At 39.4% G+C, this 72,089-nt stretch overlaps 4 protein-coding genes across 4 annotated transcripts; 3 read left to right on the top strand and 1 right to left on the bottom strand.

Annotated features, from left to right (window-relative positions):
• Window positions 1-16,054: 16,054 nt before the first annotated feature.
• Window positions 16,055-16,909, top strand: LOC122024022 (chaperone protein dnaJ 20, chloroplastic-like). Its single transcript, XM_042582873.1, has one exon. It carries the CDS (start codon window positions 16,114-16,116, stop codon window positions 16,663-16,665), a length of 552 nt encoding a protein of 183 aa, XP_042438807.1. The 5' UTR covers window positions 16,055-16,113; the 3' UTR covers window positions 16,666-16,909.
• Window positions 16,910-25,646: 8,737 nt separating this feature from the next.
• On the top strand, window positions 25,647-26,201 carry LOC122022239 (chaperone protein dnaJ 20, chloroplastic-like). The gene has a single exon (XM_042580233.1). The coding sequence runs from the start codon at window positions 25,647-25,649 to the stop codon at window positions 26,199-26,201; it is 555 nt and encodes a 184-aa protein (XP_042436167.1).
• A 6,361-nt stretch (window positions 26,202-32,562) lies between these two features.
• Window positions 32,563-32,988, top strand: LOC122022083 (chaperone protein DnaJ-like). The gene has a single exon (XM_042580194.1). The coding sequence runs from the start codon at window positions 32,563-32,565 to the stop codon at window positions 32,986-32,988; it is 426 nt and encodes a 141-aa protein (XP_042436128.1).
• Window positions 32,989-51,526: 18,538 nt separating this feature from the next.
• LOC122021956 (chaperone protein dnaJ 20, chloroplastic-like) lies at window positions 51,527-52,084 on the bottom strand. The gene has a single exon (XM_042580177.1). It carries the CDS (start codon window positions 52,082-52,084, stop codon window positions 51,527-51,529), a length of 558 nt encoding a protein of 185 aa, XP_042436111.1.
• Window positions 52,085-72,089: the final 20,005 nt, after the last annotated feature.

Raw genomic sequence — 72,089 nt, 5'->3', positions numbered from 1 at the left:
TGAGCAACTATATTTATCATAAATGTAGACTTTTGACCAATGTGATTCTTATTTCTAGATAAATATTTATACCAAAAGCTAGGCTTTTAGTATACACTCTAACAATCTCCCACTTATACTAAAAGACTAAGCTGCCATATCTGCTGCCATACATCTGATTCCTATGCCTTTCAAAAAAGCTCTTGCCTTAAGGACCTTAGGTTATCATCTGATGCAATCTAGGCGGCAACAACTTCTCCTCGTTTATACGATTTCTCGTATTGGGTGGTACTTGCGCTCTATTGTGTTTACTTGCCTCATAGACTTATGGTTTCTTCGAGTTTGTTACTGCACCAACATTATTACAACAAATTGTAATAATCTTTGGACAAACCAGAAATCATATCTAAATCTATCTTGAGGTTATTGAGTCATTCAGCTTTTATGGCTACCTTAGAAGCTTGCCATATACTAAGCTTCTATGGTGGAGTCCAGATAAACACCTATGCCTATCACTCTTCCATAGTTATGACTTTACCTCCTAAAGTAAACACAAAACCCCGAGGTTGACTTAATATTGTCCCTGTCCGATTGGAAGTCAAAATCCATGCAACCCATAGGGACCAAAATAACTGCCTTGTAAACTAGCATATAATCTCTAGTGCCTCTAAGGTACTTATATGCTTTATTGCAGTCCAATGTCCTTGTCTAGGGTTACTTTGATATCTACTAACTATGCCCTTGGCAAAATAGATTTCTGATCTCGTGCATAGCATACATTAGGTTGTCTAACTGCCGAAGCATAAAGAACTGCCTACATGTCCTCAATCTCCTTTGATGTCATCGAAGACATCCCTTTAGATAAAGACACTCCATGCTTAAAAGGTAAGAAACCTTTCTAGGAGTCTTGCATGCTAAAAACGAGCAAGGATTTTTTCGATGTATTAAACTTGGGATATATCTATATATATATTTTTCTTGCGATCCCTTATTACTTTGATCACAAAAATATATATATTCTCCCAAGTCCTTTATATTGAATTATTTGGACAACCATACCCTTACTTCTGACAACATTTTGATATTGTTTCCAACTACCAAAATTGTTATCTACGTATAGTACAAGAATCACCACCACGTTTCCATCACACCATTTGTATACACAAGACTTATCCGTTTACTCAATAAATCCAAAGGTCTGGATTACTTTGATAAACTGGATGTTCCAAGACCTTGAAGCTTTGCCTCAGTCCATAGACTGATTGAGCTTTCACACAAGATGCTCTTAGCCCTTTGTAATGAACCCTTCTGGTTTGCTTTATGTGGATGCTATCTTCAAGACTTCCATTAAGGAATGCTGTCTTGACATTCACTTGCCAAATAGATAAAAGAATCTGGATAGACTTAAACATGGCTACCAGTGAAAAGTTTCCTTTTTCATCAAGCCTTGCTTTTGAAAGTTTCTACCTTCCTGTCTATCCCTCTTTTCCTATTATAGACCTTTTTACACCCAAAGGCTTTTACACCATTTGGTGTTTCTACAAGCTTCCAGATTTTATTAGAATACATATATTCTAATTCTGTTATTCATTACTCTTTGCCAAGATATTGCATTTTTATCTTGGAGTGCTTCGTCATATGTCCGGAGATCAGGTTCATGTCCTCCAGGCATCAAGTCAAAAAAACTCTCCCAAAACATGAATCCTTTTAGGTTGCTTATCAACCCTCCCACTACGACAAGGCACTTTCTGCAATTGTGTATCATTTGTGATACGTGTTGCAGTTTCCTTGTGGTATCTCATCTTGTACAGTTGGTACTAGATTAGACATGTCTTCTATTATTTCCTTAAGAACAAATTTTCTTATGGGCACATAGTCATTTTCTAAAAATCGGTCATTGATAATGACCTTCTGATTTTTAAGACTATAAACCTACTTTTGTTTCTCTAGGATAACTCACAAACAAGTGAACTCCTGCCCAACTTATCAGTGTCTCTCATATGCTAGACCACCCAAATCCGAATATACTAGGCTTATGCCCATTCTGCAATTCTATGGGAGTAGAGAGTTCTGACTTTAGAAGGTATTATGTTCACTTCTGTTTCTAGTGTATATCCTTAAAACAAATTTGGTAATAACTCATCATCGATCTAATTATTCCATAAGAGCCTTATACCTTCCTTTTTCTACACCATTCTGTAGGGGTGTACCAGGTGTAGTTAGTTGGGATTGAATCCCTACTTTTGATAAGTGACTCCTAAATTCTCCCAAGTGGTACTTGCCACTACGATCTCACCGTAGTGTCTTAATACTTTTACTTTGACGTTTCTCCGCATCAGCCTTGTACACTTTGAACTAATCAAAGTACTTAGTCTTGCGGCACATTAAGTAAATGTATTTGTATCTTGAATAGTTATCTATAAAATAGATGAAATATTCGATACTACCTCTTGCCTGGATAGTCATAGGATCACATAAATCAGAATGAACCAATTCCAACATATCTTTGGCTCCATACCCCTTAGACTTAAAAGCTTCTTGGTTATTTTTCCTTCCAAGTAAGACTCGCAGGTTGGAAAGATTTCCACTACTAATGAACCCAAAAGTTCATCAGCTACCAATGAATCCTACTCAAGTATAACCTAGCTTTAGATGCCAAAGATATAATTGGTTCATTTCCGAAGGTTGCTTTCTCTTAAAATTAGAAGATGTGTTACTAATTTCCATTTGTTGCATTGTGGGAGTTTATTGGATTATAAATTGTCAACCATCATACCAGAATAGATAACTTTCCTATTTTTCTTGATAACAACTTTGTTATCAAAATAGACATAATATCTATAATAGTTTAGAAACTGAAATCAGGTTCTTTCTAAACTTGGTACGTAAAGATAATTACTTAAAATCCATATTTTATTCTTATCAAAGGATAAACATCTCCCACTGCAACAGTTACCACTATTACAGTAGTGCCCATGTGGACGGTGATTTACCTTTCATTTAGTTGTCGGGTTTCCTGGAACCCTGCAATGAATTGCAGACATGATTAATGGCATCTTGTATCTACACTCCAGGTTCTGGTAGATAACACCACTAGACATGTTTCAACTAATGAATTAAATACACCTAAATTGTTCTTAGTTCTAAGAAGACAGTCTACCTTAATGTCCAAGTCCTATTTCCAATCATTACAATTGGGACTACTAAGTCTCTTTCTATAGTATGACTACTAGGGATTGTCAAACATCCTAAGAATCACAAAAACATTTGGTCAAGATCAACTCCTTAAAATCTCCATGAATTTTGTGTATACAAAATCGAAGAGGAGATTTTATTCATTAATTTTATTATCTCGTCAACTTTACTTTATGACGTAATATAATTAATAGTTGCTCTATCTTTGATCAAATATTTGGTCAAAACTCTTTGAATTTAAAATAACATTGATTCCTCAAACAATATTATTTAAATTTACCAACACCTCAAACACCGTGAATTTTGCATGCCACGTTAGTGTGGACGTATACAAATTCAACATTTGTAAAAGGAGGGTTTTACCCATTAACTATCTTGTCAACGTATCTTTATGACAAATAAAATTATCTCAAACACCGTTAATTTTGTATGCCACGTTAGTGTGGACGTATACAAAATCAATCATTTGTAAGAGGGTTTTAACCCTTTAATTTTATTATCTTGTCAACCTAGTTTTATGACAAATTAATAGTTGGTTTCATTTGGTCACACAAATAATAGCAGTGACTTCGATGGGGAGGATACTATTAGATGTGTCTAAGTGTATACCATTACTTGACACTAAGTCCATTAATAAGATTATGCCCTTCCGCTGGGGAAGATCACACGCCTTAATTAACTTCCTATAGTCATCCAAAATGGAAGTCTGTCTAGTGATCCACAAACAAGCTCATCCGTTATGGAGGAAGGCACTCGAGCCAACGCAAGCTTGTTTGCATCACTTACAAACCAAGAATGGAGACCATGGGATTTACTTAAAATCCCTCTCCCACTTAGTTATTTATAAATGAGGAATTTTAACTATGCTAGTCTACAAAATATGTAAACCAACATGCACACACAGCACAATATAAAAGCAATAAATAGAAAATCTAATTTTCAACTATTATGGCTTTTATCTCTAGTTGTCCTCCGTGTGTTGCCATCCCAAGTTGCTGCCATATTTAGCCACCGCCACCGGGTCTAGCTGTCGCATCCATCTTGCTCCTAGTTCCGCTGCGCCTCTGGTCCTCAGAAGGTTCCACGCTTTGCAAGATTCGATCCGCGACATAAATAGAATTTTACATTTTGATCCTATATTCCATAAAAGGAATGTACATGTATCTAGATCAAAAATAGAATCCTAATAAAACTAAATACAGCTCCTGCTGTATTTTATAATACAATCATGCACACACAATAAAATGCCCTTGACATGTCCAAGGGTCCAATCACACACATAATAACTATAAGCCATAATAGTTGGATCCTGCATCCACAAAGTTAGCACATCCTACTATTATCCTGCCTAAATTATGTATGACATGTGCATAATTAAACTAATACCAAATACACAGAGGCAAAACCCTAGCTCTGATACCAATTGTTGGTTGCTACTCGGAAAACCTATAGGTTCCACTGTACAAAATTTTTGTACAAAGGTCTGAACCTTTCCCTAGCTACCATGTGTTCTTTTAAATTAAATTTGGATCGCCTGTGGAACTTTACACGTTTGATCCAAAACTTAATCTATTTGTTCTTTTAGGTTTTGACTTGGATCTCCTGCGGAACTTAACACGTTTGACCCAAGTCTCCTTAGGTTATTAATTCCATTAAATATTAATTTCCAAAATTGGCTTCCAGTACTGACGTGGCGAGGCACATGGCCTTCTTGGATATGGGAGCAACCACCACCGACTAGACAAAACCTTTAATAGAAAGCTAATATTTAATTTCCTAAAATAACTTTAGGTTAACCAAAGAGAACAATCAAATCACAAGGAAAAGAAAGAAACAAAAGAACACAACTTCGAAAAACCATATTCGAAACACTAGAACGTAAGCCTCTTGTATTTAGTATTATTTCCAAAAATAACTAGTATGATGCGGAAAGAAAAATTACTAGTTATACCTTTTAGAAAAACCTCTTGATCTTCTACCGTATTCCTCTTCTTATCCCGGACGTCGTGTGGGCGACGATCTTCCGAGACGAGAACCACCACGCACCTTCTTCTTCTCCAAGCAAGGTTCGGCCACAAGAAGAACCACCTCCAAGGAAGAAAAACTTGATCACCACCAATACTCCAAGGGATCTTCAAGATGAGGCTTCCTCCTCTTCTTCTTCTCCTTCCTAGGTCCGGCCACCAACAAGAGCTCCAAGAGATGTATGGTTCGGCCACCAAAAGAGAAGAAAGGAGAAAGGCTAGGGCCGGCCACAAGAAGAAGAAAAGAGGGAGAGAAAAATAGAATAGATTCGTTAGCAATGAAGCCTCCTCTACCCCCTCTTTTATAATCCTTGATCTTGGCAAATAAGGAAATTTTAATAAAAACTTCCTTAATTCTTTTGCCATTGAAAAGGAAAATTTATTTAATTAAAAATAATTTCCTTTCTCAATTTTATAATGGCCGGCCACAAGAAAAAAAACTCCAAGCAAATAAAATTTTAAACACCAATTAAAACTTCCTTATTTGCTTCCGAAATTTTATAAAAATTTCTCAATAATTTTTATCCCTTCATGATTGGTTTATAAAAAGGAAATTTAATAAATTAAAATCTTTCTTTTAAACATGTGAATAAAAGAAAGTTATCTCTAAAAATTAAAATCTCTTTTAATCTACAAATAAGGAAAGATATCAAATCTTTTCTTAATCTCTTGTAGAAACTTATAAAAGAGAATATTTAATTTTTAAACTTTCTTTTAAATCATGAATATGTTTAAAAAGGAAAGTTTTCTTAAAATTTAAAATCCTCCTTTAATCAACAAATAAGGAAAGATTTCAAATTTTAAACTCTCTTTAAACATATAGATGATTTATAAATAAGGAAAGTTTTACCAAAATTAAAACCATCCTTTTAAACTACAAATAAGGAAAGAGATTAATCTCTTCTCTTAATCTTTGTAGAAAGCTATAAAAGGAAATTTTAATTTTAAACTCTCTTTAAAAACATGATATCCACATGAGAAATAATTTTAATAAAATCCTTTTTAATATTCTAGTGGTGGCCACCTAAGCTTGGGACCCAAGCTTTGGCCACCAACTTAACTCATCCACTTGGTCTTGGGCCCTAGCTTGGGTTCCAAGCTAGCTTGGCCCCATTGGATGGGTAAGAAGGTGGTATCGGTGGGTATAAATCTCTATATACTAGAGGCTACGATAGGACCGAGAGGAGGAATTGGTTTTGGTCTCCCGATAAAATTAACCATGTTCATTTCAACACACAACTTAATTTTATCAATAATAATTCATTCCACTAGAGAACTATTATTGAACTATCGCACCAATCCCAAATTACATTTTGGGCTCCTTCTTATTATGAGTGTGTTAGTCTCCCTGTGTTTAAGATAACAATGTCCACTAATTAAGTAAGTTACTGACAACTCACTTAATTAATATCTAGCTCCAAGAGTAGTACCACTCAACTTCATCGTCATGTCGGACTAAGTCCACCTGCAGGGTTTAACATGACAATCCTTATGAGCTCCTCTTGGGGACATTCTCAACCTAGATTACTAGGACACAGTTTCCTTCTATAATCAACAACACACACTATAAGTGATATCATTTCCCAACTTATCGGGCTTATTGATTCATCGAACTAAATCTCACCCATTGATAAATTAAAGAAATAAATATCAAATATATGTGCTTGTTATTATATTAGGATTAAGAGCACACACTTCCATAATAACTGAGATCTTTGTTCCTTTATAAAGTCAGTATAAAAGGAACGACCTCAAATGGTCCTACTCAATACACTCTAAGTGTACTAGTGTAATTATATAGTTAAGATATACTAATACCTAATTACACTACGACCTTCCAATGGTTTGTTCCTTTCCATCTTGGTCGTGAGCTACTGTTTATAATTTATAAGGAACCAATAACATGATCTTCTGTGTGTGACACCACACACCATGTTATCTACAATATAAATTAATTGAGCAACTATATTTATCATAAATGTAGACTTTTGACCAATGTGATTCTTATTTCTAGATAAATATTTATACCAAAAGCTAGGCTTTTAGTATACACTCTAACAGTACTATGTGAAGTGCTTTGATTTTTAAATGGATTAAACCCATCAGCGGCGAGTCCCAAGCGTACGTTTCTAGGATCAGACGCAAATTCATAATGACGTTCATCAAATTCCTTCCATGCTCGAGAATCAGCTGGATGCCTTAGATTTCCATCTGAAACACGTTTTTTGAAATGCCATTGCATATTTTCAGACGTCTTAGATGACATGAATAACCATTGCAATCTTGGTTTCAATGGAAAATACCAAAAGACTTTGGCTGGAATTTTAACTTCAAGACGTTTTTTTCCACCTTTATACGATCTCCTTGATGATTTCTGCAAATTTTTCCATCTTGGAAGGTTACACACTTTGCAAGCCTGTTCATTCTCATTTTCCCCCCAATAAATCATGCAATCATTTGGACAAGCATGTATTTTTTCATAATGAAGTCCTAAACTAGAAATTAATTTCTTTGCTTCATAAAATGACTTAGGCACTTGAGCTTCAGATGGAAGTACTCGACGAAGGAAGTCCAACAATGCTGTAAATGACTTATCACTCCATTTTCCATTCACTTTCAGTTGAAATAACTCAACAAGGAACGACAGTTTAGAAAACTCTGTGCATCCGGTATGTAGCTGTTGTTTCCCTTCCTCAATTAGTCGATAGAAATCTTTAACATTAGACTCCATCGGTGTATGACTCGTTGATGCTCCAATGTAATTTTCATTACTTGTAGATCCTTCATGAATTCCAAATGCATCATGCAGCATTTCTTGTACCATCGGTTCATGGCTAGTTACTTCAGAAACTTGTTGCACTGAATAATGAAGTTCTTTGTTATCATGATCTTGTACAATTAGTTTTTCTCCATGAAAATTCCAGATGCGATAATCTTGTAAAATACCATTTATCATCAGATGTTCGTGTACTGTCTCACGATCATGACTCAATGAATTTATGCATTTGCAACAAGGACATGGTCTCGTGACATCTGGAGCCGCATCACCAAATGCATAACGCAAAAAATATAGGATTCCCACCCGATACTCAAGACTGCCATGTGGCGCAGCCATCCATTGCTTCTGCATAATTTGATGCTGTTCAATAATTTATAAAAGTTAAAACATTGAAGCAAGATTTATCAAAAATTAAAGAAACTTCGTAGATAAAATTTCCAAGAATTCAACAAACATATATATAAATACAATTACTAAATATAAAAATGAAGCTTAGCATCATAGACACGTTGTAAGCAAACTACAATAATAAACTTGAAAAATAATACGGATAACTCGTAGAAAAAAAAATCAAATTAAGGGATTCATTGGAAAAATTTACAAATCTACCGGGCAACACAAATTAAACCTTAATCGATTATAATTTTTATCACCATTAACATATAAAAACATTGTCACCATACGAAAACTAAACCAAGAAATTACCTCGAGAAACAAAATCAAAGGCGATTTATGATGTGGATGTCGAAGGATGATGCTAGGGTGCAATTAATATGATGTGTCGCTATAATAGAGAGGATCGCTGGAACATAGATGGTCGATAGAAAAGAGAAGGTCGCTGGAACAAAGAGGGTCGCCGAAATAGAAAGGTTTGCTGGAATTGTGAAAATAATATGAGATGCGAACATGGTTTTTTATTAATCTCGTATGTACCCTTTAGGAGCGGTCATAAGTTCCTTTTAGGAGCGGTTCTAAACCTCTTCTAAAAGGAACTTATAGAAGCGGTTCTAATAACCGGTTCTATATGTGTCCAATAGCAACGGTTTGACAACCGCATCAAAAAAATCTCAATTGAAGCGGTTTTAGGAGCGGTTACACTTGACCGATTCTATTGGATCTGCTGTTACAACCGCTTCACCAACCACTGCTATTATTGTGGTCCTAATGTCCAATTTTTTTGTAGTGACAATTGGCGGTTAGTCCTTCTAGTAGTCTGGGCTTTGATACCAATTGTTGGGACCAAAAAGAATTTAGATGTCTTTACAATAATATGATATTGTCCACTTTGGACCTAAGCTCTCATAGTTTTATTTTTGGACTTTACATAAAAGGCCTCATACCAACAAAGATATCTTTCCCTTATAAACTCATGATCTTACCCATGTGTTTTCAATATGAGACTTTGTTTTCCATCTTACAACCCAACAGAAATGTTCGGGGGGGGGGGGGGGTTGTGGGTATGCGTGTGTGTACACATACCTTTGCTCGTGAAAGTGAGCTCTTTTTTATATATGACCTCTACAGAAGGAATGGTTCCTCTCTCCTTATTGGAGTGTCATATCTCAGTAGGAAAAGTATCACATCGTCATATCTACGATCATGTTACCCACATTTTATATTATAAAGACTATGTTGCGTCATGTTATCACACACCATGTCTATCATACTATTCCACGTACTATATCCGCCCACGTGATGTCCCAAGTGTTATGCCAGCCTGTATAGTGTTCCACGTGTTATTTGAGTAGTTTAGGTTGGTTGGCTTGGAGGATTTGGCCTATTGAGTCAAGGGGCATCGAATCGTTGAGTAGGAGGTGTCAGATTGGTGGAGCTGAGACAGTTGAGCAGGAGGTGTCAAGTAACTGGGTGCACAGGAGGTGTTGGATCAGTCGACTGGGTTAGGTGATCTATGGGTGTCTAGTCAATGGGACCAAGTCGAGTGCACAGGAGATGTTGGATCCATAGGGCCAAGCCGGGTGACCAAGAGGTGTCGGATTGACAAGGTAGAGATAGTTGAGCTAATTAATGAGTTGAAGGAATCAACATTTGTCGGGAGGACTCCTTAGGGGAGTTGACCTTGTTGGAAATGTGAAAAGAAGATAGAGATTGAGAAGAAGAAGCTTCATTGTAAATGAGACTTTATCACTTTAGTCTCACATTGAGAGTGTCAAGGCTTTATTGTTGGTTTAAATTATGGTACATGCATTGACGTTGTGAACATAATCATCCCCACTGCATATGCCTGACTACATACGTAGCCAGACGACTATCTTACTTTTTTCAAAGACTAATTTCTGGCCGGTCTGTGCTTCCCAATCCACCCCTTCTTCTCTGTTGTCTGTAGATACTTTCACATTCCTCTACCCCAGGCTTATGTGTGGGGTGATAGTCTTATTCTACCTATACGGCATCCTACTTGTCTCTCGCATCTTCCATTATTTTTATTATCCCAAACTCTCCTAAGCGGGGACTTTTCTATTACAGGCCCGAGTGAGCTCTGTCTTCTTTGATAAGATGCCTTCTTCCAACAAGCATTATAAGGAGCATTACTTTTTTTTTTCACCTTCCTAAGCGACCATCATTGCCGACCTGCTGGCAGATGGAGTGGATGAAGCCTCCTACTTTGTGCAAGTATCACTGGGAGTCGACCTACCTTGAGATGACCACTCATCTCACCAGTCAGAAATATTATATACACAAGTTGCTGCATGAAGGCGTTCTACACATTTTTGGATTGAGTCCCCTTCACGCTCACAGCTTCTCGGCTCATTAGGTAAATTGTTTCTTCCTATGTCGCCTTAGAATCTAACTGATTTCATTTTCGTTCTTGCAGTCGAAATAATGTTGAAGTCCTTGCTGAGCGGCAAGAGCAAGCTCTCCGCCGTCGAGATCAACTCTCACGAAGCAGCTGAGCTGGAGAACTACGGGCTTGCTCCGATCGGCATCTCAGCAGATCAAACAAGGGAGGCAAGACAAGCGGCAGGGAGTAGTGCAACCGCTACAACTTGCGAGCTTCCATCCGAGCGGCTCTTAATTTTTCTTTTAAGTTGTTTAGTTTAGTTTTATTATTGCTATTTTAATTGTGCTACTAATCAAGTCCAAAGTACGAGAAGTGATTAATTTTATTTTGCAGATAATTCACCCCCTCTTGCCGGTTGTACCGGGACCAACATAGCCTCTATATAAGGAGCTCAGATCTCAAGTAGAAGAGATAGAGCGAGAGGAAGAGCAATAAGCGAACCTCTGTGCACTCGTGTTCTCCCAAAAAACTCTCTCAGTCGTGCATCCGTTCACCTGAACTATTCGTGATAGCACTCGGGTACATTCTCAGTTCGCCACAAACAACCAATGCTTGGTTGTGTGCGTGATTTTATTGTTGTATCATGATAATAGACAATCCGAAAAAGTCTCGAAGTACAGCCGGATGTAATAGATAAGTTAGAATTGAGATTATTTGTTTAGGTCATCGTAATAAATAAGTTAGAATTGATTTTGTGTAATTTTAATTTAGTTAACTCCCTAAAATCTCTTATGGATTATCCACCAAACTTTTATTGGGAAGATTTCTCAGGGGAGTTAGCCTTCATTAGGAATATTCCTCGTGAGAAGTCAACGACTTAATTGAATCGGCTCCATAGTTGACACATCTTGTACAATCTATATTGATCAGGTTAAAGACCAACTTTATTTACCTCAGCGCCAGTTCCCTTATTCATTATCCATTATCGAGAGTTGGCTTCTAGTCGGCAAATTGAAAACCGCTTATGTTTATAAGTTTATTATTTATTCATATTTCGTAGTGTCTTTTCTAGAATGGTTGATGACTTGCCCTTACTTATGATATAATGGTATGATATTTAGATTATCATCTAGATATTCGTAATTCAAGTCTTAGTTATGATGAATTTATAGAAAATTTTCTTCTAAATGAGTCACACAACTAAAAGATACTGGATTCCTGGGTTGTCCGCTGTGAACGCTTCCCGATTTACCTTGATGATCGATAGAAAATTTTTATGAAATCAAATCGATCATCCTAGACTCGAACTCGACGTTATTCAACACGATTAATTTAATTTTTTAGAATGATGGATGACTTGATTAACTTCATAAACCTTTTTCACCAAACGTAGTCGTCAATTTTCTAAAAAGTACCAAGCGACAGTATCGTAGTAGTCACTAATTTAAATCGTTTATTATTGCCGCAAGCTAGGCAACAAAATGTAGGTTTGTTTCATAGAAGATGATATACATCTGATGGCTAGTCTTCGGTTGTTAACGGAACCTTCCATTGACAAGATATGCGGAAATTTTCATTCTAGAACATTGTCGTGGTTTTAAAATTATAAAGGCATTTTAATAATTTTAATTTCTAAAAAGCATTTTTCAATCTTTTAATAAATGATAGCAATAGACAATAATTCATTATTAAACATATTTGTTTCGGTTTAATAAATTGCTCTTAGTCTTTAATCAATTGATTGAATATGACACCTTTTTACTCTTTACCCATTTAATTTGGTCGTTTTAAAATGCTTTAATCATTTATTAAGTGTTTCAAAATTCCCTCCAAAGTTTAATTAATGTTAAAATGCTTTTGATATTTTTATTTTGTTGTCAAAATGTCTCTTCTTTTATCAATAAATAAATAATTTAGATATTTATTCAATAAAATTATTCAATAATGAATTTTCTAAAAGCGCATTTACAAAACCGCGGGAGGGCAAACCTCCACTATCCGGTGTCCGCTTTATTTTTCTCTGCGGGCGCAAGTTTGCCGCGGTATCGAGTCGGCGCATCGGCGGATTCATAAAAATCCAACCCGCTGATAGCAAAAATAAAATTCCATAACTAGATCTACACGTGTAATTGATGGTAATGGGCCTTACTATCAGGCGGAATTCCGTCTGTCTTGATCCGCTTCCGATTTAGGAACAGTGGTAGATATATTCAATTATCTCCACCTATTACTATAATAGATCTAAGACCCTAATCCACTGAATGTGGACGGATCTCTACTCTTTTATTACCCATTGTTATTTGTCTATTCTTAATTAAATATGATTTTAAAAGATGCGACCGTCGCCTCTACGTGAGGACGACACGTGTAATTGATGGTAATGGTCCTTACTACCCACTGTTACTTTAATAGCTTAAATTTGGTCAGCCATGAAATTAATTTTTCTACTTAGAAAATTAATTAAGCTAATTAACATTTTAATTAAGTATTATATTACATATTATTTTTGAAAATTAAATATAAAAATAGGTGAACAAAATATAATAGTATTATATTAGTATTATTTTTAAAAACCTAAATATAAAAATAGGTGAAAAATATAATTGTAAAATATGATATTACTTAAACATCTTTAATAATAATAATAATATTATTATTATTATTATTAATAAGATAACTGCAACGCTAGGTTTGGATTTTGTGAACCCAGAAGCATTGCAAGGTTAGTGGGCTTTTAAAACCCAAGAACCCAGCATCCAAATTTGGATGTTGGGTTCAGCACCATTTTTTTTAAAAAAAATTGTTTAGTAGCGGGTCCCACATGTGGTGGTTAGCTCCAACTAATATATATTATTAATAAATTAATTAATATGTATTTATATTTTTATGATAGTATATAAATGAATATTATAAATAAAAATAGTAAATATAAAATATAGATAATGATATGTGAATTAGTGAGATCCAACGTAAAATTACTTTTTGGGTTTATGATTGTAGGGAGAGGTTTATAAAAGTTGTACTTTTGATGTGGCAGCGATGTGACACGTAAGTCCTATCATGAAGTTGGATTTATAGGTTTATTATTGTAGTTACCCTAATAATAGTATTGTCCTTAGAGTTGTCAGATGGGCCAATCCATGGCGGGGCGGGTCGGTCCGTGGCAGGTTAACCATTTGGCGGGGCGGGGCGGGCCAACCCGCCAACTTGGCGGGTTGAGAAATTTCCAACCCAACTCATTCTAAGACGGGTTGCGGGTTTGGCGGGCTAACCCGCGGGCTCATCAAAAATTTTAAAAAAAAATAAAAAATATTTCATATCTTCAATATTTTACTTTGAAAAAGTTTTCTACAATTAAATGTATACATAAACATGTATTTTAAATATAAATGAATACAAACGAGTACTTATGTTGGATGAAAAGTATTATTTTTATTTCAAAATTATAACAAAAAAAGATAATAAATTGACCTAAAACTTAGCATACATATGTTTTTCAACCCGCGGGCCAACCCAAGCCCGAGCGGGCCAACCCGCGCGGGTTGCGGGCCTAGGCGGGTCGGCCCACGGCGGACTTGGGTTGATAAAATTCCAACCCAACCCACTTAAATTGTTTGGCGGGGCGGGCCAACCCGACGGGCCCAACCCAAATTGACGACTCTAATTGTCCTCTTGTATAATACTTAGGCTCCGTTTGGTATGCATGATAGAATTGGATTGAATTGATTATGATAGGATTAAAGGTAGGATAAATAATCTCTCTTGAAGTCAAGGTATTATGAATCCTACCCCTAATCATTCACAATTCACCCTCTAATCAACTATACCAAATGTTTGATTAAAAACTTTTGAAAATATAATTCTATCCTATCATGTATACCAAACGGAACCTTAATGTATAAATAATATTTGTCGTAGGGTAATATTTGATAAATGTTTGAGATAAAATTATAATGATCAAAGGGTCAAAACTTCACGTAAGGTTTCACTATCTTTATAGATCTATGCTTAGGCACTTGCCACTTAAATTTCTCCACTTTACTTGTAATAGACGGCTGCTAGTGTGATGAATCCATATTTTTTAATGTACAAATAATGTTACACATGAGATTACAAATAATCTCCTCAAAATCTCGACAACTGTAATAAATTTCTAGACATTCCTTTTCATCATCTTCAAAATCACTTGTTCCTCCTATATTCTTACAATTTTTTTACTTTCATTTTCTCTCTCATTTTCATGCTATCACCAACCGTCACTTTTGTCGACCGATAACTAGATCATTGGTATTCAAAATTTAGATCGGAGAGTAGATTTGGAAACCTCTTCACAAGGGTTATCTAGTACTACTCATTTTGCAAAGTTTTCTTTCCATTTTGTTCGAATTCGTTAACCTTGCTCATTCATTTTTTTGTTTCCGTTGGTCGATTTAGGATTTAAGATCTATAAATTAAGAATAAAAAACTAAAATGTCTAAAAAAATATTAAATTAAAATAAAAAATAATATTTAAAGTTTGAATGTAGAATTTTAAAATAATAATTTTAAATTAAAATAAATAAAAAATATTTTTTTCCTAAAATAATAAAAAGACAAAAAATTAAACAATAATAATTTTTATCTAAAATTATTTTTTTCAACAAATAAAACAATTTCAAAGAAATCATTAAAAAAAAATTTGAAAAAAAATTATAATTTAATAATTGCGTGCACAACTACGTGTAAGATCCCGATTATTTGCTTGCTTGAGTTACTAGCTTCCAACAAAATGAGATTTCAAGAAGCTGACAAGTTACAAATCGTCACGTGTCCTCTTCTCAATAATTAGAGGCTGGAGATGGCACGTAATCAAGCTCATTTGTTGGATCATCGGTTACAATTAGTTCGGTGTTGACCTACGGACGAGTTGATGGGGGCGTTCGGAGTGAGCGACTCGTTTTTTATCATATGGGTTATAATTAATTATAATGTCTTGGCCATTTGCACTAATGGCTAGTAGTCATCCGTGATTTATCTCCTCCGTATTAATCTAGGGACGGGTTGACGAGAGCGCTGGGACGAGCGAATCGTCTTTTGCCACATGGGTTACAATTCATCAATACCTCCCTTATTATGAGTGTTGACGGGTTGACGGAGACGCTGGGGACGGGTTGACGGAAACGCTGAGGACGAACGTAGTCATCCGTGATTTATCTCCTCCGCGATGGGTTGACGGAGACACTAAGGACGAACATATTCATCTTTTACCACCCTGGATTACAATTCGTCACGTTTTTTTTTATTTTTTTTATTTTCCTCTTAGTTGTATCTCTATATATCTCCATGACCATCTCTGAAACTACCTCATCATCTAGATCCCTAAATTGCAACAGCATCACTAGACTCTCTCACACAAAATGGCAGCTCTAGCTCTTTCATGTCCCTCTAACTCCCTGTACAGATCTTCCTTCTCCCCGATCCCTACCAAATCAACAGTAGCCGCTGCTCCTCGACTCAGGGTCTCGGCCTCCGCCGACGCTGCTCCGGGGATGGCCACGATGTACGACCTTCTCTCCGTGTCCCGGACCGCCGGGCCCAGCGAGATCCGCTCGGCGTACCGGCGGGTGGCCCTGCAGTGGCACCCGGACGCGTGCCGCTCCGCCGGGGAGGAGCGCCGCTACGCGGAGCGCTTCATGGAGGCTAGGGAGGCCTACGAGGTGCTCTCCGACCCCGTCCGCCGCCGCGAATACGACCTCGCTCTCTCCGGCGACCGCTGGGCTGGCGCCGTCGGCGCCGGCCCGGCCTTCCGCGATGGGCGCCCTCGCCGGCGAGGAGGCGCCGCGGTGGTGTTTGGGAACTGGGAAACGCAGCTGGACGGGCTACGGCGGCGGTCGGCCGTGGCGGATCCCGGCGAGAAGGAGGAGACGTGGGGCGGCCGCGTGCGCCGGGCCCGCGGCGCCGCCGTCTAATGGATCGAGCCTTTTGGCGGCGATTGGCATCAATTGGACGGCTCCGATCGTGTGGCTCCCGGATCGATTCGGTGGCATCTACATGAGGAAAATAAATGTTCTTTAAGCCGACAAGTTTAACAAAACTTTCAATTAGTTGGCATCTACCAACAACAATAATCTTAATTATCAAAATAATAATATTATATTATTATAATTTTATTTATCAAAATAATATATAATAACGTGAAATTTTAAAAGGGCATCCCTTAGACACGTACTTCTTTTTGTTTTTGTTTTTAAATAGCACTCCACGTACATGTGGGAAATCTTACATACCCTCTATACCTTAGTTGAGTCATATAGTCGCTTGGTTCTAGCAAAAATAACCTAAAAACATAGTAATTTTTTTAAAGAAAATTGACCAATTTAAATTCATATAATAATTTCTATTAAAATTTATAAATAGTTCAGTAGAATTCCAACAATTAAATAAAATGAATTATAAATTAGAGTTTCAAAGAATATAATTAAGGACTTAGTAAACTAAAACCTGACAAGTTTATATATATCTAGTTATTTTGAATGCTAGATGAGGATTAAATAACTCTAGATGTTTAGATAAATATAATTGAGGGATTATTTTAAAATGTTAATCATTTTAGGCCCATTTAATATATTTCATTAAAACTTCTAGATTCAGGGGGCGTTTGGTTCTTTCCTAGGAATAGGAATCGGAATGGGAATCATTGTATTGTGGAATGGGAATGGGTATGAGCATGGATATCACTCTTAAAAGCAATGTTTGGTTAGTTACATATTTTCTATCGGAATAAATCAAAATTTCCTTTTTTACCCTTAAAAGAAAATAAGAGAAAAAAATTAGATGTGAGAGAAAGATGAATGTGAGAGAAAAATATGATGAAAGAGAATGATGAGAGAGAAAGTCTCATGAGAGAGAAAGTGTGATGAGAAAGAATGAAGAGAGAGAAAGTGTGCTGAGAGAAAATGAGAAAAAAGAGTGTGATAGGAGAGAGCATGATGAGAGAAGATGAGAGAGCAAATATGATGTGAGAGAAAGTATGATGGGAGAGGATGAAGAGAGAGAAAATGTAATGTGAAAAATGAGGAGAGAGTGATTGATGAGAGAGAAAGTATGATGAGAGAGAAAATGTGATGAGAAAAAAAGAGAACAGTGAGTGATGGGAGAGATTAAAGAGAGAGAAAGTATGATGAGAGAGAAAGTGTGTTGAGGGGAAAAAAGGAGGGAGTGTGACAAGAGAGATTGAGGAGAGAGAAAGTATGATGAGAGAGAAAGTATGATGAGAGAAAAAGAAGGAAGAGAGTGCAATGGAAGAGATTGAGTAGAGAGAAAGTATGATGAGAGAAAAAGTATGATGAGAGAGAAAGTGTGATGAGAAAAAAAAGGAAAGAGAGTGTGATAGGAGAGATTAAGGAGAGAGAAAGTGTATGATAAAATGATGAGAGAGAAAATATGATGAGAGAGAACAAGGAGAGAGAAGTGATATGAAAGAAAAAATAAATAAATAAATATATTTTGATATTTGATATTAAGGGAGAAAATTTTAGTTTTAGGTCAAGGGTATTTTTGGAATAAGGGAATATTTTGATTGATGAAAATAGGGTAATGAGTCATTGAAGGGGAGGTACATGGGAATGAGTTATTACCCAATTTCAAGGATTCATTCCCTTATTTGCATTCCTATTCCTATAATCCAAACATTAACAATGACAATCAATGATTCCCATTCCCATTCCCTACTCCTATTCCCCTAAACCAAACGCCCCCTCAATATTTAAACAACAACAACAACAAAAAATTAGAAGAATACGTCACAATAAAAGACTAATTTTCAAAAACTAATCAATTTATATATATTGCACTGTTTTGGTCTAAATGCCCTTTAGAATTCAAATAGAAACAATAAAAAAAAGAGAATATAAAATGTTTCTAGAGACTTTCAAAAATATATTTCGTGGTGCAATTGACCTTTGTCAATATTAACCTGATTTATTCAATTTGAGTTCGATTGAGTTGTGTTTGGATGTTTGTGTCATATGTGTTGGAATCTTAAAATTGTTTTAATGTGATAAAATAAGTTAAGTTAGGTCATGTTAGTTTTAGATCCCTGTATCTAAATGTACAGGAGCTTAGGAGCACAGGAAGTCGAGCGGAAGACGCGACTAACTAGAAGGATGGCACGGGAAGGGAGCCGACATGCTCGGTGCATCCGAGGGACGGAAGAGCTGCGGAAAAATACACCAGTGGACGAGAAAAGACCTCTCTAGGCGCCTGAAACCCTTCTAGGCGCCCCGACCAAGGCTATATATATAATCTTGGTCCAGAAGCTTAACAACAACAAGAATTATTGAGCAACACTTGTACACGCTTTCCACTTTGTTTAGCTTCTTCATTTTTGTGCGTAAATTGCTGTAAAGAAGCTTCTCCGCCTGAAAGAGAAAGTAGTGCGATTCATTTCCCTTGATTATCAACCTTCCCGGTTGTAACCAAATAAAAATTCTGGAGTCTCTTTCTTTTCTGTTCATTTAATTATTTTACGCAAGTGTTCGTTATTTAAGTTAATTGTCCGAGAAGGATTTTTGTTGTAATTTGTGCAGGGCTATTCAACCCCCCTTCTAGCCACCCAATCAATTTTTAACAAGTGGTATCAGAGCCAGGACGCTTCAGGAGGACTTACCGCTGATCGAAGCACCGATTCAATGGCCGGACCCAGCATATACCCACCGAAGTTAGAAGGGGAATTCGTTAGCTGGAAAAAGCGAATGCAGGTATTCCTTAAAACTGACTTTGAATTACTTTTAATAATGAAGTTCGGTTTTGTAGCACCCGAGGGTAAGGAAGAATACCAGTGGACGAAGAAGGAGCAAACCGACTACGTGGCAAATGACAAAGCAGAATTTCATCTGCTGAGCGTCCTTCCGCCACAAGAAGTCAACCGAATCGGCATCTACAACTCAACAAAGGAGCTTTGGGAGAAGTTCATTGAGCTACACGAAGGGATGCTCGAAGCCAAGCTCACGAGACGAGACTTACTTCGCAACCATCTCACCAACCTACGATTTGAAGAAGACGAAATGATTGCACACCTTCACTCGAGGATTAAGGAGCTCATCACTGGACTTTCGAATCTCGAACAAACGGTAAACAACCGAGATTCGCTAAGGTACGTTCTTAATACATTCCCTAGGAATACGAAATGAGCATCACTAGTAGATGCTTTCTATATCTCTAAGGATTTAGAATCTATTACCTTAGAAGAATTATTTTCGACGTTTGAAGTGCATGAATCGAGATGTGTAGATACAAAGGAGCCGAAGCACAACATCGCCCTCAAGGTAACAAGAGACGAACATGAGTCAGAATATTCTCTCGACGACAAGGAAATGGTGATGATGGTAAGACGTTTTAAAAAGTTATGTAAATCAAGAAAAACTAACCATCCGCAGGGTAGAAAGAAAAGGACGATCAAATGCTACCACTGCAACGAAGAAGGGCACGTCAAAGACAACTGCCCCAAGCTAAGGAATAAGGACAAGGACAAAGGAAAGAAACCTGTCCAAACGAACAAGTACAAGACATTAAAGGTGACGTGGGACGATACGCCGTCTGAATCGAAAGTCGAGGCTTTCTCCGGACTTGCATTAATGGCAAGTCATCAAGAAGATGAACACGAAGCAAGCTCGTCCGAAATGAACATCGAGAGCATCGATGGAGGGGGAGCTACATCGGAAGAAAGCAGCAGTTCAGGGGGAGTTACGGATAACGAAGTCAACAAGGTAAGTTAGGTACGATCTCTCCCACCTGACAAGTTATTTAAGTGTGTGAAATTATTAACCAAAGATTGTTGCAAACTTGAAAAAGAAATTAAAATTTTAAAATTGATTCTAGTAAAATCTTGCCCATTAGAAGAATTTGACAAGATTAAATTGGAAAATGATATTTTGCAAAAAGAAATAAGTAACTTGAAAAATAATGCATGCTCATATAACATAAGTTTTAGAAAATTCAATAACCTAAATTAGTATTTTAGATATCACAAAGAACAAATTAGAAATATTTCAAAGAAATATATCCTTAAGAAATTTCTAATTAATCCAGTTGGAAGGAACCTTTATTGGGTTCTAAAGTCTTGTCTTAATTAAATGGACTTAAGGCTTTCAGAGAGTACATTAAACGTTTAATTTTCTTATGCGGCTTTGTCTATAAATGGTTGATGATCCAATAACCAAGAATGCCTAGTGCCTCACCATAGTCTGAAAGTCAAATATTGAAATAAAATATTTAATTGGCTAACTGATAAAACATTAAAATTAATATTAGATAATGCTTTGAATAGTTATTCAATTTTTTTTTGAAAAATTCTAAATTTTTTCTATGTAAATCTGTTTAACTCAAAAATAAATTTTTCTCATTTGTTTTTAGCTTAAAGTCTTTTTAACTTGTGCTTTCCCAAAATATATTTTACATGTTGCACAAATTTGTTTTTTGAAATTTTCTTTTAAAGTGTTTTCTTAGAAAAATATCAAATCTACTTTACCAAAATTTCTACTTGTTTAACTGAGAAAATTTTCCATTTTTTTTTTTGGAAATTTCTCAATTTTTTTTTTTGCAAAGTTGTCTAACTTAGGATTTTTTTTTAAACCTAGAAAATTTTTTCCTTGAATTTTTTTTGTGATATCAAAATAATTTTTCAAAATGTTTTAAAGGTTTTCAAAATTATTACTCTTAGATTTTTTTTGGTACCCCATTTTTGTGTGATCAAAGGAGGAGAAGGAAAATATTAAGTCTAGGGGGAGGTAGATTTTAAAATTAATTTTTTTAAAAAAAATTACACTTTATTGCAGAATTTATTGCTTTATCTTTATGTATTTTTACCCTAGCTTAACTTGGGTTGCTCATATCAAAAACGGGGAGATTGTTGGAACCCCAAAGTTGTTTTGATGTGATCAAACAAGTTAAGTTAGGTCCTGTTGATTTTTGATCCCTGTGTCTAAGTGTGCAGGAGTTTAGAAGCACAGGAAGTCGAGCGGAAGACACAGCTAGCAAGAAGGGAGCTGACGGGTTCGGTGTATCCGAGGGACGGAAGAGCTGCGAAATAATACATCGGTAGATGAGAAGAACGTGCATGACGTTCAAGGGATGAGAAGCCGGAGCGGAAGCCTGCTCGAGCAGAAGGCCGAAATTGGGTTCGGGTGAGCTTTATTTCGGTTGGCCGAAATCACCTAAGCGAGAGGAGCTGGAGCGGAAGACCCGGACCGAGGCGAGCAACACCGGAGTAGAGAGCCCGGATTGAAAAAGTCAACCATGTTGACTTTAAGGGTCCGGGCGCCCGGACCCATTGCAGGCGCTCAGACCAGTCCGGGAGCCCGAAACATGATTCTATCCAGATCACGTTTGACTGCGATCCATTGTGAAGGGGATAAAATTTTATCCTCCTCCAGGCGCCTGGAATCCTTCCAAGCGCCCTGCCCAAGGCTATATATACAGCCTTGGTCCAGAAGCTTAACAACAACAAGAATTACTAAGCAACACTTGTACACACTTTCCACTTTATTTAGCTTCTTCATTTTTATTCGTAAATTGTTGTAAAGAGGCTTCTCCGTCTGAAGGAGAAAGTAATGTGATTCATTTCCTTAGATTATCAGCATCCCCGATTGTAACCAAGTAAAAATTTTGGAGTCTCTTTCTTTTTTGTTCATTTAATTATTTTACGCAAGTGTCCATTATTTAAGTTAATTATCTGAGAAGGGGTTTTGTTGTAATTTGTGCAGGGCTATTCAACTTCCCTTCTAGCCAGCCAATCGGGTTCCAACAATATGTAGGTGGTAAAGTGAGATGTATTGAAAATTAAAATTAATCAGATATTTGATAATGTCGGAAGTCTAACGTGACATTGATATGAGGTGGAAAAAGTCTAGGTGAGGCATACTTGATTAGGCACTTAGTGATCGGAAGGCCAATATAAAATTGACACTAAAACAAGAAGTCTAAGTGGGTCAGGATTAATCAAACATTTGGCGATTAGAAGTCCAATATAGAGTTGACATGAGAAGTGAAGTCCATGTGGGTGATTAAGGATCAGACACTTAGCATGAGAAATAAAGTCTAAGTGGGTTATGGAGGAATGAATACTTGGAGATGACAAAAATCCTTACCGGTCATGATTCATCAGATGTCAGGCAACGATGAAGTACTGACAAATCAAGGTTGACTAAATGCTAGACATTGGAAAATATTGGTAGGTCAAGGTTGATCAGATGCTGAGCAAACGAAGTTTTGGTAGGTTAAGGTCAATTGGATACTAGGCAAGATAAGAATTCAATTTGGTAATATTGAAATAGGAATATTAATCAATTGATCAGGCATATTGATAGTGATCCGGTAGTAAGGAGGGGGGACCCCCCTTTTAAGCAGAGTCAACGCCACGTGGAGGTTGAAAGGTAAAAGTTCAACCAGGGGTTTGTCCGAGCGGATAAAGATTGGGGCGACCGGCCGAACGTTCCGAACGGAAGCAAAGACACCCCGGCGGGGAGTCGGGGTTCCGACGCTCATGTTGAACAGGGTTGTATGGCCGAGCGGGTAACCCGCTCGGCTGAAGGCTTAAAGTAGTAATACTGCGAACAGTCTCCACAGAGCACACAACCGGGAATCTCCCGAGCGAACTAGCACATACGACCGGCCGGACGTGATGGGACTATTGACCTACCGGACGCTCGGAATGGGGTAAGAAGAGACAAAAGGACAAGGGAACATCTTCTGACAGCGGGTATGTTCAACAACCAGGCCATACGCAGGATCTTATTATTATAGAAATAATAATTTTTACGCATTCATTAATTTGGTTACTTCTACCAGCCTAATATCAGGAAATTTAATAGTAAAGTAAGCTCAATATCTTAGTTTCATGTTAAATTCAATAGTTATTTCTTTATGTATTTCCGAATATTGACTACCTTGCTCTATTAAATCTGTTATTCTATTAGTGAGTATAATTCTAACAACCATAGTAACATGACTTCTATTTTTTTTTTTGTATGAGATACAATGATATCAATATTTGTCAGAAATACCATTTCATATTCTTAGCAGGTTATAAAAGAATAATATGAATTTTTAAGCAGTTGTCAAGGAAAGAAGAACAAAAAACACCACGGAGCCTACTATGTTTCTATCATATTAATTCAAGGGTAGATTGTTTTATAGTTCCAGTTTTCTGATATTAAAATACATTCTAATTTTGGTTCACATCTCTAACAGATAGGTTATTTAGCAATAGATTGCTATTCATAAATAACACCAACTCTTTTTTTTTGGTTGGTTCATATTATTTCTTGGACTTCAATTTCAGCTCTTAGATGTACAAAGTGGTAACCAAACTATTTATAGAAATATGATAACTTATAATTTTTTTAAATTTTTTTATCCAAGTAAGTTGATGCTCTGGTTTTAAACTTATACAATAAATTAGCTTATGTTTATCAGTTATTGAAGAGATTTCTACCCATGACACAGATAACAATCTTTAAGTCGAATTTTGTGAGATGAAGCTTCATCTCTTTATGGAGATACAAAAACGGACACATGCTAAAGAATCACTGCAAAACTTTCAAAATCTCTGGCAGAGACTGTCCCATTAGCTATCACTATTAGGCTTTAGCCTTCCTCTTCCACCATCCATCTCTGAGGATATGAATATAGAACATAGTGTGGATCCTGTTGCAGAATTGCCCCAACAGATTGTTATTGTATGATGTGTTGCTGATGCTGTCATATGAGATTCTGCTCGGGCTGAAGTTGAGATGAAAATGGAACCTTAGATTGCATCAAAGAATTTTGAGATTACTGGGCTATGGGATCGACTCAAGTATTATGAAACTATAAATAAGGAAATGTCACATAGGAATCAAGAGGTGGTCGATGAGAATGCTGGCTTAAAATATCCTTTAATTTACCTATTTTCTATTATTAGTCAACTCCAAAAGTTATTTCCTTATTTGATCTTAGTTTTTATTTTCCAAGTAATATATTACCTTTTTTTTTTGTTAATATTTAACTTCGCAGTGAGCTATTTTAGTGGTAAATGGTGATATCATTTCATATCAGATCCACGTTAGGTCTGATATAGATCATATTAGGTCTAACATGGAGATTTTTGATAATTTTCTTATTATATTTTAACACCCCTGAGAAGTCAAAATAAATAATGTATAACATATTTGAACTCCTTGTAATCTCAGAAATCCACAAGAACTGAAATGGATGCAATCAGAACTCTCTAAGTCAATCAGTGAGTTTCAGTCAAAATTTACTGATTGAACTAGAGATCTCAGATTCCATCTATTCCAGTTCCTATGGATTTTTAGGGTTGTAAGAAATTTAAATATGTTATTTATTATTTATTTCAACTTCTTCAAATGTATTAAATTATTAAAAAAATTAGTTAAATTTTATAAAATATTATCCATATGTTATGTATGTATGTATGTAAAGAAAGAAGAAAGATAAAAGAGGAGAGGAAAAATAAGTGAGAAGTATAATTAAAAGAGAAATGATTGAGAAAAAAAATTTGAAAAAGTCAGATTTATTAAGAGAATAGAATAAGTTCGATTGAAAATATCTACCATAAATATTAAAATAGTATGCATTATTTGATCAATTTAAAAAATTTAGATACATTATTTAGTAAGATTACGGTTAAGTCAGAAGCTCGCCGGCTCCCGAAGAAGACGATCCAACCGTCACGAACACAGGACGGTGACACGTGTATTCGATTGGATAGACTTTTATTGTCTATAATTTTATTTATTTTCGAATAACAAAGGCAGCCTTCTAGAAGACTGGCAACGCGTGACGAGCGCAGGTTTTTGCCCTCTTCCATCTTAATTCAATCGCTCTATAAATCTCCATGCTGTCTCTAAACCCCAAGTAGCAACAAGATCACTAGATTCTCTCAAACAAAATGGCAGCTTTGGCACTTTCATGTCCCTCTAACTCCTTGTACAGATCTTCCTTCTCCCCAATCCCTACTAAATCAACAGTAGTCGCTGCTCCTCGACTCAGGGTCTCGGCCTCCGCTGCCGCCGCCGCTCCGGCGATGACCACGATGTACGACCTTCTCTCGGTGTCCCGGACCGCCGGGTCCAGCGAGATCCGCAAGGCGTACCGACGGGTGGCCCTGCGGTGGCACCCGGACGCGTGCCGCTCCGCCGGGGAGGAGCGGCGCTACGCGGAGCGCTTCATGGAGGCGCGGGAAGCCTACGAGGTGCTCTCCAACCCCGTGCGCCGCCGCGACTACAACCTCGCCCTCTCCGGCGGCCGCTGGGCCTCCGCCGTCGGCGCCGCCCCTGCCTTCCGCGATGGGCGCCCTCGTGGGCGAGGAGGCGACGCGGTGGTGTTTGGGAACTGGGAAACCCAACTGGACGGGCTCCGGCGGCGGTCGGCCGTGGCAGATGCCGGCGGGAAAGAGGAGACGTGGGGTGGCCGTGTGCGCCGGGTCCGCGGCGCCGCCGTCTAGTGGATTGCGTCTGTGGCGGCGCGATTGGCATCCATATATTGGAAGGCTCCGATCGAACGAATGATTCCAGAATCGACAAGATCTTCAATTATCCAACAGATTCAAGACCATGAATCTTTCGGTTTTTGGTTCTTTTTCGGTGTCCTTTAGCATCACCAAACAGATCAATCGAGATGTAACTTTGTAATTTCCAGTGATCGATAGGCTAATGGCCTTCCATTAACTGAAGTTTTTTGGCCACAATTAAACTTGCTCGATCTTTTATGGTAGATTTTTGGTGTAAGTTTCATTGCCAAAAAGTATCACCACTTTGGTGTCACTATTATCCTGATTGGTAATTTTATCTATTAAATAAAGTTAATAAACAGATAGATAGATAAATAAATATGTTAATATATTAAATAAGCAAAGATGATTTTTTTTTCATCTCAAAAATGTTTAAGTCATGGTAGGAACATTAAAACCAGATGTAATTAGTTTGTTCATTTCCTAGTTTGATACAAATGAAGGATTGGATCAATGAAGCTTAGTGGTCTAGGACAAACGCGATCACAATTTAAACTTGTTTAGCAGCCCTTGGGGGATGTTCGACCAAATTAGGAAAAGAGGTTGGGACTGTTGATCATGACTTGAAGTAAGAGTGGTAAGATAGGACAAAGATATAAGTTGAGAAAATAATGGCCCTGGGTCATGGTTCCTCTTTCGGTGTAAGGTTACCACTATTAAGAAAGGTATGCAAATCAAAATAAAAAAAAAATATTTTTCATATTTCATATGCATATCATTGAATTCAATTGATATGCAAACAACAAAAGTCAATCAAAATATTTTTTTTTGGTACTTCTGAGATCTAGATTTATCCTTTCATTGTCACAAGCTTTTTTCGTTAGTCAAGTCTTCATTGGTGTCACCATTAACCTGATTGGTACAATCGATTTCGGGTTAAAATTGGTCAAGATGATCACGCTTGAGTTTGATCAATATATGAGAGAAAAGTAAAATAGTTTAAGGTTAATCGGATTTTTGATGATATTAAAAGTCTAATCGAAAGTTGACAAGAGAAAAGTTCAAGTAAGTCATGGAGGACTGAATACTTGGTGATTGGAAATCCAATGAGGAGTTGGTAAGAGAAAAGTCAAACAGGTCAAGGTAACCCGATACTTGACGATGTTGGAAGTCATATGGGAAATTGATAAGAAAAAAGTCCAAGTGGGTCGCAGAAGATTGGACACTTGGTAATCAGAAACCCAGGGGGAAGTTGGTAAGGGAAAAGTCCAAGTATGTCACAGAGGACTGAACACTTGGTGATTGGAAGTCCAACGAAGAGTTGGCAAGAGGGAAGTTCAAGTGGATCACGAAGGATCGAACACTTGGCATGAGACGGTAAGTCCAAGTGGGTCATGGAGGATCGAATACTTAGCACAAGATGGAAAGTCCATGTGGATAAAAGATTGACTAGACACTTGGTGAAAAGCCCTGGTAGATCAAGGTTGACCGGATGCTAGACAACAAGAAGTCCCAACAAATGACGAGTGACTTTGGGGTTGGACAAAAGAACCATAAACTTAGATTGAGAGTTTAGGGTTTAGGGAGTACAGTAAGGTCCGGAATCGATTGAAGCAATCAATTAACAGAAGTTTCGCGAGGAAACAAAAGTCTACCGAATCAATTGACCTAATCGATTCAGCCTTGTCAATCATTTGGGCTAATCGATTGGCAATACTCTCTCTCTCTCTCTCGAACATAAGACTTCAAAATTGATTGGAAGCTGACAATTGATTGGTACGACTCACCAATCGATTGGTCGGGCGAAAAAGAATCATTCTACATGTTTGAATGGTCGAATCTAATGTGATAATCGATTGAGAGTAAGATCGATCGATTGGGAAGTGTGAATCAGCCTGAAAGCAACCCTAGAAAAAGGAGGTCTCATGGAGATTTGAAACTATTAGTTCTTGAGGTTTTGGAAAGAAGTACTGTTATATTTTTCAATCATCAAGAGGCTAACTGAAGCAAGAAAAAGACAAACAAAGCTAGACTCCTCATTATAAAGCTATTTTTGATTTATTTTATAATCTTGTTGTATTCTTACACTTAAGCTTATAAGAGATTTCTTTGCTTCCGGAAGGTTTCAAGAAGGAGGAAGTTCTTAGTGGAGCTATGACTGAGGAGTAGACCCTTGGATTAGTCGCCTTAAGGAGGTGGATATCAAGTAAAATCCAAGTGTAGTGCATGTGACGTTCATGTTTAAATTGAAGTTTTGTTGCACATTCAATGACAAACATAAAACGATTACTTCTAGCATCCTACCCCTCCTTTCAACTACTTTTAGTTTATTAGATTAATGAATAAACTTAACCATAAATATATTAGGAGAAACTAATTGTTGGGAGTTTGTTGGTGCAATCATTTCTGGGTCAAGGTTGACCAGTTTGACTAAACTCAAGTGGATTCGAGCTTGAGTTTTGATGTTTGGACAATATGTTAAAATGTCAAGTTGGTCAAGGTTGACTAGATAATTGACAATGTGTTAAAAAGAAGTCAAATGTGTCATAAAAGACTAGATATTTGACTGGAAAAGTCCTAACTGGAGGTTAGACAAGACAAAGTCCTAACTGGAGGTTAGACAAGACAAAGTCCTAATTGGAGGTTAGATAAGGATAAGTTCTAACTGGATGTTAGGTAAAAGAAAGTCCAAGTAGGTCAAGGAGGACTGCACGTTAGCAAAGAAAAGTCCAAGTAGGTCAAGGATGACCGCACGTTAGCAAAGAAAAGTCCAAGTAGATCAAGGAGAACCGCACGTTGACAAAGAAAAGTCCAAGTGAGTCAAGGAGGATTGTATGTTGGCAAAGGAAAGTCCAAGTGAGTCAAGTAGGATCGTACGTTGGCAAAGAAAAGTCTAAATGGGTCAAAGAGAATCGCACGTTGGTAAAGAGAAGTCCTAATTACGGTTAGGCAAAAGGAAATCCAAGAGGATCAAGGAGGAACGGACTTGGTGATTGGAAGTCCAACGGAAAGTTGACACAAGATGAAAAGTCCAAGTGAGTCAAAGGTTGACCGAACACTTGGTAGGGCAGTCCCAATTGGACTCGGTTAACCGAATGTTGGGTTAGAGAACCCTAGACTTGGATTAAGCAACTTGAGGTTGGACAATCGATTGAGACAATTGATTGACTCTAAGCTAATTGATTAGGTAATCAATTAGAAGGTCCTTGCAAGAACACAGAAAGAGTCCGAATCAATCAGTCAATCGATTGAGCCAAGACTAATCGATTGGGATAATCTATTAGGGCTACTCTAATCGATTAGGATGAATTTCTAATCGATTGGGAGCTTAGCGAAGAGAAACCCCGAAAACAATGGATGAATCAATTGACTCAATTAATTCAGCTACTGCTAATCAATTGGGTTAATCGATTATGCAATGTTTTATTGCGAGAAGGAAGAATCGATTGAAGCAATCGATTAAGAAGTATTAATCGATTGACTTAATCGATTGCGCCAATCTATTAAGGTCTTTTCGTGAGCGAACAGAAAGTTACAGAATCGATTGAGTAATCAATTAAGACTCTCTGAATCGATTGAGATGACTCGTCAATCGATTAGGGCTTAAAAAAAGAGTTGTTTTGTAGGTTGAATGGGCAAATCCTACATGGCAATTGATTAAGAGAGTCTAATCGATTGGGATTTGGGAGGCGTCGAAGAACCCTAAAAAAGGATTTTAGTGGACTTTTTCAAAGTCATCTCTCTCGCACACTCTCAGCAATTCTTGAACCCTTGGAAGATAAGTGTTGTTACATTTTTCAATGATCAAGAGACATCTATAAGCTACAAGAGATCAAACAAGGTGTTTATTGTATTGTGTATTCATTTACTTATTGTATTTTCTTACTGTGAGCTTGTAAAATGTTTCTCCACCTCCGGATTGTTTCTAAAGAGTGCTTTTTATAATGTAGTGTGTGCACTGTGTGGATCCTTGAATTAATCATCTCAAGAAGGTAGATACAAAGTAAATCTGAGTGTTAGCGATTATTTCGAGTTTTTCGTTATAACAAATCATCAACATAACGATTAGAGCTAATCATCCCCTCTGACTTATAAAATATCCTAATACTAATTTCACACCATTCATTAATTACACATTTAACAAATTATACATCGTGTGGTGGTGGTGGTTGCTGTTGTTGTTGAGATTGACATCCAATAAAAAGTATTTTAAATCTATTATACAAATTAATTTGGTTTTAGATTTCCTTAAGAATTGATTGTATTCGCAATTGTTGAATTGTAGAAGGAAACATCAATTAGTGGAACTTATTATCTTCTTCTTTTCCTTTTTTTTTCCTTCATTTTTAGGGAGAAAACGTGAATGCGCTTTTAGTTGATTTTGTGGAATACAACTTGCCAACTTGGCATCTACTTTTGTTACATGCGGAAACTAAGTGCCCAGCACAACGTTGGATGTATCGTAATAATAATTGCACTAAAAATAATTTCCATTGCTATTTTATATATAAATATTTTTGTCTCTTTTGTTTGTCCAATAGAATTCATCCAGACAACACAATCATAATTGGCAGAATATGAAATTTCAACGACTGTTTTGTACATTTATTAGGATCACATTTACAACTAGCATTTCGTTGTGTAATTAATTAAGGGTTCAAATAATTTAAATACTGATATAATATTGACAATATTTTATTTAATTCCCTATGCATAACACATAACCTCAATTAGTAAACTGTGAACTCTGTAATCATGTGAAAATTTTATTAATCATAGTCTTAAAACGATACTCAAGCCTTAAACAAAGTCCTCGATTGACTACTTGAACGTCTTCGTCATGATTCAAGTAGAAAATTAGACTAGTCGAAGAGAAAGTTACAACTTCAAAGAATTTGAAATGGTTCCATATGTTTGAAAAACTTTTTTTCATAAAAGGTTTCAATTTCAAATAATTTGAAATGGTTCCCCGTGTTTGAAAAACTTTTTTTATTATAAGTAGGACTTCTTCAATATTTTTTGGATAAATTTATTCTACTATGTGATAACCAATGGATAATTATACTAATAATTATGTATCTAATATATTAATTAACAATAATAACTTATGTGATTCAGAATTTAACACTCAATAATTTTTAAAGAGTAAAGTGTGAAAGAAGGCCTACAGTATACTTATTTGGAAATTAGAGTTGAATTAATGAAAGAAAAGAAGATACTTTAGGAAAGGTAGATAGAAATTAATGTTTACAAGTTAATACAATAATTTTGTCGAGATATATTAATGATAAATGAATTATGTTACATGTAAGATTTTGATATTACTTTCCTTGCATAGAAAAAGTGTAAGAAAATTGTGTTAGGTATTAAGCTAGGAATGTTGGGTGTCCAACAACCCTTTGTAATTAAATTGCATAAAATGAGAAATATAGACGACGTTATAGACAAATAATTAAATAAAAGTAAATTGTAAGTGAAAAATAAGACTTTTAATTTGTTATTCTATGCTATTATCAGAATGTTATAGATAAATGAATTTTGTTATGTGTTTAGGTTTTTAATCCTTTTGATTGGCATGGTAGAAAAAGTATAAGAAAACTTGTTAGGTATTCAAGTAGCTATGCCAGTTGGGAGTCCAACAATCGCCTATAAACTGCATGTCATGAGAAACATAATATAGATTTTTTTTAATTTTCAGTTGGAATCTTCTAATGATGGAAGGAAGCTTCTGATGGAAATTTATGGTAAATTTTAAATTCCAAACGGGTAGAAGAGAAAACACTCCAGTATAATTTATTGAATTAAGGTCCTTTTTGGATTGCAACGGTTGGATTGACTAACACTTTCATGAACTTTTCAACCCACCAAATCTAAGCCAATTGTCAAATGGTGCAAGCTCCCAACTGATAGAAACTTGGACGATTTATTTATTATTGTTACCAATTGCAGTAACAATGGAAGATTAACTTAAACGTTCGTCTGGAGTTGGATTCTTCAAAATCCAACAACCCACGGCGACTTGCGCCGACAATGTCCACATTAAAATCTATGAAAAGATATTCCCACCGTCACGCACAGGCTATCAGAAGCTGGCTGGATCCGGGAGAAGGGGATCCAACCGTCACGCACTCAGGACGGTGACACGTGTACTCGATCGGATCGACTCTTGTTGTCTCTAATTTAATTTAATTTTTATTTTTTATTTTCGAATAACAAAGGAATCATTCTAGAAACCTTGCAACTCGTGAAGAGCGCATGGTTTCCCCTCTTCCATCTTAATTCAATCTCTCTATAAATCTCCATGCCATTTCTGAACCCTAAATAGCTACAAGATCACTAGATTCTCTAAAACAAAATGGCGGCTTTGGCACTTTCATGTCCCTCTAACTCCTTGTACAGATCTTCCTTCTCCCCAATCGCTACTAAATCAACAGTAGTCGCTGTTCCTCGACTCAGGGTCTCGGCCTCCGCCGCCGCCGCCGCCGCTCCGGCGATGACAACGATGTACGACCTTCTCTCGGTGTCCCGGACCGCCGGGCCCAGCGAAATCCGCAAGGCGTACAGACGGGTGGCCCTTCGGTGGCACCCGGACGCGTGCCGCTCCGCCGGGGAGGAGCGCCGCTACGCGGAGCGCTTCATGGAGGCGCGGGAGGCCTACGAGGTGCTCTCCGACCCCGTCCGCCGCCGCGACTACGACCTGGCCCTCTCCGGGGGCCGCTGGGCCTCTGCCGTCGGCGCCGCCCCTATGGAAGAAAACCTCTTCTCTTGCCACCGGCTCTAGGGTGGAAAGCTTCCTCTCTTGTACCATCGGCCCTAGCTTGAAGAAGGAAGACAATAGCCGCCGGCCTCTAGGAGAGAAACCAAAGAGAGAAGAGACAAGAAGAGTGGCCGGCCATCTAAGGAAAAGAAGAGGAGAAAGCCTAGGTTACCTCGTATGAAGACACCCTTTACCTCTCTTTTATAATCCTTGGTCACGATAAAAAAGGAAAGTTTTAAACATAATTAAAAATTCTTTATTTGTGGCCTCCCTTTTAAAAATGAAATTTTAATAACAATTAAAATCTCTCTCTTTTAAATTTTCTATTGTACATGGCAATAAAGGAAAGTGTTAAAATTAATCTCTCTTTTTTAAAACATGTAGACAACTACCAAAAGGAAATATTAATTAAAACTTCTCCTTTTAAATCATGATTACAAAAAGAGAAAGTTTTATCAAAAATTAAAATCTCTCTTTTAAACATTATAGATAACTACAAATAAGGAAAGATTTTAACAAAATTAAAATCTCTCTTTAATCTTTTGTAGATAACTATAAAAGGAAAGATTTTAAAATTTTAAAGCTCTCTTTTAAAACCATGAGGATGACTATAAAAGGAAATTAAAATCTTTCTTTTAACTACAAAAAAGGAAAGATTTTAACAAAATAAAATCTCTCTTTTAACCATTGTAGATAACTACAAATAAGGAAAGATTTTAACAAAATTTTATTTTAAACAAAACTTCCTTTTTCCTTTACCTATGGCCGGCCCCATGCTTGGTCACCAAGCATGGCTTGGCCGACCACTACATAAGCTCCAAAATAATGCTTGGCCGATCCCCTTGCTCCAAGAAAGGATGTGTCCGACCTATTACTTGGGTAAGAAGTGGACATTGTGGATACAAGGCTTTATAGAAGCTATAACAGGGACCGAGAGGAGAAATTGGTTTTGGTCTCCCGATGAGCTTGAGCTTCCTGTGTTCGCCCCGAACACCCAACTCAAATTCATCAATAATTACTTATACCACTAAAGAGTTATTATTGAACTACCGCACCAATCCCAAATTACATTATGGGCTCCTTCTTATCATGAGTGCATTAATCTCCCTGTGTTTAAGATATCGAATGTCCATTAATTAAATGAATTATTGACAACTTACTTAATTAATATCTAGCTCTAAGAGTAGTATCACTCAACTTTATTGTCATGTCGAACCAAGTTCACCTGCAGGGTTTACATGACAATCCTTATGAACTCCTCAAGGGGACATTATCAACCTAGATTACTATGACACAATTTCCTTTTATAATCAACAACACACCATATAAATAATATTATTTCCCAACTTATCGGACCTATTGATTTATCGAACAAAATCTCACTCATTGATAAATTAAAGAAATAAATACTAAGTATACATGCTTGTTATTATATTGAGATTAAGAGCATACACTTCCATAATAACAGATGTCTTGTTCTTTTATTAAGTCAGTATAAAAAGAACTACCTCAAATAATCCTGCTCAATACACACCTAGTGTACTAGTATAATTTTATAGTTAAGATAAACTAATACTAAATTACACTATAACCACTCCAATGGTTTATCCCATTTCACATTGGTTGTGAGCTACTATTTATAATTTATAAGGAATTGATAACATGATCTTCTGTGTGGCACCTCACATCATGTTATCTACAATATAAATTAAATGGACAACTGCATTTAACATAAATGTAGATATTTAACTAATGTGATTCTTATTTCAAACTAAGTATTTATACAGAAAGCTAGACTTTTAGTATATATTCTAACAATCTCCCACTTATACTAAAAGACTATGCTGCTATATATGCTGTCATACATCTGATTCTCATCCCCTCAACATACCCATCAAAAGCTCTTGCCTTAAGAGCCTTAGTGAAAGGATCTAGGTTATCTCCTGATGTAATCTAGGCGACAACAACTTCTCCTCATTATACGATGTCTCATATTGGGTGGTACTTACGCTCTATGTGTTTACTTGCCTTATGGGCTCGTGGTTCCTTCGAGTTTGCTATTGCACCAAATAATTTTGGACAAACCAGGAATCACATCTAAGTCCATCATGAAGTTACTGAGTCATTCAGCTTCTATGGCTGCCTCTGAGGCTGCCACATATCTGCTTTCATGGTGGAGTTTGAAACGCATTTTTGCTTAACACTTCTCCATTGTTATGCCTCCATTTCCTAAAATGAACACAAAACCCCGAGGTTGACTTACTATTGTCCCTATCTGATTGGAAATCCGAATCCGTGTAACTCACAGGAAACAAATCATCTGCCTAGTAAACTAACATATAATCTCTAGTCCTTCTCAAGTACTATATGCTTTACGGTAGTCCAATGTCCTTGTCTTGAGTTACTTTGATATCTGCTCATCATGTCCATGCCAAAATAGATATCTGATCTCATACATAGCATCTATTTAATATTTATTTCTTGAATTTATCAATAGGTACTTTTTTTTTATACCCATTGATTTTTTTTTTTTTTTTTTTTTTACTTTTGAGATCTAGATTTATCCTTTCATTGTCTTAATCTTTTTCCTTAGTTGAGTCTTCCTTGCTGTCATCCTCATCCTCCTTGCTTCTTAGATTGATCTCATCCATTACTTTTAGTTTATTGGATTGATCAAGTACACTTATCCACAAATATATTGGCCGAACTAATTTCACACTATTCTTTAATTACACATTTGACAAATCGCACATCCTTTGCCTATTTTCAAGTCGGCATATTTTGATTTTGATTATTACCAAAAAAAACATAAACGTGAAAATACTATCAAAAAAGATATTCTTCAGTTCTTTTCATATTAATTGAATACAATAATATACATGTGAAATTAACGTGAAAAATAAATTATTTTAATTTTGATTTTTCATCTCTCTCACTCTCCGTTTTTATAAAATATCTGTGTTTGCTAATCTTACTTGATAGTGGTAGCCTCATAGCACAAGAGGAACCATGACCAAGGGCCATTATTTTCTCAACCTATATCTTTGCCCTATCCTACCACTTCAAGTCATGAGCAAAAGTCACAACCTCTTTTCGTAATTTGGTTGAACATCTCCCAAGGGTCGCTAAACAAGTTTAAATTATGTTGGTGTTTGCCCTAGACCATTAATATGGCAAATGGCAAATACACTAGCCCCCAGTGCCTCCGTCAGTACGTCCCAGGATTAACACCAAAGAAGTAAATCATAGTAACTGAGAAGATAAGTGACAGGTGAGGTGAGCTTATACGGGTTACAGGTATTTACACCCCACCAGCCTTGAGATTCGACCCCAAGACCTTATGTAGCAATCAACCTGTCACTTACCAACTCAACTAAACCCGTAGGAACTTACCCTAGACCACTAAGCAACCTAGCAAGGTTGTCTCATATATATAATCACAACAATTTGCTAATATTCCTACAACAATTTGCAACCTAGCAAGCCCGTACGTAGGAACTTCCTGACACAACACAGTGCTAGTCCAATCTAATTTCTAATATGGCCAACTTGAAAATAGGAAAAGATGCTTAAATTGGCCAAACTCACCCCAACCTAGATCCGTTGTCATCCCTATTTATCATGCCTATTAATGTTGATGTTTATGTTGTATAGTGGCAATGCGGAGTAGGTTCAACGTTGATAGTTAGATAGGATTGTTGGTTGTTTTCATTCATGCTTGTTTGTTATACTTGTTTATGGTGTTATTCATAGTGTAGAGTACTGACACAGCGCTATGGGTTCATCTTCGTTGGTTAGTTAGAATTTCATTTATTGCATTAGGTTTAGAAAATCCCAAAACAAAACCCCCATTGTTCGATCTTGTCTGAAAGTAAACGTCTTATCATTAGTTCCGCGTGAGAGACGATTCGGTCCGCTACTATACTACTTAGTGTAGGTTAAGAGGGTTCGGTTGAGTATAAATAAATTAAGGGGGCGTTTGGTATGAGCATGAGAATGGAAATCGGAATGAGAATCATTGTATTATGGAATGAGAATGGGTATGAGTATGAATATCACTCTTAAAAGCAATGTTTGGTTAGTTGCATACTTTCTATCGGAATAAATCAATATTTCCTTTTTTACCCTTAAAGGAAAATAAGAGAAAAAAATTAGATGTGAGAGAAAGATGAATGTGAGAGAAAAATATGATGAAAGAGAATGATGAGAGAGAAAGTATGATGAGAGAGAAAATGTGATGAGAAAGAATAAAGAGAGAGAAAGTGTGATGAGAGAAAATGAGAAAAGAGAGTGTGATAGAAGAGAGCATGATGAGAGTGTTGGTTGCTACTCGGAAAACCTATAGGTTCCACTGTACAAAAATTTTGTACAAAGGTCTGAACCTTTTCCTAGCTACCATGTGTTCTTTTAAATTAAATTTTGGATCGCCTGCGGAACTTAACACGTTTGATCCAAAACTTAATCTATTTGTTCTTTTAGGTTTTGACTTGGATCTCCTGCGGAACTTAACACGTTCGACCCAAGTCTCCTTAAGTTATTAATTCCATTAAATATTAATTTCCATAAAAGGTTCCCAGTACTGACGTGGCGAGGCACATGGCCTTCTTGGATATGGGAGCAACCACCACCGACTAGACAAAACCTTTAATAGAAAGCTAATATTTAATTTCCTAAAATAACTTTAGGTTAACCAAAAAGAACAATCAAATCACAAGGAAAAGAAAGAAACAAAAGAACACAACTTCGAAAAACATATTCGAAATTCTAGAACGTAAGCCTCTTGTATTTGGTATTATTTCCATAAATAACTAGCATGATGCGGAAAAGGAAAACTACTAGTTATACCTTCTAGAAAGACCTCTTGATCTTCTACCGTATTCCTCTTCTAACCTCGAACGTTGTGTGGGCAACGATCTTCCGAGACGAGAAACCACCAATCACCTTCTTCTCCTCCTAGCTAGGTTCGCCAACAAGAGGAAGCTTCACCAAGGAAGAAAATCAAAACACTAACCAAGCTCCAAGAGATGCTAGCTTTTCCTTCTTCTTCTTCTTCTTCTCCGAGTAGTATCCGGCCACCACAAGAGCTCCAAGGGAGAGGGAGAGGTTCGGCCACCACAAGAAGAAGAGAGGGAAAGGGTGTTGGCCGGCCACACCAAAGAATAAGAGAGGAAGAGAAATAATAAGGGTTATCCCATGAAGGCACCCTCACCCCTTCTTTTATATTCCTTGGCCTAGGCAAATTAGGAAATTTAATTACAATAAAATTTCCTCAATTTCCTTGACATGATTTAATTTAGAAAAATAAAATAAATTTTCCAAATCAAACTTCAATGGCCGGCCACATCATTGGAGAACAAATTGGACAAGTTTTAATCAACAATTAAAACTTCCTAATTTGTTTCCGGAAATTTTAAAAAATAAAATTTCTCTTTAAAATCTCTTCATGGTTGATAAAAGGAAATTTCTATAATTTTAATTTTATCAACATGTGAATAATTTTTAAAGAGAAAATAAAACATCTCTCCAATCTACAAATAAGGAAAGAGATCTAATCTCTTTCTTTAATCTTTTGTAGATCTTTTACAAGAGAGATATTTTATTTTTAATTCTCTTTAAATTATATCTTCCACATAATAAAAATTAAAATTAAATTTCTTTTTAATTTTATTTGGCCGGCCCTACTAGCTTGGGTTCAAGCTAGGGCCGGCCACCCAATAATATACCTAGGCCGGCCCTAGCTTGGTTCCCAAGCTAGCTTGGCCGACCCCTTATTGGTGGGTATAGAAGGTGGGTATAGGTGGGTATAGAACTCTATAAATAAGAGACTACGATAGGGACCGAGAGGAGGAATTGATTTTGGTCTCCCGATAAAATTAAGCATCCCGTGTTCGCCCCGAACACACAACTTAATTTTATCAATGATAATTCATTCCACTAGAGAACTATCATTGAACTACCGCACCAATCCCAAATTACATTTTTGGGCTCCTTCTTATTATGAGTGTATTAGTCTCCCTGTGTTTAAGATATCGAATGTCCACTAATTAAGTGAGTTACTGACAATTCATTTAATTAATGTCTAAGTCCAAGAGTAGTACCACTCAACCTTATCGTCATGTCGGACTAAGTCCACCTGTAGGGTTTAACATGACAATCCTTATGAGCTCCTCTTGGGGACATTATCAACCTAGTATCTCTAGGACACAGTTTCCTTCTATAATCAACAACACACACTATAAGTGATATCATTTCCCAATTTATCGGGCTTATTGATTCATCGAACTAAATCTCACCCATTGATAAATTAAAGAAATAAATATCAAATATATGTGCTTGTTATTATATTAGGATTAAGAGCACACACTTCCATAATAACCGAGGTCTTTGTTCCTTTATAAAGTCAGTATAAAAGAAACGACCTCAAATGGTCCTACTCAATACACTCTGAGTGTACTAATGTAATTATATAGTCAAGATAAACTAATACCTAATTACACTACGACCTTTTAATGGTTTGTTCCTTTCCATTCTGGTCGTGAGCTACTGTTTATAATTTATAAGGTACTGATAACATCATCTTCTGTATGTGACACCACATACTATGTTATCTACAATATAAATTAAATGAACAACTACAAACAAATGTAGATAATTAGACCAAATGTGATTCTTTATTCATAATGAATGTTTACAAAGCTTAGGCTTTCAGTATACACTTCAACAATCTCATCTTACTAAGATTGTAAGTCCACATATCTCTACCATACATCCTATTCTAACTTTCCAAGGAGAACTTGTAACTAGTGAAAGGATCTGCCAGGTTATCCGCTGATGCAATCTTGGCGATGACAACTTCTCCTCGCTTCACGATATCTCGTATCAGGTGGTACTTGCGCTCTATATGTTTACTTGCCTTATGAGCTCGTGGTTCCTTCGAGTTTGCAACTGCACCGCTATTATAACAATAAATTGTGATGATTTTGGGCAAACCAGGGATCACATCTAAGTCCATTAGAAAGTTCCTGAGTCATACTGCTTCTTTAGCTGCCTCAGAGGCTGCTACATACTCAGCTTCCATGGTTGAGTCCGAAACGCATTTCTGCTTAACACTCTTCCATGAAATGGCTCCACCTCCTAAAGTAAACACATAGCCTGATGTAGACTTACTGTTATCCCTATCTGATTGGAAATATGAATCCGTGTAACCCACAGGGAGCAGATCGTCTGCTTGGTAAACTAGCATATAATCTCTAGTCCTTCTCAGGTACTTTAATATATGCTTTACCGTAGTCCAATGTCCTTGTCCAGGGTTACTCTGATATCTGCTGACCATGCCCACGGCAAAACAGATATCAGGTTTCGTACATAGCATTGCATACATTAGACTTCCTACAGCTGAAGCATAAGGAACTGCTTTTATGTCCTCTATCTCTTTCGATGTCTTTGGAGACATCTCTTTAGATAGAGTTACTCCATGTCTAAAAGGTAAGAAACCTTTCTTGGAATCCTGCATGCTAAAACGAGCAAGGATTGTATCTATATATGAAGCTTGGGACAGACACAACATTCTTTTCTTACGATCCCTTATAACTTTGATCCCAAGAATGTGTGCACAATCTCCTAAATCCTTCATATCAAATTGTTTGGACAACCATACCCTTACGTCTGATAATACCTTGACATTGTTGCCAATTAACAAAATATCATCTACGTATAGTACAAGAAATACCACCACGTTTCCGTTACACTTCTTGTATACACAAGATTCATCCGGACTTTGAATAAATCCATATGACTGGATTACTTCATTAAACCGGATGTTCCAAGATCTTGAAGCTTGCTTTAGTCCATAAATGGACCGATTGAGCTTGCACACTAGATGCTCTTTGCCTTTTCAATGAACCCTTCCGTTGCTTCATATGGATGTTCTCTTCAAGACTTCCATTAAGGAAAGTGTCTTGACATCCATTTGCCAAATCTCATAATCCATATGAAAAAATGGATAAGAGTATCCGGATAGACTTAAGCATGGCTACCTGGGTGAAAAGGTTTCCTCATAATCGATTCCCTCTTTGAAGTGTACCCTTTCGCAACAAGCCTAGCTTTGAAGGTTTCTACCTTCCGTCATCCCTCTTTTCCTTTTGTAGATCCACTTGCATCCAACGGCTTTTATACCATCAGGTGGTTCTACAAGCTCCCGACCTTATTAGAGTACATAGACTCTATTTTAATTCATTGCCTTTGCCAAGATCCATCTATATCTTGGAGTGCTTTCTCATATGATCGGGGTTCATGTTTACCCGGATCAAGTCCAAGACTCTCCCAAAACATGAATCTATCAGGTTGCCTTACAACACTCCCACTACGACGAGGCATCGTTTGTGGTTGTGTATCATGTGTGACACGTGTTGCGGTCTCTTGTGGTACTTCATCTTGTCCTGTGGTACTGAAGTAGACATGTCCTCTCTAAGTTCTTCTAAAACAACTTTACTCGGGCTTGTGATCCATTATATAGTCTTCTTCTAAAAAGCGGCATTGGTGCTAACAATGACCTTCCGGTCTTAGGACTATAAAATAAACCACCTTTCGCTCCTTTGGGATATCCTACAAACACGCGAACTTCAGTACGAGATTCTAACTTATCAAGATCTCGTTTCAGACATGTGCTGGACTACCCCAATCCGAATATGTCTTAGACTGGGTTTTCGCCCATTCCACAATTCTATGGGAGTAGAAGAAACTGATTTAGAAGGTACTAAGTTCGGAACGTATCTGCGTTTCCAGAGCATATCCCCAAAATGAATTCAATAACTCATCATCGATCTAACCATCTCCATAAGAGTCCTATTCCTTCGTTCGCCACACCATTCTGTTGGGGTGTAGACAATTGGGATTGAATCCCGGCCTCTGATAAGTAATTCCTAAACTCTCCTAAGAGGTATTCGCCACCACGATCAGACCGTAGTGTCTTGATACTTTTACCTAGTCGTTTCTCCATATCAGCCTTGTACTCTTTGAACTTATCAAAACACTCAGACTTGCGGTGCATTAGGTAAATGTATCTGTATCTTGAATAATCGTCTATAAAAGTGACAAAATATTCAAAACCGCCTCTCGCCTGGATAGACATAGGACCACACAAATCAGAATGAACCAATTCTAACACTTCTTTGGCTCTATACCCCTTGGCCTTAAAAGGCCTCTTGGTCATTTTACCTTCCAAGCAAGATTCACAAGTTGAAAAATTTTCCAACTCTAATGAACCCAAGAGTCCATCAGCCATAAGCCTTTGAATCCTACTTAAGTTAATATAACCAAGCCTTGATGCCAAAGATATGCTTGGTTCATTTCCGAAGGTTGTTTTCTCTTATTAGTGTTAGAAGTTGTGTTATAAATTTCCATATTTTTCTTTGTGGGAGAAATTGGATTTAAAGTATATAGATTGCCAACTAATGCACCAGAACAGATAATCACTTTATTTCTCTTTATAACTACATTGTTATTAAAAGAAACAGAATATCCATCCAAAAACAGTTTAGAAACTGAAATTAAATTCTTTCTAAAACTGGGTACATAAAGATAATTTCTTAAAACCAATTTTCTATTTCTATCAAAAGATAAGTAAACATCTCCCACTGCAACAGCCGCCACCTTAGTAGCATTGCCCATGTAGACGGTTATCTCCCCTTCATATAGTCGCCGGGTTTCCTGGAACCCCTGCAAAGAATTGCAGACATGATCAGTGGCTCCCGTATCTACACACCAGGTGCTGGTAGATAACACCGCTAAACATGTTTCAACAACCAGAGCATGAGATATACCTTTGTTGTTTTGATTCCTACGAGGACAGTCCGCCTTCCAATGTCCTGACTGCTTGCAGATGAAGCACTTGCCCTTCGGCTTCCAGCTTTAAATCCGACTCTGAGATTTATTCACTTTCTTTGCTGAACCGACTTGTTTCTTCTTCTTCTTTCCTCTCGGTTTAGAAGTAGAACCATTTCAACAATAGTGAATTTGAGAATTGTGACGAATAATCCTTCAGTTCTGTCAGTAGTTCCCCTAATGAATAAATCCTCTTATTCATATTATAGTTCAAACGGAACTGCTCAAGGTAGCGTTTGGAGGATCATATCGATCCGGGTTTCCATCAATTTCTCCTCCAAGGATCTCAGATCTCGTTCGGATAAGCCATCATGTTTAGGATATGATCCTTACAGAGTACCCTCTTGCATGGTGGTCATTATCTTCTCATAGCTTCTTGTCTAGAAGCCCTATCCTGATGACCAAAGAGTTCCTTGAGATTGTTCATAATATCATAAGCTGTTGGTAAATCTTGATGCTGATGTTGCAATACATTTGACATTGAAGCCAAAATGTAACACCGCGCCATCTCATCTGCCTTTACCCATCTCTTATGATATTCAATCTCCTCTTGGGTAGATTCACCAGTGGGTGCATCAGGACAAGGTTCAGTCAGTACAAATTTATAGCTTTCAGCAGTCAGAACAATGTCCAGGTTTCTTTTCCAATCTATGTAATTTGGTCCAGTAAGTCTATTTTGTTGAAGTATGATGGACAGTGGGTTGAAAGTCATCCTAAGAATCACAAATAACTTTTGGTCAGAACTCTAAATTTAGAATAATATTGATTCCTCAAACAATACTATTTTAAATTAACCAACACCTCATAACACCGTGAATTTTGTATGCCACGTTAGTGTGGACGTATACAAATTCAACATTTGTAAAGGAGGGTTTTAACCCATTAATTTTATTATCTTGTCAACCTAACTTTTGACAAATAAAATTAATAGTTGGTATTATTTGGTCACACAAATAATAGCAGTGACTCCGTTGGGGAGGATACTATTAGATGTGTCTAAGTGTACACCATTACTTGACACTAAGTCCATTAATAAGATTATGCCCCTTCCGTTGGGGAAGATCACACGCCTTTGATTAACTTCCGTCATCACAAAAAGGAAGTGAGTGAGATGATGATGATGATGGAAGGCCACTCCAAGAAACGCAAGCTTGTTTGCATCACTTACAAACCAGTAATGGAGACCATGGGATTTACTTAAAATCCCTCTCCCACTTAGTTATTTATAAATGAGGAATTTTAACTATGCTAGCCTACTAAACTTGTAAACTAACATGCACACACAGCACAATATAAAAGCAATAAATAGAAAAATCTAATTTTCAACTATTATGGCTTTTATCTTTAATTGTCCTCCGTGTGTTGTCATCCGAAGCTGCTGCCATATTTGGCCACCGCCACCGGGTCTAACTGTCGCATCCATCTTGCTCCGAGTTCCGCTGCGCCTCTGGTCCTTAGAAGGTTCCACGCTTTGCAAGATTCGATCCGCGACATAAATAGAATTTTACATTTTGATCCTATATTCCATAAAAGGAATGTACATGTATCTAGATCAAAAATAAAATCCTAATAAAACTAAATACAGCTCCTGCTGTATTTTAATACAATCATGCACACACATATAAATGCCCTTGACATGTCCAAGGGTCCAATCACACACATAATAACTAAAAGCCATAATAGTTGGATCCTGCATCCACAAAGTTAGCACATCCTACTATTAACCTGCCTAAATTATGTATGACATATGCATAATTAAACTAAATACCAAATACTGAGGCAAAACCCTAGCTCGATACCAATTGTTGGTTGCTACTCGGAAAACCTATAGGTTCCACAAAAATTTTGTACAAAGGTCCGAACCTTTCCTAGCTACCATGTGTTCTTTTAAATTAAATTTTGGATCGCCTGCGGAACTTAACACGTTTGATCCAAAACTTAATCTATTTGTTCTTTTAGGTTTTGACTTGGATCTCCTGCGGAACTTAACACGTTCGACCCAAGTCTCCTTAAGTTATTAATTCCATTAAATATTAATTTCCATAAAAGGTTCGACGGGGCGAGGCACATGGCCTTCTTGGATATGGGAGCAACCACCACCGACTAGACAAAACCTTTAATAGAAAGCTAATATTTAATTTCCTAAAATAACTTTAGGTTAACCAAAAAGAACAATCAAATCACAAGGAAAAGAAAGAAACAAAAGAACACAACTTCGAAAAATATATTCGAAATTCTTGAACGTAAGCCTCTTGTATTTGGTATTATTTCCATAAATAACTAGCATGATGCGGAAAAGGAAAAACTACTAGTTATACCTTCTAGAAAGACCTCTTGATCTTCTACCGTATTCCTCTTCTAACCTCGAACGTTGTGTGGGCAACGATCTTCCGAGACGAGAAACCACCAATCACCTTCTTCTCCTCCTAGCTAGGTTCGGTCAACAAAGAGGAAGCTTCACCAAGGAAGAAAATCAAAACACTAACCAAGCTCCAAGAGATGCTAGCTTTTTCTCCTTCTTCTTCTTCTTCTCCGAGTAGTATCCGGCCACCACAAGAGCTCCAAGGGAGAGGGAGAGGTTCGGCCACCACAAGAAGAAGAGAGGGAAAGGGTGTTGGCCGGCCACACCAAAGAATAAGAGAAGAAGAGAAATAATAAGGGTTATCCCATGAAGGCACCCTCACCCCTTCTTTTATATTCCTTGGCCTAGGCAAATTAGGAAATTTAATTATAATAAAATTTCCTCAATTTCCATGACATGATTTAATTTAGAAAAATAAAATAAATTTTCCAAATCAAACTTCAATGGCCGGCCACATCATTGGAGAACAAATTGGACAAGTTTTAATCAACAATTAAAACTTCCTAATTTGTTTCCGGAAATTTTAAAAAATAAAATTTCTCTTTAAAATCTCTTCATGGTTGATAAAAGGAAATTTCTATAATTTTAATTTTATCAACATGTGAATAATTTTTAAAGAGAAAATAAAACATCTCTCCAATCTACAAATAAGGAAAGAGATCTAATCTCTTTCTTTAATCTTTTGTAGATCTTTTACAAGAGAGATATTTTATTTTTAATTCTCTTTAAATTATATCTTCCACATAATAATAAAAATTAAAATTAAATTTCTTTTTAATTTAATTTGGCCGGCCCTACTAGCTTGGGTTCAAGCTAGGGCCGGCCACCCAATTTTATACCTAGGCCCTACTAGGCCCTAGCTTGGCTGGCCCCTATTGGTGGGTATAGAAGGTGGGTATAGGTGGGTATAGAACTCTATAAATAAGAGGCTACGATAGGGACCGAGAGGAGGAATTGGTTTTGGTCTCCCGATAAAATTAAGCATCCCGTGTTCGCCCCGAACACACAACTTAATTTTATCAATGATAATTCATTCCACTAGAGAACTATCATTGAACTACCGCACCAATCCCAAATTACATTTTTGGGCTCCTTCTTATTATGAGTGTATTAGTCTCCCTGTGTTTAAGATATCGAACGTCCACTAATTAAGTGAGTTACCGACAACTCATTTAATTAATGTCTAAGTCCAAGAGTAGTACCACTCAACCTTATCGTCATGTCGGACTAAGTCCACCTGCAAGGTTTAACATGACAATCCTTATGAGCTCCTCTTGGGGACATTATCAACCTAGTATCTCTAGGACACGCTTCCTTCTATAATCAACAACACACACTATAAGTGATATCATTTCCCAATTTATCGGGCTTATTGATTCATCGAACTAAATCTCACCCATTGATAAATTAAAGAAATAAATATCAAATATATGTGCTTGTTATTATATTAGGATTAAGAGCACACACTTCCATAATAACCGAGGTCTTTGTTCCTTTATAAAGTCAGTATAAAAGAAACGACCTCAAATGGTCCTACTCAATACACTCTGAGTGTACTAATGTAATTATATAGTCAAGATAAACTAATATCTAATTACACTACGACCTTTTAATGGTTTGTTCCTTTCCATTCTGGTCGTGAGCTACTGTTTATAATTTATAAGGTACTGATAACATCATCTTCTGTATGTGACACCACATACTATGTTATCTACAATATAAATTAAATGAACAACTACAAACAAATGTAGATAATTAGACCAAATGTGATTCTTTATTCATAATGAATGTTTACAAAGCTTAGGCTTTCAGTATACACTCCAACAGAGAGAAGATGAGAGATAAAATATGATGTGAGAGAAATTATGATGGGAGAGGATGAAGAGATAGAAAATGTAATGAGAAAAAATGAGGGGAGAGAGAGTGTGTGATGAGAGAGATTGAGGAGAGAGAAAGTATGATGAGAGAGAAAGTGTGATGAGAAAAAAAAAGAGAACAGTGAGTGTGATGGGAGAGATTGAGAAGAGAGAAAGTATGATGAGAGAGAAAGTGTGTTGAGGAAAAAAAAGGAGGGAGTGTGACAAGAGAGATTGAGGAGAGAGAAAGTGTGATGAGAGCGAAAGTGTAATGAGAAAAAAAAAAGAGAAAAGAGAGTGTGATGGGAGAGATTGAGGAGAGAGAAAGTATGATGAGAGAGAAAGTATGATGAAAAAAAGAAGGAAGAGAGTGTGATGGAAGAGATTGAGGAGAGAGAAAGTATGATGAGAGAGAACGTGTAATGAGAAAAAAGAGAAAAGAGAGTGTGACAGGAGAGAGAAAGTGTGTGATAAAATGATGAGAGAGAAAATATGATGAGAGAGAACAAGGAGAGAAAAGTGATATGAAGAAAAAATAAATAAATAAATTTTGATATTTGATATTTAGGGAGAAAATTTTAGTTTTAGGTCAAGGGTATTTTTGGAATAAGAGAATATTTTGATTGATGGAAATAGGGTAATGACTCATTGAAAGGGAGGTACATGGGAATGAGTTATTATCCAATTTCAAGGATTCATTCCCTTATTTGTGTTCCTATTCCTATAATCCAAACATTAACAATGACAATCAATGATTCCCATTTCTATTCTCCACTCCTATTCGCCTAAACCAAACGCCCCCTAATTTGATGTGAATGAGTGGCAGCTGCTTTTCTCACGGCATCAGGCACCACCTTGAGTCGTGGGGTCTTCTCTCGTATAACATTATCTCTTTCCTTTGGTTAGTACCAAAACAGAGACGAAACTTGTGACTTTAGAAAGTCATCTTGAAGAAAACTCGACGTGAATATGAATAGAGGCAAGTCTTGTGAGATTTGCTAGTTGATGCCATTTTCGTTAAACGTCATCCGACAGGTATAATTCCTAAACAAAATTTTAATCTATGGTTATGTCTTGTACATGTATGTTTTTGTGGTTGCGTGTGATGTGTGTTGTAATAATTAGAAATTTGTTTCGCTTCCATTGTATGTTTTCCGAAAGCATGTTTACACACGTAGAGAGTCACTCCCACGGTAATAATATGAGTTTATGGTTGGAGGCAAGTGGGGGACTGAAAGGGGGAAGAAATATTGGGAATGAGTTTTTTCAGCATAACTCATAGAGTTGCTAGTACATCTTCTTCCAATCCACTAGCAATAAGGGCACAAAAAGAAAACTTGACTGAAGAGGTTAGCAATTTGAAGAGGATAATATTCCAAAAGGATCAAGAAATGAGAGAATTGTGCCAACAATAGGATTTCATAATGTGACATCTTTAGTTAGGCTTCATTATAAGTCAAATTCCTCTCGGTTTTTGTGATGATGGTGACGATGATGATGGTGGTGCCAGTTCTTCGTGAATTTATTGTGTATAAATATTATTTGTCTCAATTAGTATTTTTGAACATTTGTTATAAGATTGAGTTTATGAATCCTTTATTTTCATTTTTTTTTCTTTGTATTAGTACAATTAATTTGATTCGAATAGGGTTGGTAAGACAAAGGAAGGTGGTGGAATTAAAAATTCATGTAGGAGGAAGTAAGTCTTTACATATTAAGTTTTGTGTTAGTTTATCGAATTTTCTTTCTGGTTAAAAATGATACTTTTTGTTTGTTGTTTCTGATGCAAGAAAAAAGAAGAAGAATGGGAGAAAGAAACGTCTATCAAGGAAAAAGAGGACGATGATTTATTTTTGTATCTTTCTGTCGATTGGAGACTGTTTGGTACGGGATAGTTTCATTTGGATTTAATGACTTGTTGAACTTGGATAATGTTAGATTGGAATGTTATATTTTTGGATATGACTTGTATGCATGATTTGTATGAATATGTTTATTTTGATTTATTTTGATATGGTTTCATTTTGGATAGGTTTGTTTTGACTTGTAGAAATAGGACTTGTTTGGAATGTTGAAATGTTATGGTTTCATTGTGTATGATGTGTTGTTGAATTGTGTTCGTTATAAACAAGTTTGGAATATGATATTTGTATACATGATAACGTGTAGAAATAAACAAATTATGAGTAAAAAATTTATGTTTTGTGATGAAATTTTCATTGTAAAATTATTGTAAAATACTGTATATCATAATTTTTCTTCAGATAGAATCCGAGAAAAAAAATAAAATAAAAATAATTGTAATGTCCGACAAATATATTTTGGTAAATATCATTAACCGAATAAATCAAATAATTTTTTTTGATACATTCGAATAATTAAACGTTTCACAAGCACTGAACTAAATTTATTGTCATAACCCAAGGAGTTTTGGGGTTCATAAAAAATTGAACTATTTAACTCATGATCATAAGCAAATACGTAAATATATTCTTGAAAGAGAAGTAAATTTTAGTCGTAGATTTATGATAAAAATTAATTTTCATCATAAATCTATGATGAGAATGGATTCGTCATAAATTTAATGTCAAATTTATTTTTATTGCCAATCTATGAGAAAATAGGAAATCTATGAGAAAATAGGATTACGTCGTACATGGTAATAAAATGGATTCGTTTGAACCATTAATTAATTGCACAACGAAATATTTAGTTGTCTAATTGTGATCCTAATAAATGTACAATGCAAGTCGGTGAAATTTCTTATCCTCCTAATTATGATTGTGTGGTCGGGATGAATTCTATTGGACAAAGAAAAACAAAGGAAAAGAGAGAAAAAAAATATATAAATTGAAATTATTTTTAGTGCAATTATTATTAAGATAAATCAAACGTTGTACTGAACACTTATTTTCCAAGTGTAACAAAATTAGTTGGCAAGTTGTAAGTTCACAGAGTCAACTAAAATCCATTCACTTTTTCTCCTTAACAAAATAAAAAAACAAAAAAAAAAAATTTCATGTATTGTTGATTTTTTTTATATGTATTCAATTTATATGGATTAATTTTTGAAATGACCAATTTTCTATCGATTATAAGATAAATTGAAAAAATATTTATAATAGATGATTAATTAATTTTAATAAAAATTCATCAATTATTCGTAAAATTTAAAAAGAAAATCTTGATGTAATGATAAAATTATTGTCATGTGATCAAAAGGTCATAGATTTAAATTTTGAAAATAACTTTTTATAAAAAGTAGGATAAGATTACGTACAATGAATCTTTCCTTAAAATTTCATACGACGAAAACTTCGTACACTGAACTACCCTTTATTCAAACTTAAGATTCATCATTAAATATCTAAGAACGTAAAAAAAATCCTGTAATTGTACTGTTACTCGGGGTGATGTTTCCTCCTAGTTTGGCAGTTTAGCATGTGGGAATACAATCAATTGATATCTAAAATCAAATTAATTTGTATAAAGATTTTAAATACTTTTTATTGGATGCCAATCACAACAACAACAACTAATAATAATCAAAATCAAAATATGGCCGACTTGAAAACTAGGAAATGGATGTGTAATTTGTCAAATGTGTAATTGAAGAATAGTGTGAAATTAGTTCGCCCAATATATTTGTGGATAAGTGTACTTGATCAACCCAATAAACTAAAAGTAATGGATGAGATCAATCTAAGAAGCAAGGAGGATGAGGATGACAGCCAGGAAGACTCAACTAAGGAAAAAGATTAAGACAATGAAAGGATAAATCTAGATCTCAAAAGTACCAAAAAAGATATTTTCAGATCTTTTCATATCAATTGAATTCAATGACACAACACACCGGCTAGTCCAATCTAATTTCTAATATTCCTACAACAATTTGCTCTAATAAATCCATCATAACATGTACAGAGTTGGGCTCAGAAATGAACAAGCTTTTGACATCAGGTTTTAATGTTCCTACCTTCGCTTAAACATTTGTCTTGATGAAAAAAAAAAATCATCTTTGCTTATTTAAATTTAGTTGTTTATTTATCTTTTTTTGTTGTTGTAAAATTCCCTAATTTTTATTCACTTGATCTGGTTTGGCTGCCTTACAAAGAGGTGATAATATTTGGCGATGAAACTTGCACCAAAAATCTACAATAAAAGATAGAACAAGTCTGATTCTGCCCAAACAACTTCAGTTAATGGAAGATCAATAGCCCATCGATCACTGGTTCCACAAAGTTACATATCGGTCGATCTGTTTGGTTATGGAAATTACACAGAAAAATAACCGAAAACCGAAAGATTCATGTTCTTGATTCTGTTGGATATTTGAAGACCTTTTTGTAGATTTGTAGGTCGATTCTTCGATCGAGTCGCCTCCGGCTAATCGATTCAGGAATCACTCGTTCGATCGGAGCCTTTTAATTGATGCCAATCGCGCCGCCACAGACTCAATCCACTAGAAGGCGGCGCGGCAGGCCCGGCGCACGCGGCCGCCCCACGTCTCCTCCTCCCCGTTGGCATCCGCGACTGCCGAACGCCGCCGGAGCCCGTCCAGCTGCGTTTCCCAGTTCCCAAACGCCGCCGCGTCGCCTCCTCGCCCGCGAGGGCGCCGCTCGCGGAAGACCGGGGCGGCACCGACGGCAGAGGCCCAGCGGCCCCCGGAGAGGGCCAGGTCATAGTCGCGGCGGCGGACAGGGTCGGAGAGCACCTCGTAGGCCTCCCGCGCCTCCATGAAGCGCTCCGCGTAGCGGCGCTCCTCCCCGGCGGAGCGGCACGCGTCCGGGTGCCACCGAAGGGCCACCCGTCGGTACGCCGTGCGGATCTCGCTGGGCCCGGCGGTCCGGGACACCGAGAGAAGGTCGTACATCGTGGTCATCGCCGGAGCGGCGGCGGCGGCAGCGGAGGCCGAGACCCTGAGTCGAGGAACAGAGACTACTGATGATTTAGTAGCGATTGGGGAGAAGGAAGATCTGTACAAGGAGTTAGAGGGACATGAAAGTGCCAAAGCTGCCATTTTGTTTGAGAGAATCTAGTGATCTTGTTGCTACTTAGGCTACGTTTGGTTGGGTGTAATGTAATCTAGCTTGTAATGTAATCAAATTTGTAATGTAATGTAATGTAATCTTGATTACATTACTACGTTTGGAAATATAATGTATGTAATATTTGATTACAAGGATGATTACATTTTTTTGTTTGGTATCTATTATTTTTTATCAGGAATGTAATTTGTATTATTACAAAATGACAAAAATGTCCTACGACCTCTACTGACGGTCGCCGCACTTCTGCTGGAGCTTGCGGCAGCTACCGGCCGCCGACCATCGCCGCTGGCGCCGCCGGCCTCCGGTCGCCAACCATCAGCGGTTGGCGACAGGCGGCGGTCGGTGGCGATCGGCGGCCGGGTTGACGGTCGGCGGTCGGCGGCCGGCGGCCGGCGGCGGCGGTCGGTGGCCGGCGGTCGACGGTCGGCGGTCGGGGGCGGGGGCTGACGGTGGACTAAGGGTATATTCGATATTTAAATTTTGGTGGGACGGTGACCTCATAATGTAATCAGATTACATAGCATTTGCTTTGTAATCTGGATTACAAAACTTCACTACATTTTGTAATCCAGATTACATTACATTACAAGTTTAAAAGTGAAACAAACAAAATAATCTGCCTTGTAATGTAATCAGGATTACATTACAAGGCAGATTACGCCCTACCAAATGTAACCTTAGGGTTTAGAGATGGCATGGAGATTTATAGAGAGATTGAATTAAGATGGAAAATAAAAAATAAAAAAATTAAATTAAATTAGAGACCATAAGAGTCGATGCGATCGAGTACACGTGTCACCGTCCTGAGTGTGTGACGGCTGGATCCCCTTCTCCCGGATCCAGCAAGCTTCTGATCGTCTGTGAGTGACGGTGGGAATATCTTTTCATAGATTTTTATGTGGACATTGTCGGCGCAAGTCGCCGTCGGTTGTTGGATTTTGAAGAATCCAACTCCAAACCGATGCCTAAGTTAATCTTCCATTGTTACCGCAATTGGTAACAATAATAAATAAATCGTCCAAGTTTCTATCAGTTGGGAGCTTGCACCATTTGACAATTGGCTTAGACTTGGTGGGTTGAAAAGTTCATGGAAGTGTCAGTCAATCCAACCGTTGCAATCCAAAAAGGACCTTAATTCAATAAATAAATTATGCTGGAGTGTTTTCTCTTCTACCCGTTTGGAATTTAAAATTTGCCAGAAATTCCCATCAGAAGCTTGCTTTCATCATTAGAAGATTCCAACCGAGAATAAAAAACATCTATATTATGCTAAATTGATTTTTCAAAAATATAAAACAAACTCATAAGAAATCTTGACAAAAACAATCACTAATTAATGTTTTATATATCTTATAATTTTGTTTCTTTTCTTATTTCATTTTCTCTTTTTTAATATTTATGTTTCTCATTACATGCAGTTCGTAGGCGGTCGATGGACTCCCAACTTGCATAGCTACTTGAATACCTAACACATTTTCTTATACTTTTTCTACCATGACAATGAAAAGGATTAAAAAACCTAAACACATAACAAAATTGATTTATTGTCATACATACCTTAATATATAAACTATTATGTGTTAGTTTGTAGTCCATTAATCTGAAGATCTGCCTTTCGTAACTTATTTGCTTTTATCATTCAATCACCCATATATAATTTTGAAATTAAGTGTGGTTGCACGTTAAATATGGACAACATAAGTTGATTATTGTTATATTATACACGTCACTGTAAATCTTGAAAGATTAATATTATAAGTGTATTAGTTATTGGCGCCATCAATCTTAGGTGATGATTGACTACGTTGATCAAGTTCGGATTGACTCAAATTTGGATATTAATATTTGATAATACATGAGAGAGAAGTCAACTAGGTTATAGTTAACCAGATACTTGGCATGGATCAGACGAAAATTCTAAGTGGATTACGGAGGATCAGACATTTAGCACAAAAGAAAAGTCCAAGTAGATCATGGAGGACCAGACATTTAGTGATCGGAAGTCCAATGAGAAATTGGCAAGAAAAAATTTCAAGTGGATCAAAAAGGAATGGACACTTAGTGAATGAAAATCTAAGTGAATCAAGAAGGATCGGACACTTGACATGAGTGAGGAATCCATAACAAATCGAGGTTGATTGAATGCTAGGCAATGAGAAAGTCTGAATAGGTCAAGGTTGATCAGGTATTGGGCAAAGGAAAATCTCAAAAGATCATGGATGACTGGATGTTGGGCAGAAAAAAGTCTGAGTAGATTGAGATCAATTGGATATCATGCAAGACGTGAATTCAGCATTGAAAATGCTAAGTTCAAGGTTATCAATTGATTAGCAAGAGTTGACAATCAATTGGTAAATCCTAAACTCGGATTCTGAGTTTAGGGTTGAGTAATTGATTGACTCAATCTATTGGCTCATAGCAATCGATTGAGTTAATCAATTGGGAGCTTATGTCGGAAGCATAGAAGATGCCGAAATCGATTAGGGCAATCAATCGGCAATGTTAATCGATTGAGACAATCAATTGGGCATTGTTATACCTACGAACAGAAACCTTCTGAATCAATTAAGACAATCAATTGGAAGTTGTTTTCTCCGCGAACAAAAGGGCCAATCAATTGGAAGCTGACAATCGATTAGTATGGCTCACCAATCAATTGGTCGAGCGAAAAAGAGTCATTTTGTCGGTTTGAATGGTCGAATCTGACGTGATAATTGATTGGGAGTAAGGCCAATCAATTGGAAAGTTTTTTTCAACCCGAAAGTAATCCTAGAAAAGGGATATCATGGAGATTTGAAGGCACTGATTCTTTAGGGTTTGGGAAGAATGTGTTATTGCATTTTCTATTGATGCAATCATACCCAAAAATTATATAATTATGGTGTTTGATTGCATTTAAGATTAGGCAAATGAAAGGAGATCTTACTTGTGCAGTAAGTGTGCAGGGGAAAAGTCCTTGTAGCTTGGAGACTGGAAGTAAGATAAGGAAAGTGCAAAAAGGTCGAGAACTAGATTCTTGGTAAAAGAAGAAACCTGAACAAATTAAGGATCGGATGCAAAGATGGATGAAGCTCCGGAGACGAGGATGCTCGAAGCACAAAAGTCCAATGAACAAGAGGTTTATCTGGCATCAATTAATCTTGAGAAGGTTGAGAAAAGAGCATCAGTTGATTGATATGGAAATCAATTGACTGATACTCTGAAAACACATTCAGATCGAGCTATCAGTCGATTGATATGGTTTTATCAATCGATTGATGTCTATTTAAAGAAGAATAGAAGCGAGTGAGACTCGCGTGTTCAATTTAACTGATGAGATCAATCGATTGATGTTGGTCATCAATCAACTGATGTCTAATTGATGAGTATAGAATCGAGTGGGACTCACATGCTCTATTCGACTAATGCTATTAGCCGATTGATGTTGGACATCAATCGACTGATGTCAAATTATAGAGCACAAAAGCGAGTGGGACTCACACTCTCTGTTCGACTGATGCCATTAGTTGATTGATATTGGACATCAATCAACTGATGTCGAATTAAAAGAGTACAGAAGCAAGTGGGACTCGCTTGCTCGATTTGACTATTTGAATCAATCGAATGATGGTTGACATCAGTCGATTGATATTCAAATTAGAGATAAAATTAGATAGATTTCATAAGCATCGATGGTTGTTCAATGGTATAAACAGTTGTCGAAGACCATATCAGTCGACTGATGTATGAATAAAGGCTTTGACTCAAGGATTCATATAAAAGGAAAAGGAAAACGTTTGAATGGGTAGAGCTTGTTGGTCCAATCAACCTCAGGTCAAGGTTGACCAAGTTGACCAAGCTCGGGTTAACTCAAGCTTAGGTTTCAATGTTTGTCAATATGTGAGAGAGAAGTTAAGTATGTCAAGGACGACCAAATACTTGACTTGGAAAGTCTAATAGAAAATTGACAAGAAAAAAGTCCAAGTGGTTATAGAGGATCAGACACTTGGTAATCGGAAGTCCAATGGAAAGTTGGCAAGGGAAAAATGTAGGATCGTTACGCTAAAGAGGGGTGTATAGCACTCGTGGCTTTCACGTTCGTTTAAAAACTTTTGAGAGATAAGCAGCGGAATAAAGACAGAAAGAAAGATAAGCAATCGCTAACATTTTGATTTAATTGGTTCGGAGCTTGTGACGACTCCTACTCCAAGGTCCGCACGCGATAGTACTTTCAATGGGCAATCCACTAGTAGTTCGAAGAAAGATTACAAATATTATGTATAAGAACTATAATTATAAAACTATAAACAAGACTATACCAACAACTTGTAAAGATCTGAAGTCGCGAGCCTTTGGTTGTCGGAGTAGTGTTTGGGCGTCGTGAAAGCGTTTTCTCAGCAGCGTGCAAGAGCGGAAGATGCTTGGAATGTTGTTATTAAGGTGCTAGTTAAATCCTCCTTTTAAATTTCCCCAGGCGCTTGAAACCTTCCCGGGCACCCCACAAGGCTAACGTGACATGCTCTCGTCGAAACTCCGGCCGCTCGGACCACCCCCGGGTGCCCGAACCGTGACGTAACTCCACCAGTCAGTGTGCTCCGGCTCAGCAAACTGAAGGCGCCCGGACAGTTAGGGCGCTTGGTCAGGCGCCCCTTCCGGGCTATTTGCGTTAGAAGTCAGTTCGGGCGCCTGGACCACCATAGTTTGCCAACTTCATTTTCCTGCAAAACAATGTTAGTCTAGCTAATAATATACAAAGAACTACAAGTTTTGACAGCGTTCGGATTGTCTGGTCTTGACTTTGAGTTTCACTAAAACTCTAGGTTAGACCGACGCCTATTGTTCCCTCTTCAGGGAACGCATCCTCACTTACTCCTCTCAGGAGAAATTACCTTTTACTAGACTGGTCCTCCAGACCGTTTAAACTTTTGCTCAGCGTCTGAGACTGTTGGGGTTGTAAGGTTGCAAACATAGTCCCACATTGAAAATACATGGAAAAGATCATGAGTTTATAAGAGAAAAGATATCTCTATTGACATGAGGCTTTTGGGTAGAGCCCAAGAGCAAAACCATGAGGGCTTAGGCCCAAAGTGGAGAATATCCACCAATCCACAAGTATATATCCACAAAATGCATTAGATTCATAAAATCATTCATCCAAAAAATGATGAATATCCAAAATGAAATAACAAAACTGAGCATATGTCATAAAGAACTATCTAAATAATAAGAACTATCCATTCATGTCTTAATACATATGTATAATACATACCGTCAATTGCTTAAAGCTTAGTACTTTAGCAATACCCTTCAAGCATTTTAAAAAGTAAAAAAATTATTTTTTTCATATTTATAAGTGAATGCATTCAAAATCAACATAAACTACAACCTACTTGGTCATTATAGTTTTCCATGTATCGTCTCAGTTTTTATTAGAGCCTAATAAATATATTATATTTTTTATCATCATTGACGATAGTCAAGATCCAATGGTACCTGTAAAAATAAAAATATAATAATTTTGCAATGATCAGGTATCTGAAAAGACCAAAATGTTATTCAGAATCTGAAAAGCATTTCTACATATCACAATGTTGCAGCAAAACAAACCTATCTATCTTACAAACATCAATAAGATTGGACACTTAGGCATTTAAGCAAATGACATCATATTCCTTTAATTCAAGAAGAAAACTTTCAGAAATGCTTCATAGCAATCTATGAGATTAACTGTCTAGAATCATATCTCATCTTTATCATGAAACTTCTACTTTTCTACTTAAATTTTTAGCACAAGATCAAAAGTTTCATAGAAATATCAACACGATTGGAGAATTTTATGAATTATTATGATCATATAATTCAATATTAAAACTCACCATCTTCTCCAACTCAGGATTTTCTGATTTAACTATCTCTTTCATATACCTCATCACACAATATACAATATTCACATTCTACATACCCACTTTTTTTTTAAATTACTCTATAATAAAATTGAAAAGGTAATGCAAAAGGCACAATCAGAATAATAAGAACTAGCCATTCATATCTTCGCACAATACATACTGTAATTTACTAGAAATAATAAGAACTTATCTGAATTTATAGATTTATTTACAGACAAATTGTGTTAAAACATTAGGACAATAAAAATAAATTGATGAGTAACATGAAAAAGTAATATCACTCCCAAATACTAATAGAAGTAATGATTGAAATGTCTTAAGTATTGAAATAACTTTAAAAACATATATGTACACTAAATTAAAATTCAGACACAAGATCTAAAATACAATGAAGAATAAATAAAAATACATTGAAGAAATATTGTTGTTGTGTTTAAGCAATTCCCTCGATCAAAAAAGAGCGCACAGTAGAAGATATTGATTCAGCACTATATGGGGAACTATTTTTCTTCCACCAACATATGTCCCCACAATGGTCATCTAAGAACAACAAAGCTTGATGTGTCAATAATCCAATGAAAGGAAAACCATCATGGAATATTGAACATGGATTATGTCAATTAATGTACGCATCCATTGTTGAAATGACAGGAAAAGTTAATCTTGAAAAAAAAAATAAGCAAACTTGATTCAAGGTCAAAGTTCTAATCTTGTTGCTACAAATAGTTGTTGCTGAACCCATAGTTTCACACGCTGAAAGCCTTCTTACCTGTTAAATAACACCTAAGAACTACTTAAAGCACATGTTCATGAATCACTTCTCAATCAAATGTAAGATGTATATTTACCAAGGCTTTGTCTGTCATCATCTTCCATATAAAATAAGACAAGCTGATGTATAAAAAATAACAAATTTAGACATAAGAAAATACAAATGATTTAGTTTAGTTTGTAAAAAAGACTATATACACACATTAAGGTAACATCCAATGGAAGCCCTTCACCCAATGCAATAACCACTATTGTTACCTATCAAGATTCATAAAAATATATTATATAGCTTTACACATGAAGAGATGAGGAAAGGAGATTAAATGTGTGCTCTAGATGAAATTTGTCATGTAGTGAAAAATCATATACCGCGATTGTCATGACATATGTCCCACAAGCAAGGCAAACTATATTTGTTAAAGCAAAAGATAAGATATATAACTCATTTGTTTATCCAATTCCACATGGTGCATTGTGATAGGTAGCAAAGGAAGAGCAAACATGAACACAAGAAGAAACAAGTGTTTAATTTGGTGATGCCAAAAATACTCATAGCACACCCCACATGTTTAGGTTTTAGTGAGGTTTGTCCAAGCAAACATTTGTGCTTTTAAAAATCATGAGTTTGATAGATCTAGCCTCCTACCATGTTGTGGTCATATAATTTGTCTACTGCTAGGGTCACAGAAGAATCCAACTAGCATAAATTAAATTCAACATAAAGAACAACTTCATAAAAGAAGTGAATTGTTTTGGATATGAAATAGTTCAATCTTCGATTCAAAGAATCACCGATGCCCTGCAAGAAATCTACTGAAAACAAACACAAATATGCATTACCTTGTTTGAGAAAGGGGAGAGCTACATTGCCACGACACACGCTATTGAAAATGGTTATTGTGTGACAGATCCCCTAATGCACCACTGTTATGCTCCCGAATGGACCCTACCCTATTGCAACAAAGAGGGCTTTACCTATCCGGAAGATGAAGGAGAAGCAGAGAACGCACCAGGCCTTTCTTCAATAGCTACACCGACTCCCTCACTTGGACTTTACTACAACATTTCCTCTGGAGGGGCGTCTTCTTTGAGGACGGCGCAGCAAAGGCAGCGACGCTTGCGGAAGAGCTTCGAGAGGAAAGTGAAAGCCACTAGAAAAGCGCCGGTCGCTCGATTATTAGAGGGTCAGATGCGATGCCGAGGGAAGCAAGAGAACTGCGCATAGATAGGGGTAAAGAAGAAGAAGACCCATCAACGAGCAGACAAGAAAAACACTAGAATAAAACAAAGAAAAGACTACAAAAGAGATAAAGAAATTGTGGAGGAAATACAGAGGGATTCGGAAGAGAAGGGAACAAGAGATCGATGTCCGGGGGAAGAGGAAGGGGCAAAAAGAATCGAGCTGTTGGGGTAAGAGAAAAGAAGAGCTAAGTATTTTGGGCGCTATGTATTTTGTTTGACGCTAAGATGGAAGTATCTGGTTTATCTTTTTTACTTCAGCATCTATAAATTATAAATTATAAATTTAAAATTATCTTTTTACTTTATTAGATATATTATGTCAAAGTAATATACTATAAAAAAAAAAAAGAGTGGAGCTCGCATTTTTTAAAATACGAAGTAAAACATGATATTTTTACTTTTGTAGTGTTATTATCAAAGTTGTTATTATATACTATTTCAAAATTATTAAGTACCGAAGTAACATGTGCCAAAGTAAAAAATGGTTTTTTTTACTAGTGTTAATATCAAAATTATACATGGGTGATTGAAAGATAAAAGCAAATAAGTTACGAAAGGCAGATCTTCAGATTAATGGACTACAAACTAACACATAATAGTTTATATATTAAGGTATGTATGACAATAAATCAATTTTGTTATGTGTTTAGGTTTTTTATCCTTTTCATTGTCAAGGTAGAAAAAGTATAAGAAAATGTGTTAGGTATTCAAGTAGCTATGCAAGTTGGGAGTCCATCGACCGCCTAGAAACTGCATGTAATGAGAAACATAAATATTAAACAAGAGACAACGAAATAAAAGAAGAAACAAAATTATAAGATATATAAAACATTAATTAGTAATTGTTTTTGTCAAGATTTCTTATGAGTTTGCTTTATATTTTTGAGAAATCAATTTAGCATAATATAGATGTTTTTTATTCTCGGTTGGAATCTTCTAATGATGAAAGCAAGCTTCTGATGGGAATTTCTGGCAAATTTTAAATTCCAAACGGGTAGAAGAGAAAACACTCCAGTATAATTTATTGAATTAAGGTCCTTTTTGGATTGCAACGGTTGGATTGACTGACACTTTCATGAACTTTTCAACCCATTAAGTCTAAGCCAATTGTCAAATGGTGCAAGCTCCCAACTGATAGAAACTTGGACGATTTATTTATTATTGTTACCAATTGCGGTAACAATGGAAGAATAACTTAGGCGCCCGTTTGGAGTTGGATTCTTCAAAATCCAACAACCGACGGCGACGTGCGCCGACAATTTCCACGAAAATCTATGAAAAAATGTTACCAACCGTCACGCACAGGCGATCAGAAGCTGGCTGGATCCGGGAGAAGAGGATCCAACCGTCACGCACACAGGACGGTGACACGTGTACTCGATCGGATAAACTCTTGTTGTCTCTAATTTAATTTAATTTTTTTATTTTTTATTTTCGAATAATAAAGGAATCATTCTAGAAACCGTGAAGAGCGCATGGTTTCCTCTTTTCGGTCTTAATTCAGTCTCTATAAATCTCCATGCCATCTCTGAACCCCAAATAGCAACAAGATCTAGATTCTCTCAAAGAAAATGGCAGCTTTGGCTCTTTCATGTCCCTCTAACTCCTTGTACAGATCTTCCTTCTCCCCAATCCCTGCCAAATTAACAGTAGCCCCTGCTCCTCGACTCAGGGTCTCGGCCTCCGCCGTCGCCGTCGCTCCGGAAGCTGAGTCGGACGGAGGCCGGTCGCGATGGACTGGACGTTGACGGAAAGTCGCGGGCGGTGCAGGCCCCCCCACGGGTGACTGATGCGGCTGCAGGACCCTGCGCATACTCAGACGATCCCCCCTCTCACGTTAGAGACCAAAACCCAGGGAAAAAGTCCCCGGATCAGGCCCTCCGACGCTCAAGTCAGGTCCTTTTTCCCCAGAAAAAAGCAGACAGAAGAAGAAAAGGAAAACAGTTGTGGAAAAAAGTGACGAGGGAGTGTGTGCGCGTACCTGCGTACGAGGGATTTCTCTCCTTTTATGCCTCCTCCTGCTAGAACCTGCCCTTCTGTCAGAAAACGTTAGACGCCCGGCTTTGTCCTCTAGTCCTGGACACCTGTCGCGCTGCTATTTATTGTGAAAGCATCTTTCTGTTAGGAACCTCCACCTTCGCACTTGGGTTTTGTCCTGTAATGAGGGACAGCTGGCAGGCTACTACTGGCTATGAGGGCATCTTTTCGTTTCAGGAACCTTCGCCTTCGCCCGCATCGTTGGTATGTAATGATTACCCCTGATGGACCGTTGAGATTCTCCGCTCCCGTATTACTTAGCTCCTCCGATCCATTGTGTCCCCGCACCAGCCTGCACCTGTGGTTCGCATTTCCAGACCTCCAATTCGCAGACCTGCAACCCTAACTGTCTAGACATAGCTACGCTGATCTTCAACCCGCATCCTGCGCTTTGTACTTCCTGGCCCTCAACCGCAGGTCTGTAGCTCGGGCTGCTTCTGATCAGCTCTGCCGCTTCCGACCCATTGGCCTATACTTCCAGTTCTGGACCTCTGCTTAGCTCTGCCGATACCGACTTGCATCCTGCGCTTTGTACTTCCTGGCCCTCAACCGCAGGTCTGTAGCTCGGGCTACTTCTGATCAGCTCTGCCGCTTCCGACCCATTGGCCTATACTTCCAGTTCTTGGCCTCTGCTTAGCTCTGCCGATACCGACTTGCATCCTGCGCTTTGTACTTCCTGGCCCTCAACCGCAGGTCTGTAGCTCGGGCTGCTTCTGATCAGCTCTGCCGACCTGACCCATTGGCCTATACTTCCGGTTCTTGGCCTCGCAGCTCTGCCGATACCGACTTGCATCCTGCGCTTTGTACTTCCGTCAACCGCAGGTCTGTGGCTCGGGCTACTTCGATCAGCTCTGTCACCGACCCATTGGCCTATACTTCCAGTTCTTGGCCTCTGCTTAGCTCTGCCGTCTGACTTGCATCCTGCGCTTTGTACTTCGGCCCTCAACCGCGGTCAGCTCGGCTACCGATCATTTCGCTTCCACCCATTGGCCTATACTTCCGGTTCTTGGCCTCGCTTAGCTCTGCCGTCTGACTTGCATCCTGCGCTTTGTACTTCCCGGCCCTCAACCGCAGGTCTGTAGCTCGACTCAGCTCTGCCGCCTCCGACCGGCCTATGTGCTCAGTATTCGGGCCCCTCTGCGGGCATGTGGATCGGTGACTCCTCTCAGCTCTGCCGATCCCAACCCACGCCTATCTTGAGCCACAGGCGCCTGTCAGCCTTCCTTTTTGACCGCCAAGTCGCCATGACTGTTGACCGCCACCTCCTCGTGACTTTTGACCGCCACATAGCCTGGACTTTTCTAATCCTTTCCTCTTGGGCCCCTCCATCACTAACCGTATCACAAGCCTCCCCCACAAGTCTAGTCGAAGGAGGACGACAGTCTGACTGACTAGACCTCCGCACCTTTCTGTGACTTCGGCATATCTTTGTGATCTCAGCAGATCTCTGTGTATCTACCTCAGCGTATCTCTATGATCTCAGCATATCTCTGCGCACCCTGCTTCCTGCGTCATACATCAGCTTTTGTGTCGCGTTGCTTGGAATACCATGCCTTCTTCCTTACGTCACCAGTCGCTTGGGGTGTCGCGCTCATGCCTTTGCTTTGCTGCATATTTGAAATTCGCGCAAAGTAAAGTTAGATGTAGCTGACCTGATTATGGAAAACGCCCTGCTCAAGGTGAGGCACATCTCTCAGCAAGGTAGTTAGGCATAGGCACCGAGCTCGCTTATGATTTTCAAAGAGGGGCTGATTTTTTATTCCCGCATGGGGCCGACCTGAAAGGTCGTTGGTCGTGAGGACAGAGCTCACTTTTGATTCTCGCATGGGAGCCGACCTAAGAAGGTCGTTGGGCGTGAGGACAGAGCTCACTTATAACTCGCACTGGGGCGAGAGTCTGGGACTACCGACCTAAAAGGTCATTGGGCGTGAGCGCGGGACTCACTTTTAATTCTCGCATGGGAGCCGACCTAAGAAGGTCGTTGGGCATGAGGACAGAGCTCACTTATAACTCGCACTGGGGCGAGAGTCTGGGATTACCGACCTAAAAGGTCGTTGGGCGTGAGCACAGGGCTCACTTTTAATTCTCACATGGGAGCCGACCTAAGAAGGTCGTTGGGCGTGAGGACAGAGCTCACTTTTGATTCTCGCATGGGAGCCGACCTAAGAAGGTCGTTGGACGTGAGGACAGAGCTCACTTTTGATTCTCGCATGGGAGCCGACCTAAGAAGGTCGTTGGGCGTGAGGACAGAGCTCACTTTTGATTCTCGCATGGGAGCCGACCTAAGAAGGTCGTTGGACGTGAGGACAGAGCTCACTTTTGATTCTCGCATGGGAGCCGACCTAAGAAGGTCGTTGGGCGTGAGGACAGAGCTCACTTATAACTCGCACTGGGGCGAGAGTCTGGGACTACCGACCTAAAAGGTCGTTGGGCGTGAGCGCGGGGCTCACTTTTAATTCTCGCATGGGAGCCGACCTAAGAAGGTCGTTGGGCGTGAGGACAGAGCTCACTTATAACTCGCACTGGGGCGAGAGTCTGGGATTACCGACCTAAAAGGTCGTTGGGCGTGAGCACAGGGCTCACTTTTGATTCTCGCATGGGAGCCGACCTGAAAGGTCGTTGGGCGTGAGTAGAGCTCACTTATAACTCGCACTGAGGCGAGAGTCTGGGACTACCGACCTGAAAGGTCGTTGGGCGTGAGCACAGGGCTCACTTTTAATTCTCGCATGGGAGCCGACCTGAAAGGTCGTTGGGCGTGAGAGCAGAGCTCACTTATAACTCGCACTGGGGCGAGAGTCTGGGACTACCGACCTGAAAGGTCGTTGGGCGTGAGCACAGGGCTCACTTTTAATTCTCGCATGGGAGCCGACCTAAGAAGGTCGTTGGGCGTGAGCGAGCTCACTTATAACTTCGACCTGAGAGTTCGGGACTGTGACCTAAAAGGTCGTTGGGCATGAGCACGGGCTCACTTTTAATTCTCGCATGGGAGCCGACCTAATAAGGTCGTTGGGCGTGAGCAGATATAACTCGCACTGGGGCGAGAGTGCAGGACTACCGACCTAAAGGTGGGTTGGGCGTGAGCACGGGGCTCACTTTTAATTCTGCATGGGAGCCGACCTAAGAAGGTCGTTGGGCGTGGGAAGCTCACTTATAACTCGCCTGGGGCGAGATTCTGGTGACGATGGCGCTGGTCCGAGACCAGTAATGATACTCGGTCCGAGACCGGTGGCGATGGCGGTTCGAGACCGGTGGCGATACTCGGTCCGAGACCGGTGGCGATGGCGGTCGAGACCGATAATGATACTCGGTCCGAGACCGGTGGCGATGGCACTGGTCCGAGACCTGCCGGACCCTCCTCGCTAGTAGCACAGATGTGATGCTCTCTTCAGCCTCTATCTGCCTCATCTGAACCGCCTTCATTACTTCTACCGGGCTGGGCGTTATTCGCCAGTTTCGCGCTCGTTCTGCCGCATCCCTCGTCTTCCTGCAAGCATATCATGAATAGTATAGGATGTGGGCGGGAGAGAGGGAACATGAACCTTATTCGGCCCTGGGCACGCAACGCTCTTCTAGCTTGTGGGAGCTTCGCGTGCCTTTGCATGCTGGTGTGGTAACGAACTGGCTTGGGGGCTGTCTCCACCGAGATGCTTGCCTAGCTACTTCGAGTAAGCAGCTCTCCTGACTGCCAACTCGTGCCTTCTTAACCTCCGCTGATCAGCCCTGTTCCCTGCGCGACCCCTACTGAATTGTCTGGCCTTTGCAGCTCTGTAAAATCTCCCGCTTGACCTTACCGAGGGATGCCTCTTTTTTAGAGCCACACCTTGTCATGATTACTCCGCCACGCCTATCTTTAATAGGTTTATTCTTATGTTGACACCTGTCCGTTGCATTTATGGTCCACGCTTCCTGACGTCAGTTTCCATACCTTTTTCGTACGCCTCCGGGCTTACTTCCCTCTAGACGGCTCGGGGCGGGTTACCCAAGAAGATACTCGGCCCGATTCTTGATGCTTCTTAGGCATGAATGGGCTTTATAAACCCTAAAGGTCATCTGCCGCTTTCTTTCCAACGCTTCGTTCTCCTCCCCTCCTCCTCCATGCTCGTCCTTGCTAGTGCAACTTGCCATTTTCCGGCCTGAGCTCGCGACCCCTCTGCCCTTCTGATCGTTCCTGGCCTGTGATCCTTCTCGCCTCTAACCTTCTCGCTTGCTCCTCCCTCGCGACAATAGACGGTAAGGACCTCCCCTGGTATTCATGCTGTCTTTCGGATTTGGACCACCGTGACCTGTCGGTATTACAATCCCTTCTGCAATTGGATTCCTCATATGAGCTTCGACTCCCATCACCCCATGAGCATCCTTCGTCTCCTCCTGAAGGTTTTATCACTGTTTTTAGAGATCAGATTGTGGGCGGTCTTCGCTTTCCTTTGCACCCCTTTATTTCAGGCTTGTGCCAGTATTGCGGCATCGGCATCTCCCAGTTTGCTCCCAATGTATTTCGAGCTACCTGTGGAACCGTCATCTTATGCCGTATCTATCGAGTTCCCTTGACGCCTCACCTATTCCAGCACTTCTATTCTTTCCGGCGAGCCGAGGCGGGGATATTCAACGTTCAGGCTAAGCCGGGCTTTAAGTTCTTTGACGGCCTACCTTCTTCCAACAAGGGCTGGAGGTCCCGCTTTTTCTTTCTTAAACCGCCTTCCCCCTTAGCCGGGTCCTCTCAGTGGCGTCCCCTCCCGGCTTCGGCCTTTCCCCCACATGTTCATGAATCTGCTTGCTTTGCCGCTGCGGACAAATTGACCGGTGTTCTTGTTCGCTTATCTAAGTTGATGCTGGAAGGCATCTTATACACCTTCGGTCTTAGTCCCGTCCCTGCAGAAATCGGAGCTCCCTTTGGTAAGTTGTCTATTCTTGCACGCCGCTCTTCGCTAACTGAGGTGCCTTTTCTTTTTTATTCTTGTAGCGGCCGCTATCCTCCGTTCCTTCGCCTGCCAAGAGACGCCCGCAGTTGCTGTCCTGGAAGCCCTGCATCAGGAGCTGACACCGGGCCTACCTTCTGATCCAGCTGCTGCCCTCGGCCCTCAACTTCCAGCACTATCGCCCTCTGATGTTGTGATTGCCCCGCCGCTCTCAGTGCTACCTTCCCCCAGCGCTGCAGACCCAGCATTGTCCCACACCTCCGATCAACCGGCGACTGCTTCCTCGCCCACTAGACAGGCTCCTCCTCCCCGTTCTACTCTGCGGCTGCGTGTGACGCGCAATAGCAAACGGACGGCCCCGGTCACCGCCACTTCTCCTCCACCTTCACAGCGCCAACGCGTGGTGATTCTTTCTTCCCCCTCCAAGTCTTCGGGCACGAGCTCGGCTCAGGAGACAAGTTTGGGCCAGGAACAGGCCTATGACCTGGAGGTGGCAAGCCCGCCGTTAGACCGACTTACTACGGCGCCACTCCAGAGCGTGCTACCTGCCCCGCCTTCATCTTCTGGTGGCCAACCCTTGGATTCGTTGACTCCTCCAGCCTCCTCCCCTCTGATGCCAACGAGCTCGGCCATGCCTATTTCTGAACCGCACTCCCCGGACTGGGCTTTTAGGGCCCTCTGGAGGCTTCCTTCGGCGACTGACCCGGTGAACGTGCCGGCTGCTCCCTCATCCCCTTTTTTTGGCAGGGTCGACTTCCACGGGGCCTTGGCCAACTCCTGGCAATCGGCTCATCGGCAGTTCTGGGAAAGCGAATACCCTCTGGGAGAGCTCGATCAGGTTGCTTGTTCTCTGGTTGCGGTGAGTCCCTTCTTCTCCTCTTTCCTTTTTCTGGGTGTGCGTGTGTGTTTCCATAACCTCCTTTTCCCTCCTATGGGCACTTGCAGACCTGCTCGGCGAGTCTGAGAGTAGTCCAACGAGCGGCCGAGCTAGAACGGGAGAATGTGGCACTCAAGGCCCGTCTCCGGGAACTGGAACCCCCTTCATCTTTCACAGCTCCTCCTGAGCCCTCCCTGGAAGGCCTGGACTCCTGTCTGCCTACCGCCGGGGAATCAGCGGCCTCTGCCCGGGCCCTTCCTGACGCCGCATCCAACAGACTGCGGGCATTGGAGGCGGCCTTAAAGGCGAGTGAGTCCTCTCTGGCCTCTGAAGTGGAACGCCGTCAGGCGGCGACCTCTGAACTGAAAAACCGAGAGGCAGAGCTGCTTGCCCAGTCCAGGGAATTGGCTCTGCTGAAGCAAGGTTGGGAGCTCCTACAGATGGGGTTGGCTGAAGCTCAAACCGTGTCCAGTGCCGCTGTGGGTCGGGAAACCACCCTGCGAGCTCAGTGGGAAGCCTGCCAGGCCCAGCTTCAATCTTTGCAGGCGGAGCTTTCGCGGGCTCAGGAGGCAGTGTCTCAGGGTCAGAGTGACCTGGCTGCAGCTCGCGCGGAGGCTACCCAGGACAAGTACGCCATGGCAGAGTACCTGGCGGGAGAGCTCGGGCGGCTGAAGGCCTACCGCTTGGCCTATGTTCGTTCTTCCTTCTTCCTTCAGAAGCTGGGGCGCTGGATGGTCCTGCTGCTGAGTTACGGGGCTGCTGGCGGGGTGAGACAAGCTTTCGAGCAAGGTTATTTGCGCCGCCCCCCGCCACTTTCTTGGATACTGCTCGCCTGGCCCGGGAATTGCCGCAGGACACCTTCCCCTCCTTTGAGGCGGATGACGGGCTCTTCTTCCAGGCTGCTCCTCCCCCTGCTGCCGCTTCAACCCCCGTAGAGGTGTCTCCCCAGGGTCTTCCTGCCGCCCTCCCCGAAGCTTCTGAAGCCCTTGCCCCTCCTCCTGCTGAACCAACCGACCCGACTTCTCCTCGGTCGGCTCCTGATAACCTGTCTCCTCCTTCTCCGAATGTAGTGTAACTAAAACTATGTTATGCCGCTTGCCGTTTGACGCGTGGCTACCAGCTCTTCTTTGGTGGTATTTGTGTAATCGTACTGACCTCGATCTGCTTATCTCCGATTTCCCCTGCGATCCGACAACTGTGCCGCGTCCCCTTCGCGTGCTTGTAGCTTGTTTTCTGTGGCCAGCCGTTCGTTGATTTCGGCCGAGCTCCGATGATCAGATTTCCCTTGTCTACTTCCCTTCGCTACGTAGCTTCTCCCCCCATCGCTGCCCTTCTACTGAGCCGGTCTGGGCTAAAGGCTACCTCGCGTGTTCGTGCAACTCGCTGATTTGGCTTATCCGCCTTCTGGGAACCCCTCCGTACACTTTTGTCCAGTTTAAAACAATTTCCTAGGGAAGCGCTTCGTATATCGAGCCCTTGTCGTTCCCTTAATGTCCCCTGGTTATCTTCTCGAAGCTCATCACAGAGCGTTCCTCGTCTACTCCAAATCCTGCATCTACCGTCCGTTGCTGACTTACGAAAATGTCCTGCACCCACCATACCTATAAGTATCATCTGACTCTTTCTTTCATCATCACAGTAGAGCACTCAAACGTCGCCGCCGCCGACTAGTTTCCTCCGAGACCTCACCGTGATCCGTCCCTTCTCCTTTGGCGCTCCTTTGCGATTGTCATCTCCACCCTCTAAGGTGTTATCTTCCTCCATGGCCTCTCCTTCCTGGGCCTCTCTGTTGGCGGAGCATTTCCCAGGCGTTTCGAACTTCGCCGAGTTAGATTAGGATGACCTACGGTACACTTATGAAATCCCTGTCAGCTTCCGCCCTATCATCCCCACTGTTGCAAACCTTTACTTCGATCCTCCGCCGGGTTCGTGTACTTTCTTCACTGAGCAATTTGTGTCTGGTCTTCGTCTACCTCCACATCCTTTCCTATCTGGAGTGTGCCGCTACTTCAACATCCCCTTAGGTCAGTTAACTCCCGACTCCATAAAGATTTTATGTGGCTTCGTGATACTCTGTGAGGTTTGCGAAGTTTCCTGGTCTGCTCCCCTCTTTCACTGCTTCTTCGCCCTTGCTCAGCGTGCCGATGGTCTTTTTGACTTTCAAGCTCGCAGTCAAACTGTCTTTTTCTCCCGTCTTCCTCCTCCTCACGCCAACTGGAGGAAAAAAAATTTTTTTCTCCGGTTTCCTGAAGAGACAGGCTGGCCTATGCGTTGGCAACCTGAACTTCCTCCGCCCCCGGCGTTGGAAGAGTATCATATGGACCTCTCCTATGCTGTAGCGGCTACAAGAATGGAGCTTTGGCGCCTGGATCTGACGAGACTGCTATCTGAAGACATGCTTTCTTTTTTCCGTCTGAATCCCTCCTTCTCTGGGGCGCCGTACTCATTGGGTAAATCCGCGCTTGGCTCTTCTCTTCTGCTTACGTTTGTTTTATCTGCAAAGATAACCTTCCGTGTCGACGCCTACAGCGGAGGCCCTGTATCGTGCCTCAGAGGTTCTGCCCCTGCCCCTAGACGATCTGGAAATAATGCGACGTGGACGAGTAATCTTGGAGAGGCGGCTACTCCCTTGTCCCGGCCCCGCTCCCCCCGGGGCAGCAGTCCAACCCGTTTCCGACCCCACTGCGCATGAAGCTCCTCCTCCACAGGTCACCCCGAGCGGGGATCAGGGTCATGCTCAGGCTAGCCATCGAGCTAGGCGGGTCTTCCGAGGAGCCCCCCGGGCCTCCCGAAGGGGTCGCGCGGCTCTTCATCGCGCGGGTCGAAACTCGTCTGGTCAAGGCGCTGCGGGTGGCAATGCCACGGCCCCCTCCAGGGTCTACCTAATTCTGACGATTCTGGCTCTGATGGTCAGCCTCAACTTCAAAGACGGCGCCGAAGACCAGGTCTGACTTCTCGCAGACTCGATGTTGTTCCCTTATCACTGCAGTGTTCCCTGCCGTCATCATGGTTGGTTCTAACATCATTTCCCCTTGTTATTGTTGCGTTATTTCCATGGCAGCCTCCCCCAACCCCTACAGGGGAAGACCCTCTGCGTCTCGTTCTGCCCCCCTTCCTCAGGAGGAGAACAGCCCCGGTAAGCAACGTGGCACGGCATCAGGCGAGCCCACTCCCGAGCCGCCTCCTGCTCCTCCTGGCTCGGACGCAGGCCCTTCTCAACCCGCCGGCACTTCTCAACCTGCCCGCCATTGTTATAGGACCACTATCCCCTCTGAAGCAGCTCAGGCTCGACGACATGATGTCTCTACTAGCGTCTTGGCCATGAAGGGCTGCCTTGGCAGCTTGTGGGCAGAGAGCATGAATCAAATGGGTAGCTTGTCGCCCTTAGCTCAAATGGATAGGTTCTCGAAGTCTTGGGCTAAAGTAAGTACCTTGTTCCTTCTCCTGAATGCGAGTTTGTTTTAACTGAGGGCTGTTATTCTTGCCCCAGACTCACGCAGAGTCCTTGGTGCTGAACCAATCCTTCCACACCCTCCATCATGAAAGTAAAGACCTCCGGGACAAAGTCTCTGAACTAGAGCCACAACTGAATGATCCCGATCAAGCCAGCCACGCCTTGCGAGCCGAGATTCGAGCTTTAACCAACCAGACTGAGCGACAAAAAAGGTCTCTGACGCAGGTCAGAGATGAGCTCCGAGCTGTGTGTGAAGAAAGAGCTGCACAAGAGGCGGGATATCAGCAACAGCTCGCCCACCAGGTTCGGGAGATTCAGTCCAGAGATACCCTGATACGGGAGAAGGACAATAAGCTGGAGGCTCAGGCAACTAAGTTGGCAGCCCAGGGAGTAGAGCTGCAGGCCTTGAGGGAGGAACTGTCTCAGTCTCGGGCGGCTCTGGCGGGAGTGTCTACAGCCTTGTCAGCCTATCAAGAGGGAGAAGAAGCTCGTTGCCTGCGAAGCCGAATGTTGTATCTGACTTCCCCTGAATTTCTATCCCAGGCTGGGGCACGCTTTGCTATGACCGTGCCATATACGGCGGCGGGAGTTATCAGGCAACTGAACGCGCAGGGCTTCTTGAGCTCCATCCCCGCAGCAGACTTCTTGAATCACAACCTAATCATTCAAGGCTTTCCGGATGAGATTTTTGCTCCTTTCAAATGATCTGTACTAGACACTTAAACTGGGAAATCGTTACATGTACATATGTCTTTTCGAGTTTTCACTTGACTATCCTACTGTTTCCACGCC

This window comes from Zingiber officinale, chromosome 1B (genome assembly GCF_018446385.1).
Source record: "Zingiber officinale cultivar Zhangliang chromosome 1B, Zo_v1.1, whole genome shotgun sequence".
Classification (NCBI taxonomy): domain Eukaryota; kingdom Viridiplantae; phylum Streptophyta; class Magnoliopsida; order Zingiberales; family Zingiberaceae; genus Zingiber; species Zingiber officinale.
Note: the sequence above shows the minus strand (reverse complement) of the source record. Positions and strands in the feature narration are given on the sequence as shown.

Coding starts and splice junctions, on each gene's coding strand:
- LOC122024022 (XM_042582873.1), top strand. CDS start 16,114: ATGGCAGCTCTAGCTCTTTCATGTCCCTCTAACTCCCTGTACAGATCT.
- LOC122022239 (XM_042580233.1), top strand. CDS start 25,647: ATGGCAGCTTTGGCACTTTCATGTCCCTCTAACTCCTTGTACAGATCT.
- LOC122022083 (XM_042580194.1), top strand. CDS start 32,563: ATGGCGGCTTTGGCACTTTCATGTCCCTCTAACTCCTTGTACAGATCT.
- LOC122021956 (XM_042580177.1), bottom strand. CDS start 52,084: ATGGCAGCTTTGGCACTTTCATGTCCCTCTAACTCCTTGTACAGATCT.